This window comes from Bos grunniens, chromosome 19 (genome assembly GCF_055505025.1).
Source record: "Bos grunniens cultivar Pamir isolate PY7600 chromosome 19, Bosgru_T2T1.0, whole genome shotgun sequence".
In the NCBI taxonomy this organism is placed as follows: Eukaryota; Metazoa; Chordata; class Mammalia; order Artiodactyla; family Bovidae; genus Bos; species Bos grunniens.
This window is the reverse complement of record NC_141183.1, coordinates 57,080,746-57,152,834: the sequence shown is the minus strand read 5'-3', so window position 1 is coordinate 57,152,834 and position 72,089 is coordinate 57,080,746. Positions and strand designations below refer to the sequence as shown.

General features: G+C 39.7%; 1 protein-coding gene across 1 annotated transcript; it reads left to right on the top strand.

Annotated features, from left to right (window-relative positions):
* The first annotated feature begins 21,085 nt into the window (after window positions 1-21,085).
* On the top strand, window positions 21,086-65,833 carry LOC147352763 (phosphatidylcholine transfer protein-like). Its single transcript, XM_086355674.1, has 6 exons — window positions 21,086-21,217; window positions 57,754-57,868; window positions 61,726-61,805; window positions 63,212-63,383; window positions 64,370-64,437; window positions 65,551-65,833. The coding sequence occupies exons 1-6, from the start codon at window positions 21,086-21,088 to the stop codon at window positions 65,611-65,613; spliced, it is 630 nt and encodes a 209-aa protein (XP_086211800.1). The 3' UTR covers window positions 65,614-65,833.
* The last annotated feature ends 6,256 nt before the right edge of the window (window positions 65,834-72,089 follow it).

Genomic DNA, 72,089 nt, shown 5'->3' with positions numbered 1-72,089 from the left:
ATGAAAAGAAGAGAAGCAAAAAGCAAAGGAGAAAAGGAAAGATATAAACATCTGAATGCAGAGTTCCAAAGAATAGCAAGGAGAGATAAGAAAGCCTTCCTCAGCGATCAGTGCAAAGAAATAGACGAAAACAACAGAATGGGAAAGACTAGAGATCTTTTCAAGAAAATCAGAGATACCAACGGAACATTTCATGCAAAGATGGGCTTGATAAAGGACAGAAATGGTATGGACCTAACAGAAGCATAAAATATTAAGAAGAGGTGGCAAGAATACACAGAAGAACTGTACAAAAAAGATGTTCACGACCCAGATAATCACGATGGTGTGATCACTGACTTGGAGCCAGACATCCTGGAATGTGAAGTCAAGTGGGCCTTAGAAAGCATCACTACGAACAAAGCTAGTGGAGGTGATAGAGTTCCAGTTGAGCTATTCCAAATCCTGAAAGATGTTGCTGTGAAAGTGCTGCACTCAATATGCCAGCAAATTTGGAAAACTCAGCAGTGGCCACAGGACTGGAATAGGTCAGTTTACATTCCAATCCCAAAGAAAGGCAATGCCAAAGAATGCTCAGGCTACCACACAGTTGTACTCATCTCACATGCTTGTAAAGTAATGCTCAAAATTCTCCAAGCCAGGCTTCAGCAATACATGAACCATGAACTTCCTGATGTCCAAGCTGGTTTTAGAAAAGGCAGAGGAACCAGAGATCAAATTGCCCACATCTGCTGGATCATGGAAAAAGCAAGAGAGTTCCAGAAAAGCATCTATTTCTGCTTTATTGACTATGCCAAAGCCTTTGACTGTGTGGATCACAATAAACTGTGGGAAATTCTTCAAGAGATGGGAATACCAGACCACCTGACCTGCCTCTTGAGAAATCTGTATGCAGGTCAGGAAGCAATAGTTAGAACTGGACATGGAACAACAGACTGGTTCCAAATAGGAAAAGGAGTATGTCAAGGCTGTATATTGTCACCGTGCTTATTTAACTTCTATGCAAAGTACATCATGAGAGACACTGGACTGGAATAAACACAAGCTGGAATCAAGATTTCCAGGAGAAATCTCAATAACCTCAGATATGCAGATGACACCACCCTTATGGCAGAATGTGAAGAGGAACTAAAAAGCCTCTTGATGAAAGTGAAAGTGGAGAGTGAAAAATTTGGCTTAAAGCTCAACATTCAGAAAACGAAGATCATGGCATCCGGTCCCACCACTTCATGGGAAATAGATGGGGAAACAGTGGAAACAGTGTCAGACTTTATTTTTCTGGGCTCCAAAATCACTGCAGATGGTGACTGCAGCCATGAAATTAAAAGACACTTACTCTTTGGAAGGAAAGTTATGACCACCCTAGATAGCATATTCAAAAGCAGAGACATTACTTTGCCAACAAAGGTCCGTCTAGTCAAGGCTATGGTTTTTCTTGTGGTCATGTATGGATGTGAGAGTTGGACTGTGAAGAAGGCTAAGCACCGAAGAATTGATGCTTTTGAACTGTGGTGTTGGAGAAGATTCTTGAGAGTCCCTTGGACTGCAAGGAGATCCAACCAGTCCATTGTGAAGGAGATCAGCCCTGGGATTTCTTTGGAAGGAATGATGCTAAAGCTGAAACTCCAGTACTTTGGCCATCTCATGCGAAGAGTTGACTCATTGGAAAAGACTCTGATGCGGGGGGGGATTGAGGGCAAGAGGAGAAGGGGACGACAGAGGATGAGATGGCTGGATGGTATCACTGACTCGATGGACGTGAGTCTCGGTGAACTCCGGGAGTTGGTGTTGGACAGGGAGGCCTGGCGTGCTGTGATTCATGGGGTTGCAAAGAGTCGGACATGACTGAGTGACTCATCTGATCTGATCTGATCTGATGTGAGCTTCCTTTTGCAAAGAAATTAAAAGTATTTAGGATGATTTAAAAAATATATTTGGTGCCACACTGAGGTGTTTTCTATGAAAAAGCACATATTTAAAAAAATATTACTGGTTTTATGCTTGCCAATCTACAGAATGCTAATGTAAAAAGTTCATAATTGCTCACTTCTTAGTTTTCACTTATAATTAAGGTTTACAGAATTGAGGATTTGAATTTAAATATGAAATTAAAGTTGCTAGAAGCAATGGCGCCCCACTCCAGAACTCTTTCCTGGAAAATCCCGTGGATGGAGGAGCCTGGTGGGCTGCAGTCCATGGGGTCGTGAAGAGTCAGACATGACTGAGCGACTTCACTTTCACTTTTCACTGTCCTTCATTGGAGAAGGAAATGGCAACCCACCCATGTTCTTGCCTGGAGAATCCCAGGGACAGGGGAGCCTGGTGGGCTGCCGTCTATGGGGTCACACAGAGTCGGACACGACTGAAGTGACTTAGTAGTAGTGGTAGTAGAAGTAATAAGGGAAACATTTCAGTATATAGTAGCAAAGTAGGATGTGTGTTTTCAGTAAAAAAAAGATAGGAGTGGAACTGCATTATGTTAAAAAAAGAAAAGAAAGTAATTTTGTCTTAGAGCTGGTTGTCCTGATTGAAAAAAAAAAAAAAAAAAGACAAACTAATGTGGATACAGAAATTTATGGAAGATTAGAGAAAACAACCCTGAGAACAGAGTTTTGTGCATCGGAATGATTGACTTAGAATTAATCTGATTGAGTAAATTTTAAAAGTAAATGTGTATAAAAGCAGGATTTGTTTTTTTCTCTGCTGAGGACAGTTTTCTTAAAATACTGATCTCCTACCTTTAACCAGGAATCTGTTATAACTTCCTTATTTTGCCTTTGAAATCTTTGGTTGTCATTTTGGTCAAGTGAATAAACACTGATTCACAGTGAACTATGATCCTATTTGACCAAGTAGCTTGAAACGTTTTGATATTTTTGATGAAAAATTTCCCAGATCAAATTCTAACGTAGTTCTTTGACTTCTAGCCAAATTTTGGTTACTTCAAAGGACCATTGAAACATGCCAAAGAGAGATATAAACTAATTAGGTTTATTTGGTATGTTAAATTACATGGGAAGTATTGTCAAATAAGTAAAAAGTCTTCTTAGGTTACACTGTGTGAATAAATGTTATTAATCTAGAAATTATATGTAATTTCTAAGAATATGGTATCTTCTGGTAAAATGTTATCAGTCATAATTTAAGTCATTATCTTAAAATGTTGCATGTCACAGCTGTAACCAAATTCCTTTGTCAATTGTGTAGTGAGCAGGTCTTTAACCATGCCTTCTTAAAACTGGTAACAAAAAGGGTTATTTATATAGCACTGTGTGAAATAGTGAATATGGTTATAAATTTATGGTTTCTATCTAAAGTATTACTAACTTTCAATCTTTCTTTTCCAGATAAAAGACTTTTATCTGGAAAAGACTCTCCCCCTCAAACTAATTATGAGTTACAGCAACTTGGTGAATTATACCTTTTAGGCAGAATTGAAACATTTATCTTTTCTCTCTCAATGATCCCTCCAGAGACTGGAAACTCTTAGGTTTCCAGAAACTTTGAAAATCAAGTAAATTATGAGTTACAGCAACTTGGTGAATTATACCTTTTAAGCAGAATTGAAACGTTTATCTTTTCTCTCTCAATGATCCCTCCAGAGACTGGAAACTCTTAGGTTTCCAGAAACTTTGAAAATCAAGTAAATTAGGAAAGCAATCTCCTAACAGTTTCAGGAATCTCAAAGTATTTGGGGCCCTTGAAAAGGGATAGATTGACTCAAATCTATAGTTAACACAGGTGAAATCTGTGACTAGACTTTGGCCTGACTTTCCTGGCTTTAGGAGGCCTTTTAAAAATTCAATCTGAATTTCCATATAAAAGGTTTTAGCAAAACCTATTTCAAAGGACCTGTGTGATTACATGTGTATAAATCATCAGGCCAAGTTTATTGAAACCAGAGTTATTTTGCAAACAAATTAGTCTTGTTTTTGGTAGAAACAAGGGTAATTTTAGGGAGAAAAAGGTTATGTTTATGTGGAGAGTAAATTCAAGTTGTGTTAATAGAAGTCTTTATTTACCAAGAGTCACTTCCCAGATAGCTCTGCTGTTACATTGGTGTAACTTTTAGTTGAATTATTAAAAGGACACTCTAGTTTGTTTCTGAAGTGCCGTTCATTAGTATGTCTTTGGATGAAGAGCAGATGCCCCGTGACCCGCAACCAGGGGATTATTCATACTGGAAAAGGCGTGATTTAAAGGACTATCCCCAACCTAGATGGAAGGATTCTTATCAGGTACTCTTCACTAGCTCATGCATATTTCATCTGAAGGAAATTGATGCTTTGATTACTGCTTTCACCTAGAGAGGGACTTTACAATGTACTGGACTATACACAGGCTACTGATCTCAACATCACCTTAAAACGACGGTCGTGCAGAGGGCAAACCACCAGACAGGGTGGTAGGAAAAAGTAGACAGGTGATCTAAGTTGCCAAGCAGGCCTGCGGACTGATTACTTTGATAATTGCTCGTCCTTGCTTATGAAATGAATGCATTAGCTCCAGTATTTCTAGATTAACTTGAGTGGATTTCTCCACTCAAGGCTCTAAATGGATGACCCTTAGGAAATTATTCTAGAAGGAAGAAGCTATAGTTCTTTTGACATTGATATTACTGGATGAGATTCTCTCATTTGGCCAATCAATCACAGCTGCTCTGATCATTGTCATAAATATAAAAGATCCTCCCCCTTATGTTGGAAACAATTAAACAATAGTAAGTGTGACCAGCTTAATAGTATGAAGACATGTGACTGGGTGCTATATGAACAATGCCAAGATATCATTTCCTTCAAAGATAAGGATTGGTACTGAATATATTAAGTCAGATGAGCTGTGAATATACTGGGTGGCACCTAATGGAAGTTCTTGAGTTCTTACTTATAACCTTACAGATACTACTAACTCTATTACTTATATTCTGCTTATTTCATACTCTGATAAAATAATGATTAGATGACTTGAAGCAGTTGACGAGATGTATAGTTCTATATAAGATCAATAATAGTAATAGTGTAACTTTAGATATGGGAAGAAGCAACCAGAGGGAGTCGTAATGCACTAGTAAGACAGGTGGTCCTGAGACTTGGCAGTGGTTGATAGGGCCTAGTCCAGCAATAGCACACTGAGAGGCCTAAGAATGAAATCTTGGCCTGACCTAGGAACAAGCAATCCTAGCCCTCTGACACAAAATAATCATGAAATGCCTCCCAGGCTATGGTCCAATTTGAGACCATGAGAAGGCACTGCCAACTAAAACTTGGCACTTGCAACCTGTCACTACAAGTATGATATCAGTAACCACTGCAATTGGGGACCTTCGGTACACCCTGAAAGGAGTTCAGGGTGGAGGTCAGGAATAAGGCATACTTTTTCACTGAGAAATTCTGGCAGAACAGGCCTTCAGATATCCAGATATTTTCAGAGGAAGATTTCATCAGACCACTTTCTTTCATCTTCTCCTATCTAGACAATCACTGAAGTCTTTAACAGACACGTCTGATCCTCATGACTAATAGCAACATTTTTGTGACTGATAGGAACCTTCTGCCAACATGTGTGCTTGAGCGCATGTATCCTCTTTCACTAAAATCACATACATACTGATCTCCCCTTCCATAAGCTCATCAGAGCAGTTCCTCAGAGTGATTTGAGTAACTTTCTCCAGGGCTATAGTCCTCATTTTGCCCCAAAGAAAACTTAACTCACAGCTCTCATGCTCTGTATTTTTTTTTCAGTCAACGCCTTCAGACTAAAAATGTTAAATAAAATGTTCTCATGGCAACCCAGTCCATTACTCTTGCCTGGGAAATCCCATGGACGGAGGAGCCTGATGGGCTGCAGTCCATGGGGTTGCTAAGAGTTGGACACCACTGAGCGACTTCAGTTTCACTTTTCACTTTCATGCATTAGAGAAGCAAATGGCAACCCACTCCAGTGTTCTTGCTTGGAGAATCCCAGGGATGGGGGAGGCTCATTGGCTGCTGTCTATGGGGTCCCACAGAGTCGGACACGACTGAAGTGACTTAGCAGCAGCAGCAGCATTTTTTATAAGCAACTCTACCACCATCTTTGATATTCTACATAATTTAAGGCAGTCATTGCTCTAAGGTCTCTTGAACGTTGGGCCAAAAACAACTCCAAGGTTTTCTGCATCCCTAAGATTTTCCTTTCAATGGAGGATCATTTTGAAAAATACACATAAAGGAGTATGACAATGTAAGTTATGGTGTGTGGCATTGTGCTCTATCACTAAAAGAAAAGCAGGATTCACCATAAAGCTTTGTGTCCACTTGTCATATAAAGCTAGTTTTAGTTTAGTTTAATTAAAATAAGCATATTTTTAGATTTTTCAGCATTAAATACTTTTATTCTACCTGTGTCTGCTGAAAGTCACATAAGTTCATGTTATCTCTATCACAGAGTCTGTAGCAAGAAAGATAACAAGCTGGACTTCCCTGGTGGTCCAGGGTTTAAGAACCCGCCTGACAACACAGGGGCCATGGGTTTTATCCCCGTTCTAGGAAGATTCCCCATGCTTCTGTGCAACTGGGCATGTGCATCACGACTACTGAAGCCTGTGTGCTCTGGAGTTCACACCCTGCAACAAAACCACGTGTGCGTAGTGTCTCAGTCATGCCCGACTCACTGAGACACTTTGGACTGTAGCCCACCAGGCTCCTCTATCCATGGCATTTTACCGGCAAGAATCCTGGAGTGGGTTGCCATTTCTTCCTCCAGGGGATCTTCCAGACCCAGGGACTGAACTCGTATCTTCTGTGTCTCCTGTGTTTTGCAGATGGGTTCTTTATCCACTGAGCCATCAGGGAAACCCATAGCAAGATAAGCCACAGCAATAAGAAGTCCACATGAACTGCAATGAAGTGTAAACCCACTCACCGCAACTAGAGAAAGCCTGTGCAGCAAGGATTTCCACCATCTTTTTGGGACTTCCCAGTCTACATAATTGTGTGAGTGAAATCCCTGTGATAAAGTTGAATTTGGATGAAGATTAGTCAAAACACAGAGAGAATTTCCTTTAAAATGTGGGGAAGTAAAAGAACTAGATTCAGTGAAAGCACAGAAGTAAGTAATAATAGTGAAGGTTTACTTACCATTTTCAAAATGCCAAGCACACTCTGAACATTTCACTCATTAGAATGTTTCATCCTAACACATCTGTAAGTATAAAGACTGTAACAGAGCAGGGAACTTTATCTTGTCCCCAGCTAAATACACTCAATATATAGAACATACACAATTTTCAACCCTCTGATGAATGAATGAATGAATCGAAAGTAGAACACCACCCTAAAGCCCTAGGATCTCAATCTGACCTTATGGCAGAAAGATGGATATAAAAATTTACACTTTATCTCATGTTCCACTTATTACTTAACAAAAGAGTGAGCTCTTAGAAAAATGAACTTTTAAAATTTTTAACAAATAGATTTTTTTGTGTGTTTTATTTTTTGCTTAGTTTTATTGATTAAAAATTAAAAAATGATTCTGCATTCTTTTTGAATACCTTTGCAGGATGTATAATGACTGTCTAGAAGTTGACACATTCGAAGTTATCATTGGTGTGAATGGGGGAGGAGAGAGGCAAAACACTTCAAGAAAAGAAGAGTTTTTCATTTGCAGGCCAGGGTGCTGGAAGTTAAAAAAAATCTGATTCCCTCAGGGACAGGTATGGAGGTTGGTGGGGGTGGGGAGCAGTTATCAAACCCATTTTCTCCTACCTATTTTACTTAATTCCTCTCTAGTGGTTCATAAACTGAGAAGAAGCCAATGAAAACCAAACAGGTGAAAAATGGTATTTAGAGCTCAGTGAAGGCTACACAGCAACTTTTCTTCTACGTCAAAAGCTTAGGAGGGACTGATCTGTTTCTAAGTGGTCATGGTTTCTGCTTACCGATGAACGCGGAGTTTCATTTTCCCAGGGACAGTGAATAAACTCTTTCTTAGGAACCTAATTTCAGGCCAGTGTTGAATAATTGCTGGATTGCTAAAAGCATCCAAATAGGAGCTCCTGTTTGCTTCCAGCTACTTCAGGCTCTCATATACAGCATTTGCTTTCCATCACAAGCTAGGAAATGTGCCTGTGCAGCCAAGGTGCTGGGTCCCTGGAGAGGGTGTGCAAGGAGGCTGTTTTCTCATGTCTCATTTGGTTTATAACATGCTGGTAGGGTTGAATAATCACTAAAGCTCCATGTCTTCCCATCCAATTATATTCTACTAATTTATGAAACATCCAGCAATCTGCTGGGAGACTAGGAGGTCAACCAGATGTTTCCTGATGCAAAGTCAGAGCATTCACATCTCATGAGAGGGGAGGACTGATGGGCACACACCCCTCTGACATCACTGGGTGAGGCCTGCAGGAGATTTTCTAAGTAGAGAAGCTTGTCCAGGGAAGAGTTCAGCTGGAAGATCTGAGCTGGGATTAACTCATCCAGATAACTAGGAAGAAGGACTCAGCAATTTAAGCCTGTTTATTCTCCAGGAGCAGTTAGACCCTGCACTCCCTGAATATCCCAGGGCTGGAGGAGAACCTCCACCACAGCTCCCTGGGTACAGTCAGGATCACATTCACCATATTCCACCCCCCACCCCTCTTGTCTGAGCTGGACCTAGCGACTTGCTTGTAAAGAGCAGACCATGCCAGAATTGGTGTAAAGAAGAGCAAGAGTGATGGGATGTCACCCAGAGATTAGACTACGAAAAACCGTGATGTTCTTCTTGCTCATTTTCTCTCTCTGGAGCTTCTCGCCTCCTCTGACGAAGCAAGTCGCCATTTGTGAGCTGCTCTCTGGAGAGGCTGATGTGACAAAGAACTGAGGGTGGTCTTTTGACCGGCAGCCAGTCAGGAGCTGAGACCTTCTGCCCAATAGGCTGGGGGGAACTGAGTCCTGCCAGCAGTCTTCTGAGTGAGACTGAAGAGAATCCATCTCTGTGCTGTCTGGCTTTGCAAGGACTGCAGTCCCAGAGGACCCCTGACTGCAGCCTTGAGAGACGCTGAGCCAGACACCAGGACCAGCTCAACCACACCCAGGCTCCAGACACACTGAAACTCTTAGATAAGAAATGTTGTTTATAGTCAATAAATTCTGGCTACTCAGTGATAGGCGACTCACTTCAGTCAGGTTTCTGCTCAAGTGGCTCCCTGTTTATAGTAGTCTCTTGCCTCCTGAACCAAGGAGGCCAGCAAAATTGATCCCCCCTTATCCCCTATATCCTTGCTCATTTCATTTTTCCTTATGGAAAATTATTGCTACTTACTTTTATATTACCTATTTATTGATTAGCTGGCTTCCCTACTAGAATGAAAATCCAATGAACACCATGTCTGTCATTTTTTTGGTAAATAAGATGAATATATATTTGCCCCAATGCTGCTTAGATATATTCATCTAATGCTTATTACAGGGCTAATATATACCAGGTCCAGTGATTATAGATTCCCTGGTATCTAGGTCAGTAAATTTCTAAATAGATGTAGGTAGACTGGTAGATATCTCTATTGGCCTTAGTTTTGCTCTCAGAAATAATGAAGAACATATCAATTCTGTTCCACAAACCCAGTTCTAATTGTTCTGTTAAATCTACTTTTTTGGGTATAAGATCTGGTTATTACATTTATTTTGTATGCTGTAGACTTTTTTTGGAGTTTAAGCATGGGAATTTCACTTTAGTGTATTTTTAATTTTAATTGAAGTTTGGTTGATTTTTAATGTGTTCGTTTCAGGTGTACAAAAAAGTGAATCAGTTATACATGCACACACTATTTTAAAGATTCTTTTCCCATATAGGCCACTACAAGAGTACTGAGTAACATTCTCTGTGCTATACAGTAGGTCCTTATTAGTTATGTAATTTATGCATAGGAGTGTGTATGTGTCAGTCTCAGTCTTCTAATTTATCCCCTCCCCCCATAGATGTAGAAAATAAATTTATGTCACATTGTAGACTTTTACTGGATGTTTGATGTTTCCTCATTGGGTGTTCACATTTGCCATTGAGATTCCGTTTCAACTCTCTGCTTCCTTAGAGGAGGTGTGCGAGCTACTGCTGAGGCGCACTGTCTCCTGGCTTCCACTGGGAGGGGGCAGGCTCATGGTGCCATTAACCAGACCCCCAGGAACCATCTCCTGCATCACCAGACTGATGAACCACGCTGTGTGTCTGCCCGAAGCTCCCACAGTCACTCTTCTTATCTCAAGACAGAGTCCTTTATGGTAGCCCTGTTGTATGTGTGTGCACTGTCAATGTTAATTGACCTGGCTACTTTCCTACTCTCATAAGATACAGTGAGATAGACAGCCTCTAAACGTGGATCATCTATGTTGCTCTATTTTTACAACTGAGTTATTTCAAGAGTCCTGACCTCTAGCTTTCTTTGCAAGCTTTTATCCATTTGCTGTCTATTTCTGGACCACAAAGGATAACAATTCTTATGTTGAAATCCTTTTGTATATAGTTATGTCTGTATAAAAATATAAAATATGATTATATTTATATTTGACATACACATATGTATATGTACAAATAGTCAACTTAGGAGAAGGCAATGGCACCCCACTCCAGTACTCTTGCCTGGGAAATCCCATGGACGGAGGAGCCTGGTAGGCTGCAGTCCATGGGGTCACGAAGAGTCAGACACGACTGAGCGACTTCAATTTCACTTTCATGCACTGGAGAAGGAAATGGCAACCCACTCCAGTGTTCTTGCCCGGAGAATCCCAGAGATGGGGGAGCCTGGTGGGCTGCAATCTATGGGGTCGCACAGAGTCGGACACGACTGAAGCGACTTAGCAGCAGCAGCAGCAGCAGTCAACTTAGCTCCCATCTTGAAACTATTATCTCTACCTTGCTTTCCATCGGCCCTTCAAGTATTTGAAGATCTTTATCACATCATCCCATATTCTCACTTCCTATGTCTAAAATTATCGTTTCTCTAATGAATAATCTCCAATGATTTTCTTATATTTTGTTACCAAAACTTCCTGCTCTATTCCAGTAGATACGTTAGAGTTCATTCAATAGCGCTATGTGGCTGCCAGTGTGAGAGGAAGAGAGTATGGCGGGACTATTCTTCCTCGTACTCTATTTTTCTGTTAGCGCTAACTCTGATTTATCTTTTTAAACCATATACTTATACAACTGCTGCTGCTTCATAATAATCAACTTCATAGAGGAGTGTGCTACCCCTTGTTCATATTTTAAATATTAAACTCTGCCAAGCACACTCCTCTACTCCAGAATGAGAGACTTCACACTAGTCTCTACTGAGTTTTACCAAGTTAGTTTTAACCTCTCACACCCTTTTGAAGAACGTCAGTCTATGCAGAAAGACTCCAGTTCAGTTGCTCATTCATGTCCGACTCTTTGCGACCCCATGGACTGCAGCACGCCAGGCTTCCATGTCCATCACCAACTCCTGGAGTTTACTCAAACTCATGTCCATTGAGTCAGTGTTGCCATCCAACCATCTCATCCTCTGTCATCTCCTTCTCTTCCCACTTTCAATCTTTCCCAGCATCAGGGTCTTTTCAAATGAATCAGCTCTTCGCATCAGGTGTTTATTCCTGTCTTTACTAAACTGTCAATCCTCTGATATATTGATCCCTGGTGAACTGCTATTTCTTCAACATATATGACATTTTTTCCTCTCATTAACTTATCAGAAGGCATACTATATTAGCTTTTTTTAGATGTAAAGCCAATTTCTTACTCACTGGGATTATGTCATCCCTTTATTCAATAAAGATGCATCAAGGGTCAACTCTGTGCCAGGAGCCAAGCTAGACATTGAATACACAAAGATCAACAAGCAAACGTGATTCTTGACCTCATGAAACTTAAGCTTATTATTCACATTTTTTGAACTGTTTGTTAGACAATACTATAATTTCTAAATTTTTATATTCAGAATTTTACTTATTTTTAAAGTACCAATCTTGATAAAGCAAAAACAGTGCAATGTTAACTGTAGAATTTATGTGGTGGATAGTTGGGTTGTTCACTGTATATTTCTTTCTTGTTGTTTAGTCCCTCAGTCATGTCTGACTCTGTAACTCCTTGGACTGTAGCCTGCCAGGATCCTCTGTCCATGGGATTTCCCAGACAAGCATACTATAGTGGCCTACCATCTCCTTATCCAGAGGCTCTTCCTGATCCTGTGGGATGGACCTATGTCTCTTGCACTGGCAGAAGGATTCTTTATTGCTGAGCCACCAAGGAAGCCCTGTATTTCTTTCTACTTTTATATATATTTGAAATTTTTCATAATAAAGTTTTGGGGTAAATTTTACTTGTCTTTCACAAGCATGGAATTGTGCATATCCCTTTTTTAAACTCCTTAGATAGCTTTTCTTGCTTTTTATGAACTTCAGGATGCTACAGCCTCTGTCTCCCGGGATTCCTGGTAAAATTATTGCATAACACAAAGAACACTCAAAGTAAAGATGGACTATGACTCAAACTAAGAGCCTAGCATGAACTGACTCTGTGCCCCTTGACAAATCACTTAATGTCTCTGAGCCTCGATTTTCTGCATCCCTAAAATGGGATAATGTTAACACTCTAAGCTGTTTGAAAAATAAATAAAATTAAGTACAAAATCACTTAGCATATTTAAAATGTATCTACCACACTTCTGCTACTTTCTGAACTTATACACCAAGCACATTGCCATCATTTCCTTCTTTACAAATCTGAATTAAGCAGTTAATATCCATTCAAGCTTTCTTCTTCTTTTACCCTTTGAAAAATAAAATTCTTAGAAACTCATATCTTTAATGTGTTGTTAGATGATTTGGTTCACAAATTTGATGTCAGAAGAGGTAAATTTTTCTATCACCTTCAGTTCAGTTCAGTCGCTCCAGTCATGGCTGACTCTTTGCGACCCCATGGACTGCAGTACATCAGGTCTTCCATCACAAACTCCCAGAGTTTACTCAAACTCATGTCCATTGAATCGGTGATACCATCCAACCATCTCATCCTCTGTCAACCCCTTCTCCTGCCTTCAATCTTATACTTACCTATGGTACTTTGAACTGCTGCATTTCATTTCTTTAAGTATGTTCTATAATTTGTTTAATCACTTTTGTATTGTGGGCTTTCAGGTGATTTTCTCTGCCTTAAATATTTCTTCAATAATTCTCTTGTGTGTGAGGCAAGAGGAGAAGTGCACTCGAGACAGTGAAGGACAGGGAAGCATAGTGCAAGGTTGTTGCTGAATGAAAAGACGCGGGGATTCTTGGCCTCTGGAGTAGAAGAATTCAATCTGGGGCCAGAGACGAGGCTTGATCAGTCAGAGCTTTTGTGTAATAAAGTTTTATTAAAGTATAAAGGAGATAGAGAAAGCCTCTGACATAGGCATCAGAAGGGGGCAGAAAGAGTACCCCCTACTAGTCTTCAGCTGGATGTTATATAGTCACTAGCAGTCTGTTAATGAAAGGAATATCTTAAAACTCAGAATGGCACCAGCCCCCTCACCCATAAGATGCATTTTGGAATAATCTTGTCACCAGATGATTCATCCTGGGCCATAAAACGATTGACTTGAATTTTGTAGAAGGGCAGATTACCATACAAATAGTTTCATTTACATAGATTAGGGGAACAATATCTGAGTATAACATACTGGTTTGTCAAGTAGGTTCTGAGCCACTAGGCAGAACCGACTTGAAGACAGAGTCTGGGGTAAATACGTAGTACATTAACATAGCTTAAGACAAACATTTCCATAAGAAAAATGCATTGGTTAACTCAAGGTTTGAGAATAGTTAACTTCAGGTGAAACCAGGTGTCATTATGGCAACACAGTATTTTAAGAGAAACCTCTTTTTAATTTTGTATGGAGAAGGACAAAAATATCACTAGTTTGTTTCCTCCTGCCACTTAAGAGAGATAAAAATGTCTAACACTTGCAGCCTATTTCCTCCATTTGGAGACCCCTGGCTTTACCCTCTCAATAGCATGCTATAAATCATGGATATGACTCTTAGCAAAGAGTTGGACATGACTTAGCGATTGAATAACAATATATATGTATGTGTGTGTGAATGTGTATATATATATATATATATATATGAGCCCTTATTAAAGATTTTTATATCAATTCCTAAAAGTAGGATTTCCTCTGTCACAGATTATATGCCTTTTAAACTGTGAACAAAACTGACAAAAATACAGAGAATGTGAAAAGTTTTAATGGAAGGGCAAAAAGCATTCCCAGTTGAGGAAAGCCACATAAATAAGGGTACCAAGAAGCATAATTGGTATTCTTTTATTTCTTCCAAGAAGTCAGCATCTTGACCCTTTGTGTGAGCTCAAACGACAAATTCCAGCTCCTGCCAAGTGACCTCAAGCTGTTTGTCAGTCTCTGTTTATCTTCCTTCTGTTCTGTGATTAAGTCCCCAGAGGTTAAACTATCCTCTAGGAATCTCACCCCTAGAGCCCTGAAAACCAGTGTTTGCTGCCTTTTGGTTTTTAATCTCAATAATTCCTCACCATACACAGATTCCTCATTGTGCTATTCACACTTTCCAGATGAAACCCAAGGTGTGATTCAACTGTAGTCAAAGAAAAGGAATTCTGCACAATTTCACACACAGACATACACTAACAATCCACTTCCCATCAGCAACTGAAACTTAAAATTGAGTGATCATGACATGAGATCTTTAAAGAGCTGTCCTTTGCCTTCAGTTTTATTAAAGACACAGATGTGTAGTCACACTTAATGGTGTTTACTTGGAAGCATGTGATGTTTACCCTTGCAAATGTATTATTCATCCCTCAAGTTAGAGTGAACAAAAGGGCATTGTAACTTCATGTAGTCCGACTGCTTGATTAATTTAGGTTTGTGCTCAAATGAGAAAAATCTCTGAGTATCAGTCATCTTGGACTTCACAGATGTTGGGCTCTATTCACAAATGATTTATGTCTTTGCATAAAAGGGAGTGGGGACTTTGTATGTGATTCTCAGAGAACCATCAACTGCCTCTCCTGAGGAATTTATATAAGATCGATATTTATCAATGTGAGCCAAGAATTGTGCCATACTCCTCGAGAGCCAAATACTTCATTTTCTGTCCATCCGTCCCAGGAAGGAGCACAGCAGACTGAAATGTTGGCACGAAGGCCACTTAAAGTGGTTCTCGCTCAGTTTCTGCTGCTTTAGATACAGTGTGAGGTTTTGGCTGAAACTGCAGATTTCTGTCATGGATGCTGCTCATGACTAACACATTATATATATATATATATATATATATATACACACACACACACACACATATATATAATGTATTTGTAAAGTAAATGAGTAAAGAGAAATAAGCAAATATCTTTGTCACTCTTCACAAAGAAAAAAGAGGATAGCCTACTGAATGTATTATTTTAAGATATATTAACTGGACACCTGCCAGACATTCTTACATTGAATGAGGACACAGTTGTTACTTGGAATGATTTTCTAGCCATGTATGTAAATAATTAAAAACATAATAATGAAAAGCCCCGTATTCTATATTAAAAATTAAAAAAAAATTTCTTGGAGATTTAGAGCAAGAATCAACATTCTGTTCAGAGAAATTTCATAAAGATTTAGAATCTATAGAAGTTCAACAAGCTTGTGATGAATGAGGAAGGGAATTTTAGAAAAAGTAAGGACATAAGCAAAATAAACATAAAAGATCTTCAGATTGTAGAAATAGGATGTGTTGCTATGAACAATTAGAGGACTTGTGTCAGTAAGAACAAGTTAGTCTGAACTTTTCCATTAGAATTGGATTGTATAAGGCCTTATATACTCAACTAGTGAGCTGTCACCTTTTTTTGTAAGCAAGAGATCCTCATAGACTTCAAACATGGAAGGATAGGATCAGATTTCCTGTAGTGATGCATCTTTGGGGCAAAGGGGCAAGCACATTCTTGTGAGTAGGGTATAGATGAAGCATGAACTCTCAAGCAGGGCATGTACAAAGAGCAAGAGAACAGCCATCTTGAGTGAACTGGGCATGCACATTACCACTACATACCCTGCAGGAATTTTATAATCAATGTCCAACCTTCTTTCTTGACATCTCTGGAGTCAGCTGTGTTGAGGTGCACTGTAAGAAAACATCACAAATGCAATACAGACTCCTGCAGCTAAGACTATCAAGAATAAGCCAGGTATTCACTTATGTCAATTTTTCATGAAAGTCCAGAGGAGAACAACAACAGCATCTTGCTGTAGACTCAGCAATCAGACTCATGTCACAGTGAGGCCACCACTGTGACCTAAACTGCAAAGAGGTTTCCCTCCACTCAGACAGGGAGTGAAATGTAAGATGCTTAACAGGTACAATACAGGGGGAGACCATGAGCTTTAAGCAAATACAAGCAGTAACAGCATTCTGAGGAAACACCACCCCTGCCTCTGGTTTCTCTCTTGGCCTGCTGAACCATACTGCCATCTACCCTCAGTTCCTGCAGCCAGGGCCAGATGCTGGGACAGTCTATACTGTCTACACACCATCTGGTGGAGAAGGAAAAAGAGGAGAGGACAAATGGGATTCCACTTGTTTATCAACTCTAGTACTGTCTCTATGGAATGCTGCTTTGAGAAGGACTTCAGAATTGCATCTGGACTCATCAGGAAAGTCTCCAGTAATAAGGAAACAAACTTGTCTTTAGTGTAAGAAGGGAAAGTAGGGAAAGTGACAGAAGGCATAAGCTGAGCATTTGCTATCCTTGAGCTAGTAAGATTTTGGCAAGGCCTAGGTGAGAAATCATAAAAACTAAATAACAGCAATCTTAGTTTGTAAATGAGAGGTGAAAGGAGCATATTTAAATATTTTATATTATACATAAAATCTTTAATAGTAATTTAATGTATTTAGTATATATAATAAAAATATTTAAATATATGTATATATACTCATGAATTTAGAGAACTTCATAAATCATATGAGTTTTAAAATAAAGGATGACTGGGAAAGATTGAGGGCAGGAGGAAAAGGGGACGACAGAGGATGAGATGGTTAGATGGCATCATTGACTCAATGGACATGGGTTTGGGTGGACTCCGGGAGTTGGTGATGGACAGGGAGGCCTGGTGTGCTGCGGTTCATGGGGTTGCAAAGAGTCGGACATGACTGAGCAACTGAACTGAACTGAATAAAGTTTAAGATAGGAACCTGGGGAAAGCAATGGCCATTAATTAACACATTTTTGACTGGATATTTTTTTTTTCAGAAACGAACATCTGTGGCATTAATAAGTCTTTTGTCAATAATGTGTTAAGAAATGGTATACAATCAGTTGAGACTGATAAGGAGGTGAAATGGAAGATGATATCAGTATTGGGCAGAAGTTCTAGAAGCAAAGAGGGTATTCAGAGAGGGTTGCCATTTCCTTCTCCAGAGGATCTTCCTGACCCAGAGACCAAACTCAAGTCTCCTGTATCTCCTGCATTGCAGTCAGATTCTTTACCAGCTGAATTATCAGCAGTAAATAAAACACGAAATTCCTTGCCCTCCTGGAGTTCACATTCCAATGGATAAAGAAAACAGAAAAACATAGTCATTTGGGAAATATAATATTAAATTATTTGTAAAAGCCTGTTGCTGAGTTGGTCTCCTATATGCAGCTTAATTCCCCATCAGACTTTTAACTCTAGTACTACAAATATTTATTCTATTTTGCTGATAAATTTTAACATCGACCTCCACTGTTATCTTGGATAGAATACATTGTCTTTCAGTTCAGTTCAGTCGCTCAGTCGTGTCTGACTCTTTGACACCCCATGAATCACAGCACACCAGGCCTCCCTGTACATCACCAACTCCCGGAGTTCATTCAGACTCACGTCCATCGAGTCAGTGATACCATCCAGCCATCTCATCCTGTGTCATCCCCTTCTCCTCCTGCCCCCAATCCCTCCCAGGATCAAGGTCTTTTCCAATGAGTCAACTCTTCGCATGAGGTGGCCAAAGTATTGGAGTTTCAGCTTTAGCATCATTCCTTCCAATGAACACCCAGGACTGATCTACTTTAGGATGGACTGGTTGGATCTCCTTGCAGTCCAAAGGACTCTCAAGAGTCTTCTCCAACACCACAGTTCAAAAGCATCAATTCTTCGGCACTCAGCTTTCTTCACAGTCCAACTCTCACATACATACATGACCACAGGAAAAACCATAGCCTTGATTAGACGGACCTTAGTTGGCAAAGTAATGTCTCTGCTTTTGAATATGCTATCTAGGGTGGTCATAACTTTCCTTCCAAGGAGTAAGCGTCTTTTAATTTCATGGCTGCAGTCACCATCTGCAGTGATTTTGGAGCCCCCCAAAATAAAGTCTTACACTGTTTCCACTGTTTCCCCATCTATTTCCCATGAAGTGATGGGACCAGATGCCACGATCTTCGTTTTCTGAATGTTGAGCTTTAAGCCAACTTTTTCACTCTCCTCTTTCACTTTCATCAAGAGGCTTTCTAGTTCCTCTTCACTTTCTCCCATAAGGGTGGTGTCATCTGCATATCTGAGGTTATTGAGATTTCTCCTGGAAATCTTGATTCCAGCTTGTGCTTCTTCCAGCCCAGCATTTCTCATGATGTACTCTGCATATAAGTTAAATAAGCAGGGTGACAATATACAGCCTTGACGTACTCCTTTTCCTATTTGGAACCAGTCATTGTTCCATGTCCAGTTCTAACTGTTGCTTCCTGACCTGCATACAGGTTTCTCAAGAGGCAGATCAGGTGGTCTGGTATTCCCATCTTTTTCAGAATTTTCCACAGTTTATTGTGATCCACACAGTCAAAGGCTTTGGCATAGTCAATAAAGCAGAAGTAGATGTTTTTCTGTAACTCTCTTGCTTTTTTGATGATCCAGCGGATGCTTGCAATTTGATCTCTGGTTCCTCTGCCTTTTCTAAAACCAGCTTGAACATCTGGAAATTTATGGTTCACATACTGCTGAACATTGTCTTTACCATTAAAATAATATCTTGTGTTCAAAGTTGAATCTTCTGAGAAGTAAAAGCAAGTAGATGCATCTTTTAAAATTTTTTTCCCCCAAATAACTGAAAAATAGAGCTTGGGAAATGCTTACATTAATATGGAGATAAAATTTTCTCCATGATCATTTCTTTCCTTATTATTATATTCTCATCAGATTTTTTTATGCATGAGAAAGCAAAATTTGAAAATTAAAATATAAAATAGAATCTCATGAAAGAAATAACCCAGAACCTTGTATTTTTGCTTCAAGGCAAAAAGCTATTTCCCAGTCTCCTCTTCCTTCTATTTATGCATGTCAATGTAATATACAAATTCATTATGGTAGGAAGAATCATTTTTAGTGGGTTCTAGTCTAGGCAGTTATTGATAGTGCACCTTATGGTACTCACTGTGGACATGTTAACAGGTATTATAACTTTTTCAGTGCTACCTTAGCTCCAGCCTTGCTTTCACTTCTTCTGAGTTCCCAGCTGGTCACAGCTGCTTCTGCTGATGCTCCCCAGGTACAGACTCAGATCCCTTATCTTTTCCTGATGAAGATGAATAATGCATCATGACTCCCATTCCAGGTTGGTATTATATTACCCTTGACCCCAAATTCATGACCCTAGGTGACTGAGGGACTCCCACACTGCTTGCTGCTAATTAGTTCTGAGGTATACTAGCAAGATTGGTTACTAGGAGGACTTGTGTACATTTGTGTTGCAGTTCACTTCTTCTACATTTTTCCCATAGAAAATTTTCTAGATTGCACCCAGTCTGCAATCTAGAACTGCAGTCCGGATGCCCTTTCCTTTTCCAAACGAGATTATACCTCTAGCTTACTAGTCAAGATTCTGCTGCTGCTGCTAAGTCACTTCAGTCGTGTCCGACTCTGTGTGACCCCAGAGACGTCAGCCCACGAGGCTCCCCTGTCCCTGGGATTCTCCAGGCAAGAACACTGGAGTGGGTTGCCATTTCCTTCTCCAATGCAGGACAGTGAAAAGTGAGAGTGAATTCATTCAGTCGTGTCCGACTCTTAGGGACCCCATGGACTGCAACCCACCAGGCTCCTTCATCCATGGGATTTTCCAGGCAAGAGTACTGGAGTGGGTTGCCATTGCCTAGCTGTAGTTATCTAGTTACTACTCTGGATATTCTTGCTGTAGACAAGACCTTGGAGATTGTGTCCACCTGGCTTGTTAGATTGGTCAGTTTCCACCAGTCTAATTCTTGTTCAACTCACCAGATGCAATTCACTGGGAAAGCCATTTTGAAATTAAAGATGGAGACAGGTACAGCCCCAGCAACACTGGGCATGACCTGACTTCTAACACCTCTGGGGTTGTCTCTTGTCTCAAGTCGGTGTTCATTTCAAGCTAACAACTGCTCCATCCCCAGCTGATAATACTGTAGATATCAGTAAAAAGTGTCCAAGGTCCAAATTTCAAGTGGGGATAATCTATAATAGGAGTTGCCTCATGGTAGTGACAGATGCTTTTGGTGTCAACATTTATTAGCTGTTAAACATTCTGTAGATCACTTTGTCCCTGATAGAAATAGACAGATCTGGGTTTTATATTTATCCCAGTTTCCTGCAGAAGGTCAAGGCTTTGAAAGCAGGAGTGGCCTTCTCTGGGGCTAATTCAAGACCCATTAGTCTTCCTTTGGGAACTTCCTGGGAATCACAACTCTAGATTCTTTGGTGCACCCATAATATGGGATAGTTTTCATATAATCACCAGTCCTTTTAATGTTTCCAGTTTTTTCTTTCATTCCTGTTTTAATGGTTCCTTGGGGGAAAAAAAAAAAAAAAAACTTTGGGTGCACAAATTTGTGAGTGGGAAGAAGGAATCTGGGAGAAAAGTGAAAGTGAAATTAAGAAGCTTGTTTATAGAACCAGATGGCTCTTAACTTAGGAAAGTGGGCTACATTGCCAGCAAGTGAGTAGATAAGTTCCGTCTTCTACCCTATCTCTTCTTTGGTTCCTGCCAATCACGCTTGGCCACACTCTTGTCCTGATCCTTAACACATACTAAGGCTGTGTGTGGCCTCCCTTGCAGGCAGAAGACTTGTGGCTGGAAGAATGGCCTCTGCTAGGAGTTTTTCTGAGGAGCAATTCCAGGAGGCTTGTGCAGAACTTCAGAGTCCCTGGCTATTAGGCTGGAATTGGCAGGTGGAATCCAAGGGCCTTACCATCTACCGGAAGCTACACAGGGTAGGAGTTGGCCTGCTGCAGGCTGCCAGGGTGGCAGCACACAGGGGACACTGGGAAGCTGCAGCCTGTCTGGACCCCAGACATCTTCTGGAGCCAGGAGGGGCAAGCACTTGGGTGGTGCCTCCAGCTGACTTTGTCACTTTTGGGTTGTAGTGGGTGGAGAGGACAATTGAATTTATTCTCATATCTGAGGCCTGCCTGGCAGGGCAAGTGGTATGTAAGAGAGGTTAATGGTAGACTTAACATGTGGGTGTGCCTGATTCTCAGCCCCATGCACTTGCCTGCAAAACATATGGAACCCCTCTCTTTGGCTGATGCCCGTGGTATTTGTGTGGCATGGAGTATCTTAGGTTTGAATACAAGTAGAGAAGAGAGTGGACTTTTCAGAAAATGGGTGTGCAGGGCAATCTGCGTGAAGAAATCCAATGACTTTCTAACTAGCTTTTTGGCCTTCCACCACTCTATCCCTTCCATCCTACATAGTAGAGCTCAGTCAAGCACCTGAGAGAGAGGCTATGATCTATCGATCCCCTTCCTGTGGCACTGTTGCTTATAGAATTATTCATACTAATAGTGACTATAATAGCTAATGCTTTCTTAGGCTCCAGGCATTGTTCAAATGCTTTGCAGACATTGACTTATTCAATCCTCAAATCAATCCTAATATAAGGTACTAGGATTGTCACCTTTATAGTTATATGGAAATGAGTATGTGAAACAGTTAAATTGATTTCTCATGATTGATTTGGCTGTCTAACTCCAGACTTGTGCCATAAAAGTTCTCTTTCACTGATTCTGAAAGAGGGCAATTGCTGTCAGGTGGGCTATGCATGTGGAACTAGGTACTATATCTCCCATGACTAATCCACCTCCCTCTGCCCTCTAGTCAACACTGACCATTCCTCCCACCTCTCCCAAAAGCCTTTTTGCTCCTTTTTCTTTGTGTGTGTGTGTGTGTGTGTGTGTGTGTGTGTCTTTCATCCCCTGAACTGAGACAGAGTGGCTGGCTTTGTATTGTGTATTGTTTCCACTGTATATTGATATGTAGCAAGGCCCACCTCTCTCTTGGGGGGAGGATAGGTATTCAGAATGGTTCCTATCCCTATCAACTATAATATGTCTTATTTCTACCTGTTCTGGGCATGAGAGCAGTCATGGTACATTGTCATAAGCTACAAGTCTTTCCAGAGAACTTCCAGATGTCAGAGGCCATATGGTCCTATAGGTGTGCCCCTGAGCTTCAGCAGCTAGGTTGGAGGGCCACTCTCCCATGCCACCTTGATTTCCCTTTGTGTTAAATAGCAAGAGGCCCTGTTGTATCAGGTGCAAGCCTTTTCCTACATTAGTCCACATCCAGTATTATACGCTGCCTGACCCATTTTGCTAGAGCCTCATTTTCTTTCCAAGTTGATTTCTATCCTTTACTTTCCTTCCGGAAGAGAATTCCCTCTAATCTACAGTTAGTAAATCTTGTCTTCCAAATACCACTCCAAACCAAAAGTGAATTCAGCTTGTCCCATACTCTCTCTAGGCCTGCACTTATCTCCTCTAAAGGCCTTTGCCCTTTTCTGTCTTGTAGGTCTGTGTGGTTTCACCTACCATGCATGTTGTTAACATTATGTCATTTTTCCACAGCCATGCACTTCCCTGCTTGCAGCCATTTTACCTATGCATATAGGTATGTCTTTTGGTCTCCAGGTCCTTGATTGGAGGTCAAACAGAAGAGCCTGGCCTCTCTGGCAATCTTTACCTTGATTAACATACCAGACTATTATCTGTAAAATTCCAAATCAGGTTTTTGCAATCTTTGCCTTCTTTATAAATTCCTCAGAGTAGCATACACAGAGTAGACTTGTTTAAGGTTTACTAATATTGGGGGACAAACAGAGGGTCGCAATGATCCACCCAACTTTTTAAAAAAATTATTTTTTTTTAATTGATGGATAATTGCTTTGTGTACAAAGTAGCATACACAGAGGAGAATTGTTTAAGGTTTACTAATATTGGGGGACAAGCAGAGGGTCGCAATGATCCACCCAACTTTTTAAAAAAATATTTTTTTTATTGATAGATAATTGCTTTGCAGAATTTTGTTGTTTTCTGTCAAACCTCAACCTGAATCAGCCATAGGTATACATATATATTCACTCCCTTATGAAACTCTCTCCCATCTCCCTCACCATCCCACCCCTCTGGGTTGATATAGAGCCCCTGTTTGTTTCCTGAGCCTTATAGCAAATTCCCATTGGCTATCTACTTTGTATATGGCAATGTAAGTTTCCATGTTACTCTTTGCATACATCTTACCCTCTCCTCCCCTCTCCCCAGGTCCATACGTCTATTCTCTATGTATGTTTCTCCACTGTTGCCCTGTAAATAAATTATTGGGTACTGTTATTCTAGATTCCGTATATATGCATTAGAATATGGTATTTATCTTTCTCTTTCTGACTCACTTCACTCTGTATAAGAGGTTCTAGGCTCACCCATCTCATTAGAACTGATTCAAATGTGTTCCTTTTTATGGCTGAGTAGTATTCCATTGTGTGTATGTACCACATCTTCTTTGTCCATTCATCTGTCGATGGACATCTAGATTGCTACCATGTTCTAGCTACTGTAAATAGCACTGCAATGAACAATGGGATACATGTGTCTCTTTCAATTTTGGTTTCCTCGGGGTATATGCCTAGGAGTCAGATTGCTGGGTCATATGGTACTTTCATTCCTAGTTTCTTAAGGAATCTCCATACTGTCTGCCATAGTGGCTGTATCACTTTGCATTCCCACAGTGCAAGAGTGTTCCCTTTTCTCCACAACCTCTCCAGTATTTGTTGTTTGTACTTTTTGATGATGGCCATTCTGACTTTTCATGTGTTTGTTATCCATCTGTATGTCTTCTTTGGAGAAATGTCTGTTTAGGTCTTTTTCTCACTTTTTGATTGGGTTGTTTGTTTTTCTGGTATTCAGTTGTATGAGCTGCTTGTATATTTTGGAAATTAATCCTTTGTCAGTTGTTTCATTTGCTATTATTTACTTTCATCCTGGGGGTTGTCTTTTCACCTTGCTTATGATTTCCTTTGCTGTGCAAAAGCTTTTAAGCTTAATCAGGTTCCACTTGTTTTCTTTTGTTCTTATTTCCATTATTCTAGGAGGTGTGTCATAGAGGACCTTGCTTTGATTGAGTGTCCTGCCTATATTTTCCTCTAAGAGTTTTATAGTTTCTGGCCTTACATTTAGATCTTTAATCCATTTTGAGTTTATGTATGGTGTTAGGAAGTGCTCTAATTTCATTCTTTTACATGTAGCTGTCCAGTTTTCCCAGCACCATTTATTGAAGAGGTTATCTTTGCCCCATTGTATATTCTTGCCTCCTTTGTCAAAAATAAGGTACCCATAGGCACATGGGTTTATTTCTGGGCTTTCTATTTTGTTCCATTGGTCTATATTTCTGTTTTTGTGTCAGTACCATACTGTCTTGATGACCATAGCTTTGTAGAATAATCTGAAGTCAGGAAGGTTGATTCCTCCAGTTCCATTCTTCTTTCTCCAGACTGCCTTGGCTATTCGGGGTATTTTGTGTTTCCATATGAATTGTGAAATTTTTTGTTCTAGTTCTGTGAAAAATGCTATTGGTAATTTGATAGGGATCTTATTGAAAACACAGCAACCTAAATCCTATGGGATGCAGCAAAAGCAGTCCTAAGAAGGAAGTTTATAGCAATATAATCCTACTTCAAGAAATAAGAAAAACATCGAATAGACAACCTAAATTTACACCTAAAACAACTGGAAGAAAAACAAACAAACAAAAAAACCCAAAATAAGTAAAAGGAAAGAAATCATAAGGATCCAAGCAGAAAAAAAAAAAATGAAAAAGAAATGAGAGAAACAATAGTAAAGATTAATAAAAGTAAAAGCTGGTTCTTTGAGAAGATAAACAAAATTGACAAAACTTTAGCCAGACTCATCAAGAAAAAGAGAGACGAATCAAATCAACAAAATTAGAAATGAAAAGGAGAGATGACAAGAGACAATGCAAAAATACAAAGGATTATAAGAGACTATTATGAACAACTACATGGCAATAAAATAGATAATCTGAAAGAAATGGACAGATTCTTAGAAAAGTTCACTCTTCCAAGACTGAGCCAGGAAGAAATAGAAATTATGAACACCCCAATTACAAGCACTGAAATTGAAGTGGTGATCAAAAATCTCCCCAAAAACAAAAGCCCAGGATGGCTTCACAGGAGAATTCTATCAAACATTTAGAGAAGAGCTAGTGCCTATTCTTCTAAAACTCTTTCAAAAAATTGCGGAGGAAGGAACACTTCCAAACTCATTCTACAAGATCGCCATCACCCTGATACCAAAACCAAAGGCAACACAGAAAAAGATAACTACAGGCCAATATCACTGATGAACATAGATGCAAAAATCCTCTACAAAATTTTAGCAAACAGAATTCAGCAACACATCAAAAAGTTCATATACCATGATTAAATTTGGTTTATTCCAGCAAGGCAAAGATTCTTCAATATATGCAAATCAATGTGATACACCATATTAATAAGTTGAAAGATTAAAAACCATATGATCATCTCAATAGATGCAGAAAAAGTCTTTGACAAAATTCAGCACTCATTTATGATTAAAACTTCAAAAACTGGGCATGAAAGGAACCTACCTCAACATAGTAAAGGCCATATATGTTAAGCCTACAGCAAACATTATTCTCAATGATGAAAAACGGAAAGCATTCCCCCTAAGATCAGGAACAAGACAAGCGTGTTCACTTTTGCCACTATTATTCAGCATATTTCTGGAAGTCCTAGCTAAAACAAGCAGAGAAGAAAAAGAAATAAAAGGAATCTAGCCTGGAAAAGAAGAAATAAAGCTCTCAGTGTTTGCAGATGACATGATACTGCATGTAGAAAACCCTAAAGATAGTATCAGAAAATTGCTAGAGCTAATCAGTGAATTTAGCAAAATTTCAAGATACCAAATAAATACACAGAAATCACTTGCATTTCTATATACTAACAATGAAAAATCAGAAAGAGAAATAAAGGAATCAATTCCATTTACCATTGCAACAAAAAGAATTAAATATCTAGGAATAAGCTTACCTAAGGAGACAAAAGAAATATACACAGAAAATGATAAGACACTGATGAAATAAATCAAAGATGACATAAAAAGATGGAGAGATATTCCACGTTCCTGGGTAGGAAGAATCAATATTGTGAAAACGACTATACCACCTGACTTTTGAAAGTCTATATTAAGACGTCTACTTCAGACCATCAATAGCCATATCAATCATCTTATTTCTTAATAATCATCAAAAGATTTCCACCCTGCTGTAATGAGTCCCTTGATTTTACTGTCTCTCCCCATTTTTGTTAATGTAAGACCTATAAGAGGAAGCTGGGACAGGTAATCAAATAAGCATTGTTGGATTGCTGGAGTTTGCTGCAGTAGGTTACCCTTGTCGTCAAAGTTCTTGCCAAATGTTTGCTGAGTAAGGCGGATGTTCAGTGGATGAATGTCCTGATCATGATAAAGGCAGTTCATCACGGCTTACATACAAATCATATCAGCTGCTTCATCAGGGGTTTATTATTTGGAATTTGTAGATTGAGAAGAGTCAGAGAGTCCCCTTTCTCAGACTTTTCAGTGACCTTTATCCAGTAGAAACAAGCTGGGTATTATTCCCTAGGGAATAATCTGCCAAGAGTTTGGATCATGTATAGCTATGTACAATTGGCTAAGAAGCCACAATGAGATGTGATCATGATCTAAATGATGCTGTAAGAAAGCTACTTTTACATGGATTAAATAGACTAAAATAAGTGTAGAGGCATTTGAAAGAGTTTGCAATGTAACAAAAAATATATATATTTTAAAGTAAAACAGATTGTGGTTTTAGTAGATACAAATACTACTGAATCTTATTCTTGGACAAATTGCTACTTTGATAGACAATATTTTGATATTTTTATTTTCTCTTTCTATTGAATCAGAGAATTTTAGGCTTAGAAAATCTTAGAAACCATTCTGTCGATCACCATCACATTTTCTTTTTACTTTTCTTTTACTTTCTTTTCTTTTTTCAGCTTCCCTGTCCTCACCTTTCCTTTTTCTCCTCTCCATGTTGTAATGGCAATAATTTATCTTTACATGGTGTTTTAATATACAAAATGCTATTGCATATGTTTTCATGTATCCCTCTTAAGAATTCTAGAAGATAGACAGATATAGGCTTCTTTTCCTACTTTACAGACGGTATTAGACCCAGGGTTGTTAAGTGAGCCATATAAGACCTCATAACTAGTAACCAGATATGAACCAGTCTACTTTGGTAAACTCAGTGCCAAAATATAAAGTTTGCTTCAATTCGGAAGTATCTTCTTTTCCCCAAACGAAGCAAAACTAATGTAAAGCTGGTATATGTTATTCCGAGTGGTATTGTGGGAAGAATATGGGTTAGAGTCAGATAGTCATTTCTGCTACACCATGCTTTCATGCTCTCATTAATTTACTCAGGATGTGGTGGTGTTTTAGCTGTTAAGTTGTGTCCGACTCTTGAGACCCCATGGACTGTAGCCTTCCAGGATTCTCTGTGCATGGGATTTTCCAGGCAAGAATACTGGAGTGGGTTGCCATTTACTCAGGAGATATTCATCAAATGCTTCCTATGTAGTCTGCCCTGGCAGGCACTGCCTCAGAGCAGGAAGTCAGAGCTGCTGCTTCAATGAATGAACAATAAACCATATTTGATGATGAGAATAAACTCATAGTAATGACAGACTCAATTTCTAGATAGGTTGATAAGAAGTCTTGGGTCCCCAAGGAGGAGAGAAGGGTATGGAGCTCTCGAAGAGGAAACAGGGGTCTGGAATTCTCAAGGAGGACAAAAGGGCAAACTTTTCTTCTTCTTCTTCTTCTTCTTCTTCTTCTTCTTCTTCTTCTTCTTCTTCTTCTTCTTCTTCTTCTTCTTCTTCTTCTTCTTCTTCTGCATTCCTTAGTCTTAGTCACATAAAATATTGTTGTGATGATACACAACAAAACAACTCAGCTTAACTCTGTACTAAGGGTTATATAACAACAAAGTATCCTGTTTGAGGACAATTTCTCTTTCTTGAAAACCTTATGACTAATCCTGTTAAAATTTATATATGGGAGTGAGTCTGGTGGTTCAGTTCAGTTCAGTTCAGTCATTCAGTCGTGTCTGACTCTTTGTGACCCTATGGACTGCAGCACAACAGGCCTCCCTGTCTGTCATCAACTCCCGGAGTTTACACAAACTCATGTCCATTGAGTTGGTGATGCAATCCAACCATCTCATCCTTTGTCATCCCCTTCTCCTCCTGCCTTCAATCTTTCCCAGCATCAGGGTCTTTTCAAATGAGTCAGTTTGTCGCATCAGGTGGCCAAAGTATTGTAGTTTCAACTTCAACATCAGTTTGCTTAAGGATGGACTGGTTGGATCTCTTGCAGTCCAAGAGATTCTCAAGAGTCTTCTTCAACACCACAGTTCAAAAGTATCAGTTCTTTGGCATTCAACTCTAACATCCATACATGAATACTGGAAAAACCATAGCCTTGACTAGACGGACCTTTGTTGGCAAAGTAATGTCTCTGCTTTTCAATATGCTGTCTAGATTGGTCATAACTTTCCTTTCAAGGAGTAAGCATCTTTCAATTTGATGGCTGCAGTCACCATCTGCAATGATTTTGGAACAGAAAAAAATAAAAGACTGCAACAGTTCCACTATTTCCCCATATACATGACATGAAGTGATGGAACTGGATGCCATGATATTAGTTTTCTGAATGTTGAGTTGTTTTTTTTTTAATTTTTTTAAAATTTTATTTTATTTTATTTTTAAACTTTACATAATTGTATTAGTATAGCCGGATGTTGAGTTTTAAGCCAACTTTTTCATTCTCCTCTTTCACTTTCATCAAGAGGCTTTTTAGTTCTTCGTTTTCTGCCATAAGAGTGATGTCATCTGCATATCTGAGGTTATTGATATTTCTCCCAGCAATCTTGATACCAGCTTGTGCTTCATCCAACCCAGCGTTTCTCATGATGTACTCTGCATGAAAGTTAAATAAGCAGGGTGACAATATACAGCCTTGACATACTCCTTTTCCTATTTGGAACCAGTATGTTTTTCCATGTCCAGTTCTAATTGTTGCTTCATGACCTGCATACAGATTTCTCAAGAGGCAGGTCAGGTGGTCTGGTATTCCCATCTCTTTCAGAATTTTCCAGTTTGTTGTGATCCACATAGTCAAAGGCTTTGCCAAAGTCAATAAAGCAGAAATAGATGTTTTCCTAGAAATCTCTTGCTTTTTCAATGATCCAACAGATTTTGGCAATTTGATCTCTGGTTCCTCTGCCTTTTCTAAATCCAGCTTGAACATCTGGAAGTTCATGGTTCATGTATTGCTGAAGCCTGGCTTGGAGAATTTTGAGCATTACTTTACTAGTGTGTGAGATTTAGTGCAATTGTGCGGTAGTTTGAGCATTCTCTGGGCTTGCCTTTCTTTGGGATTGGAATGAAAACTGATTTTTTCCAGTCCTGTGGCCACTGCTGAGTTTTCCAAATTTGCTGGCATGTTGAGTGCAGCACTTTCACAGCATAATCTTTTAGGATTTGAAATAGCTCAACTGGAATTCCATCACCTCCACTAGCTTTGTTTGTAGTAATGCTTCCTAAGGCCCACTTGGTGTCACATTTCAGGATATCTGGCTCTAGGTGAGTGATCACACCATCGTGATTGTTTGGGTCATGTAAATCTTTTTTGAATAGTTCTTTTGTGTATTCTTGCCACCTCTTCTTAATATCTTCTGCTTCTGTTAGGCCCATACCATTTCTGTCTTTATTGAGACCATCTTTGCATGAAATTTTCCCTTGGTATCTCTAATTTTCTTGGAGAGATCTTTAGTCTTTTCCATTCCATTGTTTTCCTCTATGTATTTGTACTGATCACTGAGGAAGGCTTTCTTATCTCTCCTTGCTATTCTTTGGAACTCTACATTCAAATGGGTATATCTTTCCATTTCTCCTTTGCTTTTCACTTTTATTCTTTTCACAGCTCTTTGTAAGGCCTCCTCAGACAGCCATTTTGTTTTTTTGCATTTGTTTTTCTTGGGGGTGGTCTCAATCCCTATCTCCTGTACAGTGTTATGGAACTCCTTCCATAGTTCATCAGGCATTCTGTCTATCAGATCTAGTCTCTTGGATCTATTTCTCACTTCTGCTGTATAATCGTAAGGGATTTGATTTAGGTCATACCTGAATGGTCTAGTGGTTTTCCCTACTTTATTCAATTTCAGTCTGAATTTGGCAATAAGGAGTTCATGATCTGAGCCACAGTCAGCTCCTGGTCTTGTTTTTATTGACTGTATAGAGCTTCTCCATCTTTGGCTGCAAAGAATATAATTAATCTGATTTCGGTGTTGACCATCTGGTGATGTCCATGTGTAGAGTTGTCTCTTGTGTTGTTGGAAGAGGGTGTTTGCTATGACCAGTGCATTCTCTTGGCAAAACTCTATTGGCCTTTGCCATGCTTCATTCTGTACTCCAAGGCCAAATTTGCCTGTTACTCCAGGTGTTTCTTGACTTCCTACTTTTGCACTCCAGTCCCCTGTAATGAAAAGGGCATCTTTTTTGGTTATTAGTTCTAGAAACTCCTGTAGGTCTTCATGGAACCTTCAGCTTCAGCTTCTTCAGCATTACTGGTTGGGGCATAAACTTGGATTACCGTGATATTGAATGGTTTGCCTTGGAAACAAACAGAGATCATTCTGTCGTTTTTGAGATTGCATCCAAGTACTGCATTTTGGACTCTTTTCTTGACTATGATGGCCACTCCATGTCTTCTAAGGGATTCTTGCCCACAGTAGTAGATATAATGGTCATCTGAGGTACATTCACCCAATACAGTCCTTTTTAGTTCACTGATTCCTAAAATGTTAATGCTCACTCTTGCCATCTCCTGTTTGACCACTTTCAATTTGCCTTGTTTCATTGATCTAACATTCCAGGTTCCTATGTAATATTGCTCTTTATAGAATTGGACCTTGATTCCATCACCAGTCACATCCGTAATTGGGTTTTGTTTTTGCTTTGGCTCCATCCTTTCATTCTTTCTGGAGTTATTTCTCCACTGATCTCCATTAGCATATTGGGCACCTACCGAGCTGGGGAGTTCATCTTTCAGTTTCCTATCTTTTTGCCTTTTCATACTTTCATGGAGTGAATCTGCTAAGATCTTTCTATTTTTAGTTCTAATCCTATCATCTTAAAATGTAAATTGTGGGAGTGGGTCTAGAGAGATATTTGCAAACTTGAGAAATTCTTTTAATTTATTGTAATAACCAATTTAAAACGTTTATAGCTCCCTTGCTAAGACTAGTGAGGGGGCACTCTTTGCCCTCTTCTGATGTCTATGTCAGAAACTTCTTCTGTTACTTTTCACTGTAATAAATCTTCTGCCTCACAAGATTCCAGAGTGGCCAAGCCTGGTTTCTCATTCCAAAGCTAAATCTTCTTTGGAGATCACAAATCCTACATCATTCACTGTAAGCTATCAGTATATAATGAAATGGCAGTTGAAAAATGCTACAAAGAAAGAAAAGTGGGATGAAGAGATACAGAGATATTATGGTGGGGGGTGGGGGTATCCAGGAGTGATGTGATGTGCTCTAGATAAAGGGAATCTGGAAAGCTCCTTTTCCAGAGGTAACAACTGAGTGGGAATAGAAGTAAAATGAGAGATTGTGTCATGCAAATATGTGGAGGAGAAATGGACTAGAGACAGTTTCTCAAAGCTCAAGCACATTAGAATTGTCTAGGGAGATCTAAGGACATCACCAACTTTACTTAGAATCCAGATTTAATTGAGATGCAGCTGAGTTTAGGGGGGATGGTCCATTTGAAAAGCTTCCCTTTCACATAGAGGTTGATTATTCTGTCCTCCCTGCTTTTTGTACATTGAAATGCGAGTGCACCAGAATTACCCGCAGGCCCTGTTAAAATTCACAGTAGAGCTAAACTCCCAATTTTAATTCAGTAAGTATGGATAAGGAGTTCACATTTTGCTTTTTTTCTCCTCTCCTTCTCCTCCTTCATGTTTTCCATTTTGCATTCTATTTTTAGCCAGTTGTCAACTTATATTAAAAATAGAATGGAAAAACTCAGATCATCAGTTTCTCATAGAAAAATTCAGGTTTAAGCTAAAGGATGTGGGGTAAAACCACTAGGCCAGCTGGGCATAACTTAAATCAAGTCCCCTATGAATATGCAGTGGAGGTAACAAATAGATTCAAGGGATTAGAACTTATAAACTGTGTGCTTGAAGAACTATGGGCAGAAGTCCATAATATTATACAGGAGGCAATGAACAAAACCATCCCAAAGAAAAAGTAAGAAGGCAAAATGATTATCTGAGGAAGCCTTACAAATAACTAAAAAAAAAAAAAAGAAGAATAAGAATAAGAGATGTGCAAAGCAAGGGAGAAAGGGAAAGGCATATTAAACTAAACACAGAAGGTATGTTAAACTAAACACATGCCAACAGCATGGAGAGAAAAGAAGTTCTTCTTCAATGAACAGTGTATGAAACTGGAAGAAAATGGGAGAAGGGGAAAGATTAGAGATCTGTTCAGGAAAATTGGAGATATCAGGGGAATGTTTTGTCCAAAGATGGGCACGATAAAGGACAAAAACAGTAGAGACCTAGTAGATGCTGAAGAGATCAAGAAGAGATGGAAAGAATACATGGAAGAACTGTATAATAAAGATCCAGATGAAGTACATCCTAATCCTGATGACTACCAAGGTGTGGTCAGCTACCCAGAGCCAGACATTCTGGAGAGTGTAGTAAAGTGGGCCTTAGAAAGCACCTCTATTAATAAAGTTAGTGGATATGACAGAATTCTAGTAGAACTATTCAAAACCCTAAAGGATGATTCTATCAAGTTGTTGCATTCAATGTGTCAGCAAATCTGGAAGACCTAGCAGTGGCCACAGGATTAGAAAAGGTCAACCCTTATCCCAGTTCCCAAGAAGGGTAGTACTAAAGAATGCACTAACAATCAGACAATTGCTCTCATTTCCCATGCTGTGTGGATCACAACAAACTGGAAAGTTCTTAAAGAGATGGGAATGCCAGACCACCTTACTTGCCTCCTGTGAAACCTGTATGCAGGTCAAGAAGCAAAAGTTAGAACCAGACACGAAACAATGGACTGGTTCCAAATTGGGAAAGGAGAATGTCAAGGCTGTATATTGTCATCCTGTTTATTTAATTTCAATGCAAAATGTTGGGTTGTATGAAGCACAAGCTGGAATCAAGATTGCCAGAAGTATCAGTAGCCTCAGATATGCAGATGACTCCACCCTTATGGCAGAAAGTGAAGAGGAACTAAAGAGCCTCTTGATGAAGGTGAAAGAGGAGAGTGAAAAAGCTGGCTTAAAACTCAACATTCTAAAAATGAAGATCATGGTATCCAGTCCCATTACTTCATGGTAAATAGATGGGGAAGCAATGGAAACAGTGATAGATTTTATTTTCTTGGGCTCCAAAATCACTGCACATGGTGACTGCAGCCATGAAATTAAAAGACGCTTGCTCCTTGGAAAGCAAACCTAGACAGAATATTAAAAAGCAGAGACGTTACTTTGCCAACAAAGGTCCATACAGTTAAAGCTATGGTTTTTCCAGTAGTCATGTACAGATGTGAGAGTTGGACCATAAATAAGGCTGAGTGCCAAAGAATTGATGTTTTTGAACCGTGATGTTGGAGAAGACTCTTGAGAGTCCTTTGGACTGCAAGGAGATCAAACCAGTCAATTGTAAAGGAAATATGCCCTGACTATTTATTGGGAAGACTGATACTGACTCTGAAGCTCCAATACTTTGGCCACCTGATGCAAAGAGCCGACTCATTAGAAAATACCCTGATACTGGGGAAAATTGAAGGCAGGAGGAGAAGGGGAAGGCAGAGGATGAGATGATTGGTTGGCATCACCAACTCAATGGACATGAGTTTGAGTGTGCTCCAGGAGATGGTGAAGGACAGGGAAACCTGCTGTGCTATAGTTCATAGGGTCACAAATAGCTGGACATGACCGAGCAACTGAATAACAACAACTTATGCTGAAACTCCTGGTCCAGGGACCAGATTTGAGGACAACTGATGTATGAGGAGCATCTTGCATGGTGCTCAAGAGGGTTCTGAGTTTGGAGGCAGGAGTTGATAAACAGTGGGAACTGAAAGATAAGAGCTAAAGCAAAAGAGTATCTTAAGACAAAGGCAACATCCACTTTAAGACTCACTCTCTCTGATATTTAAAATAATCATCAATTAGTGCAAGAGGTTCCCCGAACAATGTTGAGAAGTTCTCCTGGCAGAATAGGACCATGCGTCACTTACAAAAGTTTTCCCAGGGATCTGCAGCCAGTTCTCCCTGGAGCTTTAGGCTGGTTCCCATGCCAGTAAAAATGGTGACATGACAGCGGATCATGTGAAATCAGCATGCAGATCATGTGCAGCATGCACATCATTGATTTAGGCCAGGGAAATGTTGGTATAAAAAGATCTGGGGAATTTCCTGGCAATCCAGGGGATAGGACTCTGTGCTTTCACTGCTGAGGTTTCAGGTTTGATCTCTGATAACAGAACTAACATCCCACAAGACCTTCAGTGCAGCAGAACACAAAGATCTGGCTGATGGTTTGACTTCTTATGTTTTTTAGATGTCTTTTACTGTGAGATGCTGGGATGGATTGGGGGCAGGAGGAGAAGGGGACGACAGAGGATGAGACGGCTGGATGGCATCACTGACTCGATGGACGTGAGTCTGAGTGAACTCCAGGAGTTGGTGATGGACAGGGAGGCCTGACGTGCTGCGATTCATGGGGTTGCAAAGAGTCAGACACGACTGAGCGACTGATCTGATCTGATCTGATCTGACTGTGAGATAAAGCTGCTTTTATCCTTTCATAGATCTTCTAATCAGTAAGTTTGATGAGTAGAAGATCACACTTTCCCAGGGACTGTTCTTTCCTATGCTGTTAACCTACTAAACTATTAGGAGCCTGGCCTCTCTGGGAAAACTCTGTGGTTTGCTAGGCTGGGCTGAGAGGAAGTTTGGCCTTTCAGAGGGAAGCAGATATTTAATTGCCATTTATCTCCATGAAAGAGAAGCTTCCACTCTCATTCTCCAGGTAGAATCATAATCTGATAGCATCATTGTCTTCACTTCTGGATAACGGGACTATTCTTCTCCCTTCTCCCACCCTTCTATGTACCGGCATGATTCATGGAACAATTTTTTTTTTTTTTTTGCATACAGTACACTATGGACCCTATTTACTCATGAGTAGGGTCACCAGGGCTTAAAACTGAAAATCATATGCAGCCTCCTCCTACTTCGTGCTACTGACTGAGGCCACCTCCCTCTGCGTGTCTCTTTCTGTCCTATTGCATCATCCCTGAGCATACAACTGGATAGACATGTCGGAGCTTCGGTTCTCTCTCAGGAGGAGGGTGTGGTACGAGGCAGTATGAAGATGCTGGTCCCAAGATGTAGCTTTGAGGGAATGAAGTGAGAGAGTTAAGAGGATTCCCCACATTTGTCTGCAGGTATAACTTTGTGCTGCCACTCTGTTCACTACATCCTTGCATGAAGATCACACCAGGTGGCTATTAATCAACCAGAACTTTTATTATCACTGGGCCTTGGGAAACCTGGACAGGTATGGTGACTTATAGGAAGGAATTGGACATTCTGGATCTTTAGACCTATATTACACCAATACCTGGGCTAATCAGGGCTGAAACCAGGGCAATATCACATAGAAAATGATTCTTGTTTGATCTTCCAACCTGCCTTTAGCATCAAAATCATCACCTGTGAGCAGAAGGAAAATTCTAGCAGGCTCGCCAGTGGGGGTACTTTGTTACTTCACAAGCTCACCACTCCCAGCACTATTTTGGCAAACTATTTTGCTCTCCATGGAAACCATGCAGACAAATATATTTTTGTAAGAAAGGGAGAATCCTGTGAATATAAAACTTTGAATTTTAGCCTTGGACTTTTAATGTGTTGTTAAGACATAAAAAGGCTAAGAAATATAATACAGCTTCCTTATCTTGGCATTTAGTGTAGGAAATACCTCTTTCCATGTCTGCCTTTGGGTTGTCTGAATATGACAAAAACTCCAGAATATTGGTTCATGATCTATCCAACCAGTCTTTCAGGTTGTATTGTACATGGTATGCCAGTATTTTGCTAAGCTCCAGTAATGCCTGATGAACAGAACAAAGTCCATGCCTTCTAGAAACTGTAAGGCTAAAACAGGCACTTTTTATGCTATGTAGATCTGAGTTCCTGACCTAAACCATTTTTTTCTCCCTGATAAACTTCTTTTAGCATTACTTTCAGAGCAGGTGATCTTCTGCTTGCTCAGTTTTTATTTGTCCAAAAGTTTTTTATTTTGTCTTCAGTTTTGAAGAACAGTTTTAGTGGATATAATACACTAGGTTGGTGGCTTATTTCTTTCAAAATGCTATATATTTCACTCCACTCTCTTTTTGTCAGGTTTCTGATGGGATGCATGCTATAATTTCCACCCGTATTCCTCAATTGATAAAGTGCTCCCCATCCTCCCTTCCATGGCTTCTTTTAAGATTTTATTTTTCTCTTTGTATATGATATATTTAAGATTTTTGGTATTTATCTTGTATAGTTTGCTGAAGATTGACAGATTGACAGATTTACTTGAAGGGCAGCCTGAACTTAAATAATAAGCTTCCATGTGATTCAAAATATAATATATTGGGGACTTATGACACAAAGATTCCTCTCCTATATGTGGAATTGCAACATGACTCTAGTAATTCAGAGCTTTCCTGGGTTGTTGCTTTAGAATGGATGGTACCAATTGTCTAAAGCCAAGACTGTCATTTTATTCCCCCTGTAAGAGCCAAATAGGAAATATTTTAGGCTTTACAGGCTAAAAGGCAAAATGATGGTTATTTTGTACAGACTTTTATAACTACTTAAAATGTAAAAGCTATTCTTAGATTGTAGACTGTTCAATAACAGCTAACATGGCAGATTCAGCAACCTCCAGTTTAAAGTGTAGTTTTAATGCCAAGTTGCTCTGTAAGTTAAGGATTTATGAACCTAAAACCCTAGCTGAGTCTATAAAGTGGAGAGAAATCCTTCTCTGCCAAATTTGTACAGGGATCCAGTAGGAAGATACATTTTGAAGCACCTAATAAATTAAATGGTGTTTGGCTGTGAGCTATAGCTAGAGTGATCTGTGTCCCAACATATCTACCATAGGCTTAACTTACCCTTTTCCTGTTGAAACATATAATAACACCCCTGTCATTCGAAAGAGTTATGGTTGAAATGAAAAATTATAAGGTACCCTGGCTGTGACTGTGTGCACTCCAACTGCTTATTGTTTATCTAATAATATGTTGGGAGAGGTCAGTGACTCTTTGAAGGCAGGATAATACACTTTGAGTTCTGTCATCACATCGCTGGCTTCAAGTCCAAGTTCTGTTGCAACTAATTTCAAGTCAGGTTCCTTAGTTGTATGACACTGGGTGAGTTTCATACTATAATTAAAAGCCTTACAGACTTATTAAGTCCTATAAATTCTTTTTCATTTAAAATGTACAATTCAGTGATTTTTAGTAAATTTATGGGGTTATGAAACATTCACCGGAGTTTAAGTTGGAACATTTGTGTAACCTCCAAAGAAATGTCTCGCTCATTTGCAGTCCCTTGCTGTTCCCTTTTCCAATTCCAGACAAACACCAAGATACTTCTTATCTCTAACTTTTCTATAAGATACTTCTTATCTTTAACTTTTCCAGGAATTTCTCAGAACTTCTTTAAACCTCTTTTTTTGTTGTCTATAAATGAGTGTCTAATGGTCTATACCTCATGTTTTTATTGTGTACATTAAGTGGGGTGACCCCTGTAAAGCACTCAGCCCAGGGCCAGGAATTCAGTAAGGATGCAGTAAACATTAGCTATCAGTGTTATTTTACCTAGTTCTCTTTAGGATGGACTGGTTGGATCTCCTTGCAGTCCAAGGGACTCTCAAGAGTCTTCTCCAACACCACAGTTCAAAAGCATCAATTCTTTGGTGCTCAGCTTTTCTTTTCTTTCTTTCTTTTTTTTTTTTTTTTTTTTTGACTGTTTAAGAAATTTAAGTTTTTTTTGTTGAATAAAAAACCTTGCTTTGTTTTGTTCAACAGTATCAGTTGAGCCTCTGATGATAGCAATCTCAAGAATTCAAGCTTAATCAGCAAGAGCATCTTTTTCATGGAAGTAAAGCTTTTGTCACTGGAATTCCGAGTGAAACTTACAGATACAGAATGCCCATTTCTCAAGACTTATTTAATAGGATAACTGTAGAAGAGCTTCAGGATTTCCTTTGATTTCCTATATTCTAAAGCAGCCAAAGCAACATAGTGTAATATTTTAAATTTCTGTTCTGATACTTCTTTTTTTAAATGTAATTTTATTTTGTAACTTTACAATATTGTATTGGTTTTGCCATATATCAAAATGAATCCACCACAGGTATACATGTGTTCCCCATCCTGAACTCTCCTCCCTCCTCCCTCCCCATACCATCCCTCTGGGTTGTCCCAGTGCACAAGACCCAAGCATCCAGTATTGTGCATCGAACCTGGACTAGCGACTCATTTCATATATGGTATTATACATGCTTCAATACCATTCTCCCAAATCATCCCACCCTCTCCCTCTCCCACAGAGTCCAAAAAATCTGTTCTATACATCAGTGTCTCTTTTGCTGTCTCATATACAGGGTTATTGTTATGATCTTTCTAAATTCCATATATATGTGTTAGTATACTGTATTGGTGTTTTTCTTTCTGGCTTACTTCACTCTGTATAATAGGCTCCAGTTTCATCCACCTCATTAGAACTGATTCAAATGTATTCTTTTTAATGGCTGAGTAATACTCCATTGTGTATATGTACCACAGCTTTCTTATCCATTCATCTGCTGATGGACATCTAGGTTGCTTCCATGTCCTGGCTATTATAAACAGTGCTGCGATGAACATTGGGGTACATGTGTCTCTTTCCCTTCTGGTTTCCTCAGTGTGTATGCCCAGCAGTGGGATTGCTGGGTCATAAGGCAGTGTTATTTCCAGTTTTTAAGGAATCTCCACACTGTTCTCCATAGTGGCTGTACTAGTTTGCATTCCCACCAACAGTGTAAGAGGGTTCCTTTTTCTCCACACCCTTTCCAGCATTTATTGCTTGTAGACTTTTGGATCACAGCCATTCTGACTGGCTTGAAATGGTACCTCATAGTGGTTTTGATTTGCATTTCTCTGATAATGAGTGATGTTGAGCATCTTTTCATGTGTTTGTTAGCCATCTGTATGTCTTCTTTAGAGAAATGTCTATTTAGTTCTTTGGCCCATTTTTTGATTGGGTCATTTATTTTTCTGGGATTGAGCTGCAGGAGTTGCTTGTACATTTTTGAGATTAGTTATTTGTCAGTTGCTTCATTTGCTATTATTTTCTCCCATTCTGAAGGCTGTCTTTTCACCTTGCTTATAGTTTCCTTTGTTGTGCAGAAGCTTTTAATTTTAATTAGGTCCCATTTGTTTATTTTTGCCTTTATTTCCAATAATCTGGGAGGTGGGTCATAGAGGATCCTGCTGTGATGTATGTCGGAGAGTGTTTTGCCTATGTTCTCCTCTAGGAGTTTTATAGTTTCTGGTCTTACATTGAGATCTTTAATCCATTTTGAGTTTATTTTTGTGTATGGTGTTAGAAAGTGTTCTAGTTTCATTCTTTTACAAGTGGTTGACCAGTTTTCCCAGCACCACTTGTTAAAGAGATTGTCTTTAATCCATTGTATATTCTTGCCTCCTTTGTCAAAGATAAGGTGTCCATATGTGCGTGGATTTATCTCTGGGCTTTCTATTTTGTTCCATTGATCTGTATTTCTGTCTTTGTGCCAGTACCATACTGTCTTGATGACTGTGGCTTTGTAGTAGAGCCTGAAGTCAGGTAGGTTGATTCCTCCAGTTCCATTCTTCTTTCTCAAGATTGCTTTGGCTAATCGAGGTTTTTTGCATTTCCATACAAATTGTGAAATTATTTGTTCTAGCTCTGTGAAGAATACTGTTGGTAGCTTGATAGGGATTGCATTGAATCTATAAATTGCTTTGGGTAGTATACTCGTTTTCACTATATTGATTCTTCCAATCCATGAACATGGTATATTTCTCCATCTATTAGTGTCCTCTTTGATTTCTTTCACTAGTGTTTTATAGTTTTCTATATATAGGTCTTTAGTTTCTTTAGGTAGATATATTCCTAAGTATTTTATTCTTTCCGTTGCAATGGTGAATGAAATTGTTTCCTTAATTTCTTTTTCAGTTTTCTCATTATTAGTGTATAGGAATGCAAGGGATTTCTGTGTGTTGATTTTATATCCTGCAACTTTACTATAATCATTGATTAGTTCTAGTAATTTTCTGGTGGAGTCTTTAGGGTTTTCTATGTAGAGGATCATGTCATCTTCAAACAGTGAGAGTTTTACTTCTTCTTTTCCAATTTGGATTCCTTTTATTTCTTTTTCTGCTCTGATTGCTGTGGCCAAAACTTCCAAAACTATGTTGAATAGTAATGGTGAAAGTGGGCACCCTTGTCTTGTTCCTGACTTTAGAGGAAATGCTTTCAATTTTTCACCATTGAGGATAATGTTTGCTGTGGGTTTGTCATATATAGCTTTTATTATGTTGAGGTATGTTCCTTCTATTCCTGCTTTCTGGAGAGTTTTTATCATAAATGGATGTTGAATTTTGTCAAAGGCTTTCTCTGCATCTATTGAGATAATCATATGGTTTTTATTTTTCAATTTGTTAATGTGATGTATAACATTGATTGATTTGTGGATATTGAAGAATCCTTGCATCCCTGGGATAAAGCCCACTTGGTCATGGTGTATGATCTTTTTAATGTGTTGTTGGATTTTGATTGCTAGAATTTTGTTAAGGATTTTTGCATCTATGTTCATCAGTGATACTGGCCTGTAGTTTTCTTTTTTTGTGGGATCTTTGTCAGGTTTTGGTATTAGGGTGATGGTGGCCTCATAGAATGAGTCTGGAAGTTTACCTTCCTCTGCAATTTTCTGGAAGAGTTTGAGCAGGATAGGTGTTAGCTCTTCTCTAAATTTTTGGTAGAATTCAGCTGTGAAGCTGTCTGGACCTGGGCATTTGTTTGCTGGAAGATTTTTGATTACAGTTTCAATTTCCATGCTTGTGATGGGTCTGTTAAGATTTTCTATTTCTTCCTGGTCCAGTTTTGGAAAGTTGTACTTTTCTAAGAATTTGTCCATTTCTTCCACGTTGTCCATTTTATTGGCATATAATTGTTGATAGTAGTCTCTTATGATCCTTTGTATTTCTGTGTTGTCTGTTGTGATCTCTCCATTTTCATTTCTAATTTATTGATTTGATTTATCTCCCTTTGTTTCTTGATGAGTCTGGCTAATGATTTGTCAATTTTATTTATCCTTTCAAATAACCAGCTTTTCGCTTTGTTGATTTTTGCAATGGTCTCTTTTGTTTCTTTTGCATTTATTTCTGCCCTAATTTTTAAGATTTCTTTCCTTTTACTAACCCTGGGGTTCTTCATTTCTTCCTTTTCTAGTTGCTTTAGGTGTAGAGTTAGGTTATTTATTTGACTTTTTTCTTGTTTCTTGAGGTATGCATGTATTGCTATGAACTTTCCACTTAGGACTGCTTTTACAGTGTCCCACAGGTTTTGGGTTGTTGTGTTTTCATTTTCATTCGTTTCAATGCAAATTTTGATTTCTTTTTTTATTTCTTCTGTGATTTGTTAGTTATTCAGCAGCGTGTTGTTCAGCCTCCATATGTTGGAATTTTTAATAGTTTTTCTTCTGTAATTGAGATCTAATCTTACTGCATTGTGGTCAGAAAAGACGCTTGGAGTGATTTCAATTTTTTTTTTTTTTTTTTTTTTTACCAACGCTAGATTTATGGCCCAGGATGTGATCTATCCTGGAGAAGGTTCTGTGTGCACTTTAGAAAAAGGTGAAATTCATTGTTTTGGAATGAAATGTTCTATAGATATCAACTAGGTCTAACTGGTCTGTTGTGTAGTTTAAAGTTTATGTTTCCTTGTTAATTTTCTGTTTAGTTGATCTATATATAGGTATGAGTGGGGTATTAAATTCTCCCACTATTATTGTGTTATTGTTAATTTCTCCTTTCATACTTGTTAGCATTTTTCTTACATATTGCGGTGCTCCCGTGTTGGGTGCATATATATTTATAATTCTTATATCTTCTTCTTGGATTGATCCTTTGATCATTATGTAGTGACCATCTTTGTCTCTTTTCACAGCCTTTGCTTTAAAGTCTATTTTATCTGATATGAATATTGCTACTCCTGCTTTCTTTTAGTCCCTATTTGCATGGAAAATCTTTTTCCAGCCCTTCACTTTCAGTCAGTATGTGTCCCCTGTTTTGAGGTGGGTCTCTTGTAAACAACATATGTAGGGGTCTTGTTTTTGTATCCATTCAGCCAGTCTTTGTCATTTGGTTGGGGCATTCAACCCATTTACGTTTTAGGTAATTGCTGATAAGTATGATCCTGTTGCCATTTACTTTATTGTTTTGGGTTTGAATTTATACACCGTTTTTGTGTTTCCTGTCTAGAGAATATCCTTTAGTATTTGTTGGAGAGCTGGTTTGGTGGTGCTGAATTCTCTCAGCTTTTGCTTGTCTGTAAAGCTTTTGATTTCTTCTTCATATTTGAATGAGATCCTTGCTGGGTACAATAATCTGGGCTGTAGGTTATTTTCTTTCATCACTTTAAGTATGTCTTGCCATTCCCTCCTGGCTTGAAGAGTTTCTATTGAAAGATCAGCTGTTATCCTTATGAGAATTCCATTGTGTGTTATTTGTTGTTTTTCCCTTACTGCTTTTAATATTTGTTCTTTGTGTTTAATCTTTGTTAATTTGATTAATATGTGTCTTGGGGTGTTTCGCCTTGGGTTTATCCTGTTTGGGACTCTCTGGGTTTCTTGGACTTGAGTGATGATTTCCTTCTCCATTTTAGGGAAGTTTTCAATGATTATCTCCTCAAGTATTTTCTCATGGTCTTTCTTTTTGTCTTCTTCTTCTGGGACTCCTATGATTCGAATGTTGTACCATTTAATATTGTCCTGGAGGTCTCTGAGATTGTCCTCATTTCTTTTAATTCGTTTTTCTTTTTTCCTCTCTGATTCATTTATTTCTACCATTCTATCTTCTAATTCACTATTCCTATCTTCTTCCTCTGTTATTCTACTATTTGTTGCCTCCAGAGTGCTTTGATCTCATTTATTGCATTATTCATTATATATTGACTCTTTTTTTATTTCTTCTAGGTCCTTGTTAAACCTTTCTTGCATCTTCTCAATCCTTGTCTCCAGGCTATTTATCTGTGATTCCATTTTAATTTCAAGATTTTGGATCAATCTCACTATCATTATTCGGAATTCTTTATCAGGTACATTCCCTATCTCTTCCTCTTTTGTTTGATTTGGTGGGCATTTATCCTGTTCCTTTACCTGCTGGATATTCCTCAGTCTCTTCATCTTGTTTATATTGCTAAGTTTGGGGTGTCCTTTCTGTATTCTGGCAGTTTGTGGAGTTCTCTTTATTGTGGCGTTTCCTCACTGTGTGTGGGTTTTTACAGGTGGCTTGTCAAGCTTTCTTGGTTAGGGAAGCTTGTGTCAGTGTTCTGGTAGGTGGAGCTGGATTTCTTCTCTCTGGAGTGCAATGAAGTGTCCAGTAATGAGTTATGAGATGTCTATGGATTTGGAGAAACTTTGGGCAGCCTGTATATTAGAGCTCAGGGCTGTGTTCCTGTGTTGCTGGAGAATTTGCTTGGTATGTCTTGCCCTGGAACTTGTTGGTCCTTGTGTGGTGCTTGGTTTCAGTGTAGGTATGGAGGAGTTGGATAAGCTCCTGTCAATTAATGTTCCCTGGAGTCAGGAGTTCCCTGGAGTCAGGGTTTGGACTTAAGCCTCCTGCTTCCAGTTATCAGTCTTATTTTTACAGTAGTCTCAAAACTTCTCCTTCTATAGAGCTTTAACTTCTCCCAACAGCTAAAACTTCTCCTTTTATCTATACCATTGATTAAACATCTAGGTTAAAGATGAAAAGTTTCTCCACCGTGAGGGTCACCCAGAGAGTTTCACAGCATTACATGGAGAAGAGAAGAGGGAGGAGGGAGTTAGAGGTGACCCGAATGAGATGAGGTGGAATCAATAGAGGAGAGAGCGGGCTAGCCAGTAATCACTTCCTTATGTGCACTCCACACCTGGACCTCTCAGAGATGTTCACGGAGTTATACAAAGAAGAGAAGAGGGAGGAAGGAGACAGAGGTGGCCCGGAGGATAAAAGGGGGGAATGAAAAGGAGAGAGACAGATCCAGCCAGTAATTAGTTCCCTAAGTGTTCTCCACTGTCTGGAACACACAGAAATTCAGAGTTGGGTAGAGTAGAGAGGGGTTAGGGAAGAGACACAGGCGACCTGGTGGAGATAAAGAAGAGTCCAAAGGGTGAGAGAGCAGTCAAGCCAGCAATCTCGCTCCCAAGTAAAACATAGGTACTGAAGACTGGGTTCTTAAAGGTATAAAATTGGTAACAAATACCTAAAAACAAAAGATAAAAATCTAGAGTAGAGTTTGGAATTTCAAAAATACTATGTTAAAGAAAAGAAGAAGAAAAATAAAGAGAAAAAACAAAAACAAAGTCACAAAAATTATAAAGAAAATATAGGTACAAAATTGATAACAAATACCAAAAAGCATAAATTAAAAATCTAGAGTAATGTTTGGAATTTCAGAAATACAATGTTAAAGAAAAGAAGAAGAGAAAGAAAGAAAAAAAAAGTCACAAAAATTATTTTAAAAATATAGGTACAAAATTGATAACAAATACCAAAAAGCATAAATTAAAAATCTAGAGTAAAGTTTGGAATTTCAGAAATACAATGTTAAAGAAAAGAAGAAGAGAAAGAAAGAGAGAAAAAAAAGTCACAAAAATTATTTTAAAAATATATGTACAAAATTGATAACAAATACCAAAAAGCTAAAATTAAAAATCTAGAGTAGAGTTTGGAATTTCTAAAATACAATGTTAAAGAAAAGAAAAAAAAAATAAAAAAAATTAAAAAAAAACAAGGTTACAAAAATTATAAAAAATATATATATGAAGTTTGCTTTAAAAAAATAGGGTATTTTTTTTTTTGCAAAGTAATAATAGGTTATAAAAGTGAAAATTATAAGAGTAATAGAGGACTTAAAATTTTAAAAAAAATTTAAAAAAAGAAAGAAAGAAAGAATGATCATAAAAATAGTTAAAATATATCTAGGACTTCCTCTGGTGTTGTTGTGGGTATTGTGGGATCCGTTCATTTTCGGCTAGTTCCTTGGTCCAGCTTATATTTCTCAAGATCTATAGGCCCCTTCCTATGTAGTCAGTACTAACGACAGGGTTTTAATCCATTGCCTGTCGCTTCCAAGGCGGTTCCCTCTGTTATAGCTTCTTCTGTTTGCTGGTCTCTTTAGTGTCTGATTTCTGCCCTGATACAAAGGGGATGGTGGTGGACACTTTTTTTTTTTTTTTTTAGGCTCACTTGTTCAGTTGCTGTCGGGAGGGAGGGACGCTGCAAACAAATAACACTGGTGCGTGCTCACAGTGCTTCAGCCACACTGGGTCTGCCCCCGCTTACGGCGCGTGTGGCCTCCCTGCCCACACTGCTCAGGCTCTAGGTTGCTCCACCAGGAACCATCCGTGGCCGGCCCTGGGCTGCCTGCACCTCCCAAGTCCAAGCCGCTCAGGTTCAGGCACTCGGGTAGTCCCCAGAGGCACAGACTCAGTTGGGCCTGCGTTTTGTGCCTTCCCAGGTCGGAGCAGCTCAGGTGATGAGGTGTTTGGCGAGTGCAGTTGCTGCGACTTATCGCCTCCCCGCAGATCGGTTTTCTGGGTGTACAACTGGCACACCTTCTCAGGCAGATGTTGACCGTCCAGAACCCCAAGAAGTCTTAGTAAGCAAAGAAGCCTGCTTATAGTTTTGTAGATAATGTCTCTCTGGGGCTGCAATTGTCCCCTTCCGGCTCTGGCTGTCTGTCACCGGAGGGGAATGGTCTGCAGCCGGCTATCTCTGTTCAGTCCTTTGTTCTGTGCGCGGGCCTTGCGGTGTCTTAGGTTAAGCCTGGCTTTTCGCGTGGTAGATATCCCACAGTCTGGTTTGCTAGCCCAAATTAGTTCGCCCAGACTGTACTCAGGGAATTCAGGCTAGATCCTTACTCTAAGCAATGCAACCAGCTCCGCGCCTCCCTGCCCAGCCCCCGCTGGCTAGTGGCGGGTGCAGACGTCTGCGCTGCTTCTCCACTGGGGGAGTTACCTTTGGGCTCATAATCTGTGGGGTTTAATTTTTTATTTATTTTTCCTCCCTGTTATGTTGCCCTCTGTGCTTCCAAGGCTCGGCACAGACTCGGCAGTGAGAGTGTTTCCTGGTGTTTGGAAACTTCTCTCTTTTTAAGACTTCCTTCCCGGGACGGAGCTCTGTCCCTCCCTCTTTTGTCTCTTTTTTTGTCTTTTATATTTTTTCCTACCTCCTTTCAAAGACAATGGGTTGCTTTTCTGGGTGCCTGACGTCCTCTGCTGGCATTCAGAAGTTGTTTTGTGGAATTTACTAGGTGTTTAAATGCTTTTTGATGAATTTGTGCGGGAGAAAGTGGTCTCCCCGTCCTATTCCTCTGCCATCTTCCCCTAGAGTTCTCAGCTTTTCTTATAGTCCAACTCTCACATCCATACATGACCACTGGAAAAACCATAGCCTTGACTAGATGGACCTTTGTTGACAGAGTAATGTCTCTGCTTTTCAATATGCTGTCTAGGCTGGTCATAACCTTCCTTCCAAAGAGTAAGCATATTTTAATTTCATGGCTGCAATCACTATCTGCAGTGATTTTGGAGCCCAGAAAAATAAAGTCTGATACTGTTTTCACTGTTTTCCCATCTATTTCCCATGAAGTGATGGGCCGGATGCCATGATCTTAGTTTTCTGAATGTTGAGCTTTAAGTCAACTTTTTCACTCTCCTCTTTCACCTTCATCAAGAGGCTCTTTAGTTCTTCACTTTCTGCCATAAGGGTGGTGTCATCTGCATATCTGAGGTTATTGATATTTCTCCCGGCAATCTTGATTCCACCTTGTGCTTCTTCCAGCCCAGCGTTTCTCATGATGTACTCTGCATATAAGTTAAATAAGCAGGAGGACAATATACAGCTTTGATGTACTCCTTTTCCTATTTGGAACCAGTCTGTTGTTCCATGTCCAGTTCTAATTGTTGCTTCCTGACCTGCATGCAGGTTTCTCAAGAGGAAGGTCAGGTGGTCTGGTATTTTCATCTCTTTCAGAATTTTCCACACTTTATTGTGATCCACACAGTCAAAGGATTTGGCATAGTCAATAAAGCAGAAATAGATGTGTTTGTTTGTTTGTTTGTTTTTCCCTGGAACTCTCTTGCTTTTTTGATGATCCATCGGATGTTGACAATTTGACCTCTGGTTCCTCTGCCTTTTCTAAAACCAGCCTGAACATTTGGAAGTTCATGGTACATGTATTGCTGAAGCCTGGCTTGGAGAATTTTAAGCATTACTTTACTAGCCTGTGAGCTAAGTGCAATTGTGCAGTACTTTGAGCATTCTTTGGCACTGCCTTTCTTTGGGATTGGAATGAAAACTGACCTTTTCCAGTCCTGTGTAGGAGACCAGAAAATTTATTAACTATGCATATGACCATAGGGTTTCTCTCTGCAAGAAAGATAGTGTGTGCTCTAACAAATATTTTATTTCTTCTACTAATTGTATTATACACTTTATAGTCACTGATTCTCTACCATTGAAAAATTCTCTAGATATACTAAGTGTAGCAAATGAAATATCCTATAAATGGAGTATAGAAAACCATGCAATGTGTTTTACTTTAAATTAAGAAAAAATGAGCCATTCTTAGAACTGGTTTTCTGGAGGAGCTTTAGGAAAACCAAGAACATCTTGAATAAACTTGTTTGAAGTCGTTGAAGTGTTAATATGGTTGACAAGTATAGCAACAAGCTTGAAAGAGTTTATATAATTTGCAAGAGACTTACACATCAATACTAAAAACATTGCCCAAATAAACTGATTTATTCTCTTTTCTTTTGTACAAATAATGGTACCCAATCTTGATGAGATGCTCCTTTGATACCAGTGATTGTATAGAGAAAACAACTATCTGAAAAATTTATGAAATGTATAGACACTTCAAATATTAATGTCCTTTACTCTAAAATTTATCTCTAATAAAACTTACTGCTTTCAAAATGAAAAAATTATAATCATGGACCAGGCTTATATGGAGTATTTATTTCACAATATTCACATTTGTAAAATTGTTTGGAAACAGAAATAGCTCATGAAAATAAATTAGGAATGATCTTTCCATAGCTTTAAAATTATATTCTTTAAAATAAGAACAGTCAGTCAGTTCAGTCACTCAGTCACGTCTGACTCTTTGTGACCCCATGGATAGCAGCATGCCAGGCCTCTCTGTCCATCACCAATTTCTAGAGCTTGCTCAAATTCTTGTCCATTGAGTCGTTGATACCATCCAACCATCTCCTCCTATGTTGTCCCCTTCTCCTCCCACCTTCAATCTTTCCCAGCATCAAGGTCTATTCTAATCAGTCAGTTCTTCATATCAGGTGGCCAAGGTATTTGAGTTTCAGTTTTAGCATCAGTCCCTCCAATGAATATTCAGGGCTGATTTCCTTTAGGATTAACTGGTTGGATCTCGTTGCAGTCCAAGGGACTCTCAAGAGTCTTCTCCAACATTAGAGTTCAAAAGCATCAATTTTTTGGCTCTCAGCCTTCTCTATAGTCCAGTTCTCACACCTGTACATGACTACTGGAAAAACCATAGCTTTGTCTATATGAATCTTTGTCAGCAAAGTAATGTCTCTGCCTTTTAATATGCTGTCCAGGTTGGTCACAGCTTTTCTTCAATGGAACAAGCATCTTTTAATTTCATGGCTGCAGTGATTTTGGAGGCTAAGGAAATGAAGTCTGTCGCTGTTTCCATTGTTTCCCCATCTATTTGCCATGAAGTGATGGGACCAGATGCCATGATATTTGTTGATGACTGAGTGACTTTCACTTTCAAAATAAGAACACCACCCATTTATACCATGTTACTTTCATTTTGTAACATATGTTACAAAGAATTATTTATTTACTTAAAAGAAATATGTATCATTCCAAAAAAGCAGAATAGACATTCTTTTCAAGCGCACAGGCAACATTCTCTACAACTGACCACATACTAGAGCACAAAATAACCCTCAACAAATTTAAGAGTTATAGAAATCATTTCAAGCATCTTTTCTGACCACAATGGCATGAAACTAGAAATCAATCCCAGAAAAACAAAAAAAAGGAAGAAACAATTACATAGAGACTAAATAGAATGCTACTAAAAAGTGTTTAAATGATAAAATCAAAGAAGAAAATAAAAAATACTTCAAGAAAAATGACAGTGAAAACAGAACTATACAAACACTATGGAATGTGGCAAAAATAGTTCTCAGAGAAAAGTTTATGTTGATACAGGTCTTCTTTAAGAAATAAGAAATCTCAAGTGAATAATCAAACTCACCACCTAAAATAATTAGAAAAAGAAGAACAAACAAAACTTCAAGGAAGCTTAAGGAAGGAGTTAATAAAGTTCAGATAGGAAATCAATAGAGATAAAAATAATGGAAATGGAAAAATCAATAAAACCAAGACCAGGTTCTTTGAAAGGGTAAACAAATTTGATAAACCTCTGGCTGGGCTCACCAAGAAGAAAAGAGAGAAGACCAAATAAAATAAAAAGTGAAAGAGGAAAAACAACTGATATTGGAAAAAAAAAAATATATATATATATATAAGACTATGCACAATTATATGCCAACAAATTTGACAAACTAGAAGAAATGAAAAACTTTTTAGAATCATAAAGCTCACCAAAACTGAATCAAGTAGAAATAGGTTGCTTGAACAGACCAGTCACTAGAAATGAAATAGAATCTTTAATTAAAAAAAAAAAAATCTGTACGAATAAAAGTGCAGGACCAGATGGCTTCACAGGCAAATTCTACCAAACACACAAAGAAGAATTTAGACTGATCATTCTATTGCTCATCCTAAAGTTCGAAGAGAAAGGAACATACCCAAAGACATTCTATGGGGCCACCATCACCCTGCTACTAAAATAAGACAAAGGCACTACCAAAAAAGAAAATTACAGACCAATATCTTTTGATGAATATACATGCAATAATGTTCAATAAAATATTTGTAGACTGAATTGAACAACACATAAAAAAATCATGAACCACAACCAAGTGGGATTTATCCTAGGGCCACATGGCTGGCACAGCATATACAAATAAATCTGTGATACACCACACCAACAAAAGAAAAGACAAAGCCACATAATAATTTTAATGGATGCAAAACAAGTATTTGATAAGATTTCGCACCAATTCATGATAAAACCCTTATGAAAGTGAATATAGAGGGAACGTGTCTCAATATAATAAAAGCTATTTATGACAAACCCACAGCCAACATAAAAATCAATGGTGAAAAGTTGAAAGCCTTCCCAATAAAGCAGGGAACAAAACAAGGATGCCTACTCTCACCACTTCTCTTCAACATAGTATTGAAGACATGTGTCTTAGCCATAGCAATCAGACAAGAAAAATGAATAAAATATATTCAGAATGGTAGGGTAAAATTGTCATTATATGCATGTGACAAAATACTCCATTTACAAAACACTAAAGGCTTCACACCAAAATATTAGAACGTACAAATGAATTCAGCAAAGTAGCAGGATACAAGATTAACATAAAGAAACCAGTTGCATTTCTTTATGCTAACAGTCATATACCAGAAAGGGGATGTAAAAAAAAAAAAAAAGCTCTTAATAATGAACCAGAAAAGTAGAATACCTAGGAATAAACATGACCAAGGAGTTGAAAGACTTGCATGCTGATAAATATAAAACATTAATAAAGGAAATTAAATAAGATTCAAAAAATAAAAATAAAAAGACATCCTATGCTCTTGGATTGGAAGAATTTTGTTAAAATGGCCATACTACCCAAAACTATATACAGATTCAATGAAATGCCTATCAACATATTCATGATGGTTTTCCCAGAATTATAACAAATAATCCTAAAATTCATATGGAAACATAAAAGACAACAAACTGCCAAAACAATCCTGAGGACAAAGAACAAAGTGGGAGGCATAACTTTCAGTCAATATTACATAGCTACAGTAAATAAATCAGCATGGTACTGGCACAGAGACAGACATTCAGGTCAATGGAACAGAATAGACAGCTCAGCAGTAAACCCACATACCTATGGACAATTAATCTTTGATAAAGGAAACAAGAATAATATACAATGGGAAAAATGCAGTCTTTTTAGCAAGCAGTGTTAGGAATGTTGGACAGCCACATGTAAATCAATGAAGTTAGAGCATATCCTCACTCTGTACACAAAAGTAAACTCAAAATACCTTAAAAATAAGACAAGACACCATAAAATTCCTAGAAAAAGCAAAACATTCTCTGATTTAAATCATACAATGTTTTCTTAGTTCAGCTTTCCAAGGCGATGGAAATAGAAGCAAAAATAAACAAATGGAACTTAGTGAAACTTACAGGATTTTTCACAACAAAGGAAACCATAAACAAAACAGAAAGGCAAACTATGGACTTGAAGAAAATATTTGCAAATGATGCCACTGACATGGCTTAATTTCCGAAAGATACAAACATGCCCTATAATTTAATAACAAAAACCAAACAACCCAACCAAAAAATGAACAGAAGACCTAAATAAACATTTCTCCAAAGAAGATATATACAGATGGCCAATAGGAACATGAAAAGATGCTCATCATCACTAATTATTAGAGAAATGAAAATCCAAACAACACTGGTACAACCTCACAGTCGTAATGGACATCATTAAAAATCTACAAATAATAAATCCTAGAGAGAGTGTGGAGAAGAAGGAACCTCTTAACAGGGTTGGTGACAATGTAATCTGATGCAGTCATGGAAAAAATTAGGGAGGTTGTCAAAAAACTAAAAATAGATTTGCCACATGATCTAGCAATCCCACTCCTGGGCATATAATCAGAAAAATTATAATTCAAAAAGATAAATGCACCTACATGTTCATAGCAGCACTATTTACAATAGTCAAGACATGGAAACAACCTAAATGTCCACTGACAGATGAATGGATAAAGAATATGTGGTATCTATATATATACATATATATGTAAAATCATCACTGGGCCATTATAAAGAATGAAATAATGCCATTTGCGGCAACATGAATGGACCTAGAGATGATCATACTAAGTGAAGTTCAGGTCAGAAAGAGAAAGACAAATACCATATGCTATCACTTATATATGGAATCTAAAGTATGACACAAATGAGCATGTTTATGAAGCGAAAACAGACTAACAGATATAGAGAACAGACTTGTGGTTGCCTGGGGGAGATGGAGCGGGGGTGTGAAAGATTGGGAGTTTGGGGCTGGCAGATGCAAACTTTTACATATAAGATGGGTAAACAACAAATCCTACTGTATAGCTCAGGAACTACATTGAATATCCTGTGATAAATTAAAACATAATGGAAAAGACTATGGAAGAGAAGGTATGTATATCTATAACCGAATCACTTTACTAAACAGCAGAATTTAATACAACATTGTAAATCAACTATACTTCAATAAAAAATTGTAAAAAGAGAAGCAATATATCATATATTGCAATTAGGTATTTGTGGATTTTAGTATTACATGCCATTTAAATTTTCTTCACATTTTATAATTTTTCTTAGTGAATATGAATTATTTTTATAGTTATAAAAATTCACTTTGTTGTTTCAAAGACAAAATGAAGTTGCAAATATGTTTGCTGAGGTCCTCTTTCAAAGGAAATGATTCTTTGATGCAAGAATTTGGATGGGGCTGCTAAACACCGGGAAAGAACATTTTATTGATGGACAAGGAAAAATGTCATCCCACAATTTGTCCTCTGGTGTTCTGGCATTTCTCAGTCCTGCCATGAAGACAGTGTTTAAAGAAAGTTATCATGATAGTTCATTCTTGGGTATTCACATAAATCACACTGTTTTATTTTTCTCTTCCTTGAGGGCTTTCTTTTTTCTTTTCTGTAATATTACAGGACTGAAGTCACTAACGGCTCAAATGATCAATACATGCAGGAAGGCTGGGAACTAGTTCCAGGAAGCAGTTTGTCTTAATTTATCCAGATAACCAAAGCTAATTCATGTAAGTTGGGGAGATCATAATCTCTATACATAGCTATCCAGGGATTCCATGGTGGCTCAGAGGATAAAGCATCTGCCTGCAATGCAGGAGACCCAGGTTCGATCCCTGGGTTGGGAAGATCCCAGGGAGAAGGAAATGGCAACCCACTCCAGTATTCTTGCCTGGAGAATCCCATGGACAGAGGAGCCTGGCGGACTACAGTCCACAGGATCGCAAAGAGTCGGACACGACTGAGTGACTTCGCATTCTTTTCTTATTGAACAGAAACTAATTCTTTGTCTTCCCAAGCTAACTAAAACGTGTGTGGGTGTAGATGTGTGCTGGGTATAAAGCCTCATCCTCTGTGAAGTTGATGGGAGGAGACAGGAGGAGGAGGGCTTTTCTCTTGAATCCCTCCCTCTTGTGGGGCATCCCACAGCACAGCACGCATGGAGGTCAGACCCACCAGTCTCTCATTTGCTGATTGGAAACTCTTGGTATAATGCCACATGCTCTCAGAGCTGAAACATTCTTATGAATTCAGTTTCAAATTTACTTTCCATTTTCTGCCAGGTACTTTCACAGACATCTGAGATTCCTAAACTGAGAATTATTGTTAGGCCACCTAAGTCAGGAGACCCTTGAAACCTCAGGATCTCTAGAAAGATCTTCACGTTTACACCTTGACTTCACATAAGTTCTTGGAACAGTGTTTAAGGATGTAGGTTCATTCATCTGGGGTTAGTCATTAGGACTGCGTTAGCACCTGGAAGTAGAGGTACATTTATTTTATTTTTTATTTATTTTATTTTATTTTCTTGTGGTATAAACTTTTTTAATTTTTATTTTATTTTTAAACTTTACAATATTAATTGGTTCTGCCATATATCGAAATGAATCCGCCACAGGCATACACGTGTTCCCCAATCTGAACTCTCCTCCCTCCTCCCTCCCCATACCATCCCTCTGGGTCGTCCCAGTGCACCAGCCCCAAGCATCCAGCATCGCGCATAGAACCTGGACTGGCGACTCGTTTCATATATGGTATTATACATATTTCAATGCCATTCTCCCAAATCATCCCACCCTCTCCCTCTCCCACAGAGTCCAAAAGACTGTTCTATACATCAGTGTCTCTTTTGCTGTCTCGTATACAGGGTTATTGTTACCATCTTTCTAAATTCCATATATATGCGTTAGTATACTGTATTGGTGTTTTTCTTTCTGGCTTACTTCACTCTGTATAATAGGCTCCAGTTTCATCCACCTCATTAGAACTGATTCAAATGTATTCTTTTTAATGGCTGAGTAATACTCCATTGTGTATATGTACCACAGCTTTCTTATCCATTCATCTGCTAATGGACATCTAGGTTGCTTCCGTGTCCTAGCTATTATAAACAGTGCTGCGATGAACATTGGGGTACACGTGTCTCTTTCCCTTCTGGTTTCCTCAGTGTGTATGCCCAGCAGTGGGATTGCTGGATCATAAGGCAGTTCTATTTCCAGTTTTTAAGGAATCTCCACACTGTTCTCCATAGTGGCTGTACTAGTTTGCATTCCCACCAACAGTGCAAGAGGGTTCCCTTTTCTCCACACCCTCTCCAGCATTTATTATTTGTAGACTTTTGGATCTCAGCCATTCTGACTGGTGTGAAATGGTACCTCATAGTGGTTTTGATTTGCATTTCTCTGATAATGAGTGATGTTGAGCATCTTTTCATGTGTTTGTTAGCCATCTGTATGTCTTCTTGGAGAAATGTCTATTTAGTTCTTTGGCCCATTTTTTGATTGGGTCATTTATTTTTCTGGGATTGAGCTGTAGGAGTTGCTTGTATATTTTTGAGATTAGTTGTTTGTCAGTTGCTTCATTTGCTATTATTTTCTCCCATTCTGAAGGCTGTCTTTTCACCTTACTTATAGTTTCCTTTGTTGTGCAGAAGCTTTTAATTTTAATTAGGTCCCATTTGTTTATGTTTGCTTTTATTTCCAATATTCTGGGAGGTGGGTCATAGAGGATCCAGCTGTGATGTATGTCGGAGAGTGTTTTGCCTATGTTCTCCTCTAGGAGTTTTATAGTTTCTGGTCTTACGTTGAGATCTTTAATCCATTTTGAGTTTATTTTTGTGTATGGTGTTAGAAAGTGTTCTAGTTTCATTCTTTTACAAGTGGTTGACCAGTTTTCCCAGCACCACTTGTTAAACAATATTGTATTGGTTTTGCCATATATCAACATGAATCTGCCACAATTTAAAAGGTTCATTTTTGTTTCTTTTGTTTGTTTGTTTCTGTACTGGAATTAAGTCATTAGTTTAATCTTAACAAAGAACCCTTTGCCAAGAGGGTCAGGAATTGTACAATAAACCTTTTGGCAGGGGTGTCAGGAATTAGTTGCCATTGTACAGAGAGTGAAGTGTATCCCCTCCAGCCTACATCCTCACAGAATATGGCTTGAAAACAAGGAAAATCTCTTGTACTTAGAAATGATATTTTTTCTGAATAAAAAGGACTATGGTTTGAAGCTAGTGTTTCTTCCACCATTTCATTTTGTTGTTTTTTTTTTATCTTTTTAAAAATTTTTAATTGGAGGATAATTGCTTTACAATGTTGTGTTGGTTTCTGCAATACAATACAACAGCATGAATCAACCATAAGCATACATATACCCCCTCCTTCTTGTACGTCTCCTCCATTCCTCCCCCACTTCACCCCACCCCTCTAGGTTGTCACAGAGCACTAGGCTGAGCTCCGTGTGTTATACAACAGTTTCCACTACCTTTCTATTTCACATATGTTAATGTATGTGTTTCAATGCTACTCTCTCAATTTGTGCCACCCTCTCCTTCTTCTGTTGTATCCACAAATCTGTTCTCTACATGTATCCCTTTTTCATTCTTTTATATGCAAGTTTTTCTATAGGAAAAAAAAAAAGCAGTTGCTGAAAAATTCCATCTTGGAATTAGTAAAACAATAATGTTTTGGGTTTCATTATGGCCCATGGTTATCTAAAATAGTCTGAACTCTGCCTATGTGACATTTCCACATGAGTGTTTAACAAGCACTTCAAACTCAACATGCTCAAAATAGAACTCCTGGTCAGCCCACAGGTCACCTCCTCTGCAAGCTTTCTCTCTCTCAGAAAATGGATCTCCCATCTACCTGGTTGTTTAAGCAAATGTTAGAAGATTTGTTCTAGCTATCTCTGTCTCTACAGCCAACCTTTCATCAATTTCTGTTGATATTACTTCCAAAATGTTACCCTAAATTACTGACTTCTCCCCATCACTATTGTTACCACTCTGGCCAGTCGTCAGCCTCTCTTCTCTGGATCATTGTACTGGTCTTCTAACTCATCTCCTTACTCATTTATGCTCTGTTTTCTACCAAGAAGCAAGAACTATTAAAAAATAATTTCCCTATTTTAAGTTATTGACTGGCTTTCCATAGCTACTAGAATAAAATCTTTTTGCCCACTGCCTTGGTGCACAAAGCCCTCTGGACCCAGCCCCCACTACTTCTCTGACAGCAGCTCCTATCGCTTTCCCCCATCACAGTTCTCTGGTCTCCCTGACTTTCTGTTCTTTGAGTAAGACAATCAATCCATCAACCTGTGACCTTCTCCCTACCAGGAATGGGCTTTTCTCATCTTCCCATGGCCAGCTCCTTCTAATACTCAGAAGAAACTCTTCTGATAAATCCCTCATAGAGACATTCCCTGAACACCTGGTGATACGCACACCACCAGCCCCCCAAAACTAGACACCATTTATCACATCACCTCCTTTTATCCTACTTAAATGACCTGGGTAGCTGTCACCAGCCCCTGTGGCAAAGAACAAATAGAACTATGAGAGCAAGATCAGCAAGATCTTCACCTGTTCTTTCACCATTGCGTTTCCAAGACCGCAGAGGAGATGCCCGGTAGTGAGATGGCACAAGCAACTATTTTTCATATGCTGTGTAATAGCACCTTGGGAATCAATAGGCTGTTTCTATCTGTTCTCATTTTACAGCCAACTGGACTTTATGAGTATAAGCTCATTGGTACCCTGAGAGCCCCACCAGATATACTTGCAGATATCTGTATGGATTTGGGCTGTATAAGACGGCGGGTCCCACAAGTGACGGGTGAGTGACATGTATTCCTTAAAAAAAATCAGTTAGGAGGTAGAATCTATTGCTATTTTCTCTAACCAGCAGAAATCAATAGGTTTACTTTCTATTATACTATGTTTCATTTTAAATTTTGGCTTAAATATCTGAGGTGCTGTGCTGAAATATGCCTTCAATATTTCTAGGACTTCCTTTTTATACTTTAATAGATTCACTCTCCTGTTTGCTCCTGTTTGAACTTACTACAAGTTTGTTGTCATCACACACACACACACACACACACACACACACACATATACACCTGGAAGAGCATGGAAAACTTCTTGGAGGAAGTGGTGTCTGAGCTTTGTTTGACAAATTGAACCAAAGTTTTAAGAATATATATACATGGTGAGGTGAAAAGTGAAGGGTGAGTGGGTTAAGGACATTTGGCCCAGGGAACAGTATGAGTAAAATGAGGAGGGCATGAAACAACATGAATTTTTTTTTTTTTTAATCTGTGAGCAGTTAGGTGCTTTTGGATTGTTGGGGTAGCAGAATCTGGAATTAGCCTGGGAGGAGAGTCCAGGGACCCAAGGGCCTAGGCTGGTCACCTGGCTACACTTCTTAGATTTTTCCCAGAAATGATGGAGAATTATGAGTGGCATTAGATAGGGGATCTTTCTGGCACTTAGAGTGGGGAGTGATCTCTGCTGTCCCAGGCACAATGGACCAGATACAGCTAGCCCAGGGGCCAGAAACCCTGACAGGCACTTGCTGTGGTTAGGAATCTTGGTTGCAAGGAAGAAAAGCTAACAAATTGCAGTGTAATGAAAGGAAAAAATGTTTATTGGTTCATGACATTGAAAATCCATAGTTGTCTGGCTTCCAGGATAGCTGCACATAATAGTTCATTTCTCCAGCTGGACTCTGCCTTCTTCTCTATTGACCACATTCTCAGGCAGATTCTGTGTCATGCAGAGAGGCCACCAGAAGAGGCAGGCTTCAGTTCAGTTGCTCAGTCATGTCTGACTCTTTGCGACCCCATGAATTGCAGCATGCCAGGCCTCCCTGTCCATCACCAACTCCCAGAGTTCACTCAGACTCATGTCCATTGAGTCAGTGATGCCATCCAGCCATCTCATCCTCTGTCATCCCCTTCTCCTCCTGTCCCCAGTCCCTCTCAGCATCAGCGTCTTTTCCAATGAGTCAACTCTTCACATGAGGTGGCCAAAGTACTGCAGTTTCAGCTTTAGCATCATTCCTTCCAAAGAAATCCCAGGGCTGATCTCCTTCAGAATGGACTGGTTACATTCTAACCAAGTACACAACCCCAGAGGAACAGGAACTTTTCTACTGATGGCATCCAGAGTCTCAGGATTGGCTTTTATCACCTCAGCCTGGATAATATATTATTTCCTTTGGCATGTTTGTCATGGTTTAGGGCCACATTCTGTTTTCAAATACCCTTACTTTATGGGATATGGTGGTGCCGTATATTCGAGGGAGAAGCCAGATGTTCTCTGGCCATCTCCCTGCCAGTTGTGATTCAGTCATGTGCTGTAGCCATTTACAAAGCCTCTGATGTGTGGTACTTGCTATCAACAGTCCACACTATGGAGTATGGTCCAGAAGCTGCAGTAGTTTGACTTTTCTGGAATCATCCTGAGGTTCTGAACCTAACTCTGGTCCTCCCAGATCTTCTGTAAGCTACCTGAGAACCTTTACAAAGCGACTTTTGAGCCTAAACTTGGGAGAGTGGAAAGCCAGGATTCTGTCCACATATGCCTTCCCTGAACTAATCACTGTGACCATGTTCTGCTCATTTTCCCAGCCCTGAAATTAACACTGATTCAGTCTGGGGATACCAGACTACCTGACCTGCCTCTTGAGAAATCTGTATACAAGTCAGGAAGCAACAGTTAGAACTGGACATGGAACAACAGACTGGTTCCAAATAGGAAAAGGAGTATGTCAAGGCTGTATATTGTTATCCTGCTTATTTAACTTATATGCAGAGTGCATCATGAGTAATGCTGGGCTGGATGAAGCACAAGCTGGAATCAAGATTGCCAGGAGAAATATCAATAATCTCAGATATGCAGATGACAACACCCTTATGGCAGAAAGTGAAGAACTAAAGACCCTCTTGATGAAAGTGAAAGAGGAGAATGAAAAACTTGGCTTAAAGCTCAACATTCAGAAAACAAAGATCATGGCATCTGGTCCCATCACTTCATGGGAAATAGATGGGGAAACAGTGAAAACAGTGTCAGACTTTATTTTGGGGGGCTCCAAAATCACTGCAGATGGTGATTGCAGCCATGAAATTAAAGACACTGGCTCCTTTAAAGGAAAGTTATGACCAATCTAGACATTATATTAAAAAGCAGAGACATCATGTTGCCAACAAAAGTCTGCATAGTCAAAAGCTATGATTTTTCCAGTGGTCATGTACGGATGTGAGAGTTGGACTATAAAGAAAGCTGAGCGCCAAAGAATTGATGCTTTTGAACTGTGGTGTTGGAGAAGACTCTTGAGAGTCCCTTGGACTGCAAGGAGATCCAACCAGTCTATCTTAAAGGAGATCAGTCCTGGGTGTTCCTTGGAAGGACTGATGCTGAAGCTGAAACTCAAATACTTTGGCCACCTGATGCAAAGAGCTGACTCATTTGAAAAGATCCTGATGCTGGGAAAGATTGAAGGTGGGAGGAGAAGGGGATGACAGAGGATGAGATGATTGGATGGCATCACCAACTCAATGGACATGAGTTTGAGTAAATCCCGGGAGTTGATGATGGACAGGGAGGCCTGGCGTGCTGCAGTCCATAGGATCTCAGAGTCAGACACGACTGAGTGACTGAACTGAACTGAACAGTCCTGCTTAAACCACATAGTGGGAGAAGGAGGTAAACGGTGATGCCCTGAAGGAGAATGAGATTCTGGTGCAAGAAGAGGAAAATCATAGCAGAGCAGGCAAAAGCAGCAGATGTCTACTTATTCCCTTCCTTTCAAGGTCATCTTCAACCTCTTGTAGTAATGGACTGATAAATTCTTTACTCCATGGTCTGCTTCTAATAGGTTTTCTTTCTTTCAAAAGATGAATTAAATAACACATTTCTGTGCTGTCAGCACCTTCTTTAGGGATTCTCTTGGTTCCTTCAGAAGCTTAGGCTTGGCTCCTCTTCTAAATGGTTAGTTAGAAGCTTTGCACACAGCTTGAGGGCAGAGGCTGAGCACTTCATAGCATTGCTTTGCTCTCTCTCTCCAAGAGCCAATGCTATTTGCACACAGTAGCATGGTGGGTATTAAGGAGATTTGATCCCTGTAACTATAATGTAAAGCAACACGGGAGAGAGGCAAGCATCTTACAGTTAACATAGTTAAGCCACTTTCTAGCTTTTTCAGAAGGACACTAACCTCTCTTGAAACTTCATTTCTAAGCTGGATTGCTCAGTTCCAGGACACCTGTAATATGTCACAAAATTTAAGATGAGGAGAAAGGTCACAACAGAAAATTATTGGCACTGTAGTGTCATCTGATGATTACCAAGATTTTAGAACTTGAAAATTTATTTTTGGATGCCTAATTTTGTTTCACTGCATTCTGTCTTAGAATGTTGTTTGTGGTATACAATGAACAAGTTTTGTTGGGTTCTTTTATTTTTACTGTGTTTTTATATCTACCAGACACTGTCCCTGGACAACAAGATTTCAGTGGTTCTAAATACCTGACTTTCTCTAAAATTCAATGCCTCGTGAGTTAGTGGTTTATCACCCTACAAGGTTGTCATATCAAAGCTTCTTGTTAATTGAAGCCAAAGGGACTTCCAGATGCAATCACGTCTTTTGTGTTTATTTTTTTTGTTTGTTTGTTTTGCTTTGTCTAATAGAAGCCTATGAAACAGAATGCAATGGAGAAACAGTGACCTACATGAAAATGGAGTTCCCTTTTTTATTCTCCAGCAGAGATGTATCCTTTTTGAATGCATACTATTATTCAGCTTTCTAAGTGTCTTTGCTCTTCATGGCCATGACTCAATGGCGGTATATCCAGAAGGTGTGAACAACATTGTCTTTGACTCTTGCATAAGCATCTGCTAAAGCTATTGCTTCTTGTGTAGCTTTCAGAGATCTCAGTGTGATTTCTGGGTCTGATGACATGGAGCATCTATAATTGTGGGAAGGCAGCTCATACTTTTCCGAGATTTTTCCTAGAAAATCCTTGTACCACAGATTTGGGGGCGTGAAAACAACTTTTCCTTCAGAGTATTCAATACACTCCCTCAGTCTGTAGAGGAGGAAGCTGGGCCCCAGAGAGTTAAGGTGACCGAGGCGCACAGTCAGGCAGTGAGCAGCCAACTGGGGGATGGAACTCGAGCACCACGTTTCCAGCTCTCTCCACCGCCCCTCCTCCCCCAGCATTGGCTCTGGACCCTGTGTGTGTGTGTTTCCTGTTCAGTTTCTTAAATTGGATGTAATAGTGCCTTAGACATGGTGGCTGGTCTGTGAATCTTTATTGAGATGAAATGATTATATTACTCTTGGTGAACCAGAACCAGTGAGGACATTTGCCTACTACTATTTGGATATCCACATATCTTCCTGTGATTACCAGGTGTAAGTAACCTTGCCTGACCATCCTCTGTGCCCAGAGGTCAATGATGAGGCTTAAGGGGAGGACAGAGAGCAATGACCCCATTGTTTCCTACGTGAGATTCTGCTCCAGTCTTTCTCCAATGCCCCCACCAAGCCTGTCTACAGGCAGTGTTCCTCTCTTTTCTTGCACAGTGAAGCTGAATCTCAGAAGAATTAAGTTACCCAGGATCACAACTGATAAATGATCAATCCTCTGAGATATCATTGCTTTATTGGAGAAAGGAGGAGTGGGTTCCCCTCATAATTAGAGCAGCAAGGAATCATTACAGGTAGGTAATGCATGCTCTTGAGCTTCCCGGGTGGCTCAGTGGTGAAGAATCTGCCTGCCAGTACAAGATATGCAGGAGAGCTATGGGTTTGAGCCCTGGGTCAGGAAGATTCCCTGGAGCAGGACATGGCACCCCACTCCAGTATTCTTGCCTGGGAAATCCTATGGACAGAAGAACCTGTCAGGCTACAGTCCATGGGGTCACAAAGAGTCAGACACCACTGGGAACTGAGTACGTACACCATGCCTGCTATGCAAAGAGAACACCACGTGGGAGGTGACAGGGCTCTGCAGGGAAGTTAGGCAGACCAAGCAGGCAGTGAACTGGCAGATTAAGGGAGCAAACACCAAGTGGAGGCAACAAAACAATTGCCTTTTGCTTCTGACTTGTGGGCTTTCCTTTCATCCATCTGAGAGGTTTGACTCTGGCCTTGCCTTGACTGGCAGTGTAGTGCGTCTATGTGAAGCAGCGGCGAGAACTGGACTTCAGAGGGCAGAAGATTCAGGTGGTCCTGGCCAAGGGCACCTCGCTGCCACAGTTTCCAAAGAGGTCAGGCTTCGTCCGAGTGAGCCAGTGCCAGGTGAAGCTAGCCGTGGAGAGCGCTGGCAGTAACCAGAGCAAAGGTAAAATGAAGGCAGCTGTTGGTGTGCTGGTGTGCCCTGTGAAGGCTGCGTTGATGTGAGGCTCAGAAAATGCAGGATGCATTTCCCCTGAGGTCAGAGATCTGGGCATGGCTTCAAAGGAAACAGAGGAGACTCAATTCACCCCTGAAGTTTGGCTACAATGCAAGGTGGATGTTTAAATCTGATCAATCTATTTTTTACTTACTCTTGCATTGTCCAAACGAAATCAGAACATCGAAGTGAACCAAAAGGTTTAGGAATTCACTTCAGGCTGCTCTTGTTCTGCACATTCTGGCTGGAGGTGAGCAGGAAGGCTAGTGGGACCATCTCCGAGGAGGTACCTCTCACTCAGCAAAAGCTAAGCGACTCAGGACCCGTCTGCCTTGAGGTCCATACTCAGGAAAGAATCTGGGAGGGGTTTATGTGGCCACCTGCTGGACTGGAATGGGTGTGGCCTGGAGACTGCAGGGAAATCTGAACATTGTTCTGGTGTGTGTTAGATCTGCCGCCTTGGATGCATCACCCCACTCTTCTAAGTCTCAGTTTTATCACTTATAAACTGGAGTTTAATTTTATCAACTTTTATAATTCAGATAATTGAGAGAAATAACCAAGTGAGATATATATTCAAATATCTAGCACTTATGCTATGCTATGCAATGCTATGTTAAGTCACTTCAGTCATGTCCAACTCAATGGACTGTAGCTCCCCAGGCTCCTCTGTCCATGGGAATTCTCCAGGCAAGAATACTGGAGTGGATTGCCATGCCCTCCCCATCTAGCACTTGCCATGGGTTTAAGAAATAGCAGCAGAATGTGCCTTGACTGTTTGCCAAAGTGTGTATATAAGTGTCCCGTAAAGGAGATGGGAGAGTCCACTTGAATTGTGTGTTACCTCCCTCCTTAATTTTTGGCCTGAATGTAAACCTGGATGTTTGCTGCTGTGTTTTTCCTCCTTTTGAGTTGTCCTTTCTTTCCCTCTCTAGTATTTATTTATTGCTTCATAAACCCTGGTGGCCGGATTCCATCCTGGCTCATCAACAAGGTTGCCAAGGTGAGACCCCCAGAGGCAGGGGGGAAGCGTGCTTGACAAATGTTGACTTACCCTGTGGGGCTGTTAGACTGAAGAGATGTGCAATTTCAGGCCTCATGATGCTCTTTTACGAAGCAGCATGGTTGACTGACTCTGATTAGGACTGGGGTTGCCAACACCCAAGACTGAGGTAGGGGAAAAGACCAAAATCTTCACCCAGAATATCAGCTCCCCACTACTTTCCCACCAAGATCCCGCCAGCATCACTATCTGGAACATTTGGACAATAACCTGGTCCTTGTAGGAACAAGGGTGCCTGTGGACCCTGTATCTGCTTATGGAGGAGTTAGGCCAACATGGCTTGGGAGACAATGAGATATGCTCAAGCCTGGGGAAGCCTCCAGTTTCATTTTTGTGTTTTCTTTCTATAAGGAAAAGGGACTTCAGTGGTATGCAGATCACTCCTGGAGACCATTCAGTCTGCTTTGTGAGGTCCTACTTACGGGCTGGTGGGCTCACCAATTCACAGGGAGAGTAAGAAAGTACACAAACTTGAGTAAAACACATCATACTTTGAATTCTGGTCCCTACTTCCGACTGTGTAATCTAAGGAAGCTATCAGTTTCTCCCCTCCAAAAAAAAAAAAAACACGGGGATGGATATTTCCACAATGTAGAGAAGGAGTAACCAAAACAACATTTGGGGAAAGTCTGGGCAATGTTCAACACTAAATAAGGGATGACATATCCTGCCTCTTGCTCCCAATTCTTACCAATTTCTAATTTTGTAAAGCAAGTCCTTTCTTTCATCTTTTTGGAAGAATCACACAGCCCAGCCCCGTCCCATCTCCTGAGTTTTCTTTTTCTTTTCAAAAATAGTGTCTTAGAATTGTCTTAGCTTTCTACTAGCAAAAGCTAAAATATGCAAGGTCTGAAAACTGTGGCCCCTACCTTACCTGTGCCCTGAGTCTTACCTTTTTCATCATCAGTGCCAACATTCTGTTGAAATCTTATCAGGAGCCCTATTGTCATATTTATTATTCCCCAAGGCATCTTCCTTCACCTTTGCCACATCCTGAGAATCAAGAGTAGTTGCTGTGAGGACAGAGTAATGACAATCTCCTTTTCTTTGCAGAATGCAATTCCTGGCTTCCTGGCTGACCTGGAGGATGCCTGCCTGAGGTACCAGAGAACCTAAGAGAGATTTGGGAGTTTTTTATTCATGAATGATGTCCCTGGAAGTGCCCCAACTACTGCTGCCCAGCATGTCTGTCATTTTTCCATCTCAGAAGCCTGCACACACTCCAGCACCTTGTGCCCAAGGGTGCCAGCCTGATGCCTGGCTTCCTTTCCCATTCTCCCCACTCTGGGACACACTGCCTTGTTTCACTGTAGAATGTGGGTCAGATTCGGAAAACCCTTGATTGTTTACTTTTTTAAAAGGGAATCCTCATGAGGGAATCCAGTCATTCCATTGTTGCATTCTAGGGGGATGGTTGGTGGAGTGGTAACACTGCCTAAGAGTGACTGACCCGAGCAAGTTGTTTCCTTCCTACGTGTGAGCTTTTGCAACACAAGAGCAGAGTTGACTTGCAGTACAGAAAGAATGGAAGACTCATGTCCATTTCCCTTTTGCTTTGCTGACTTGATTTGCCTGATTTGAAATGATAATCTAAGCCTCTCCCCATTTCTATTTGTACAGGATCATGAGCAGTTTCAATTTCAAATCATTTTGAAAAATGTTGCAGACTTGACTACATGTCTAGTGTGGTGACAGTTATTTCAGTACTGGTGTCTAGGTTTTTCTCTGCCACTGGAGAAGGCTGTCTGTACCTTAATTGCTCTGAATTTCTGGACACTGAGGCATCAAGACTGCTCTGGCAGTTAACAGAAACCAACCTGTTTTACACATAGCATTGAATAAATTGTCTTTTATGCAAGAAATGGATTTCTCTTCTAGAATGTTTGGAGATGGCGGAGGGATAATTGTTGTTGTTGTTCAGTTGGCTCAGTCATATTTGACTCTTTGCAACCCCATGGACTGCAGCATGCCAGGCTTCCTGTCTTACACATCTCCCAGAGTTTGCGAAAGCTCATGTTCATTGAGTCAATGATGCCATCCAACCGTCTCATCCTCCATGTCCCTGTCCTCCTCCTGCCCTCAATCTTTCCCAGCATCAGGGTCTTTTCCAATGAGTTGGCTCTTTGCATCAGGTGACCAAAGTACTGGAGTTTCAGCTTCAGCATCAGTCCTTCCTATGAGTATTCAGGATTGATTTCCTTTAGGATTGACTGGTTTGATATCCTTGCAGTCCAAGGGACTCTCAAGAGTCTTCTAAAACACCACAGTTCAAAATCATCAATTCTGTGGTGCTCAGTCTTCTTTATGGTCCAACTCTCATATCTGTGCATGACTACTGGATAGAAAACATAGCTTTGACTAGACAGACCTTTGTCGGAAAAATAACGTCTCTGCTTTTTAATGTACTGTCTGGGTATCTCACTGGGTTGACAGGGGCCTGCTGCAGGTTCAGGGGCACTGGCAGCAGCAGTCCTGGGAGGCATGGCAAGCATGCTGGCATAAGTCCTTAGGAGGAGGCTGCCATTACCCCTATCATAGAGCCTATCAGTTCAGTTCAGTTCAGTTCAGTTGCTCAGTCGTGTCCGACTTTTTGCGACCCCATGAACCGCAGCACGCCAGGCCTCCCTGTCCATCACCAACTCCCGGAGTTCACTCAGGCTCATGTCCATCGAGTCAGTGATGCCATCCAGCCATCTCATCCTCTGTCGTCCCCTTCTCCTCCTGCCCCCAATCCCACCCAGCATCAGAGTCTTTTCCAATGAGTCAACTCTTCGCATGAGGTGGCCAAAGTACTGGAGTTTCAGCTTTAGCATCATTCCTTCCAAAGAAATCCCAGGGCTGATCTCCTTCAGAATGGGCTGGTTGGATCTCCTTGCAGTCCAAGGGACAACTCTAGGACTGGGCTGCCTCAGGCCAGACTACAGGGAGGGAGCACAGCCCCACCTACCAGCAGAAAATTGGATTAAAGATTTACTGAGCATGGCCCTGCACACCAGAACAAGTCTCAGTTTTCCCCACAGCGGGTCCCTCCCATCAGGAAGCTTGCACAAGCCTCTTATCCTCATCTATCAGAGGGCATACAGAATGAAAACCACAATCACAGAAAACTAACCAAAATGATCATATGGATCACAGTCTTATGTAACTCAGTGAAACTGAACCATGCCATGCAGGGCCACCCGAGAAGGACAGGTCATGGTGGAGAGTTCTGACAATACATGGTCCGCTGGAGAAAGAAATGGCAAACCACTTCAGCATTCTTGCCTTGGAAAGGGATAATAGTTTCCTTGTTATTGAATTAGTATTCTGGTTGACTCCAATTTTCTCTCAGGAATTCTACCTAAGTTATCCACTTCTCTCACCCATTTTCTACTTTTCTCTTGACATTTCGAAGGAAAGATATTCTGTGTACAAAGGGACAGTCTTAAAATCTTGGGTAACATTTTAATTACTGTGTGTGATGGCACTAAACCTTGATTAATGGGCATAAAACTTCAGCAATTAATTCCCAGAAGCAGCAAAATTATTAATGGGATACCTCAGATTTTGTCTTTTCTCTTTAGAAGGCGTAGTGCATTGAATACCAAATAGTGACTTACACTTGTCCTTCAGTCTCCTTCCTGCTTTGTTCCTTTTGTGTGAATGCATCTGTTAAGTCTCTTCGGTTTGCAAGTCACATCCTATCTAACTCACATACTTGAATATACAAGATATTTTAGACTCACTTACATGTAAGATCAAATATAGAGTGGTCTCAGGTAGGGGTTTATGGGTGCTCACGCTGGCATTTGGAATCAACTCTGTTCTTTAAGCTTTCTTTAACGTTAGGCTGTTTTTGCTGGCAGGATCACTTCTGTTAGCAAAGGGTAGGTCTGCATCTTCCCAGGTTCATGCCAAGTCAATAAAAGACAGTGTTTCTTTCCGGTAGATCCAGAACCCTCCTCTGCTTCCCTCTAAAACATACGGCAATCCCTGCTGCAGTCACTGTGGTCACGTGGATAGAACTGTGCAAATCAACAATTACTTCATAAATGTGTCATGAAAATATCACTATCAGGAAGGTGGCTGGAATTTAATTTTAGTAAAGTAAATGTGAATGTCTCATGTAATTGAGGTCAAGTTACCAGTCATTTGTCATTGAAAGACAAGTACTAAAATTATAGCCTTTGAGTAGAGAGTTGACATGAAATGCTGTCAGGCAAACTGTATATTTAAACAGTATTTGATGATCTGCTAAAAACACTGAATTACTAAGAATCCTAACATTCTAGGTAGGAGATTTTTTAAAAGTCACTAAGCTTGCTCTGATTAGTAGAATTAAGGCCCTCTTGGCATTCAAGATTTCGGAATCAGGAAAGACAGTCCTACACAGCATTGAAACTTGAGGTTACATGGGAAACTGAGAACCCCTGAGCAAACAGTAAACTTCTTGTTGTTCAGTCATTAACACATGTTTAACTCTTTTGACCCCATGGACTGCAGCATACCAAGCTCCCCTGTGCTTCACTATCTCTTGGAGTTTGCCCAAACTCATATCCATTCAGTTAGTGACACTATCCAAATACAACATCCTCTGTTGCCTGCTTCTCCTGCTCTCAATCGTTCCCAGCATCAGCGTCTTTTTCAATGAGTCAGCTCTTTGCATGAGGTGGCCAAAGTATTGGAGCTTCAGCATCAGTCCTTCAAAGAATACTCAGTGTTGATTTCCTTTAGGATTGATTGGTTTCATCTCATTGCAGTCCAAGGGACTCAAGAGTCTTCTCTAGCACCACAATCTGAAAACATCAATTCTTCAGTGCTCAGCCTTCTTTATGGTCCAACTCTCACATCTGTATATTACTACCAGAGAAGCCATAACTTTGACTATATGGATTTTTGCCGCAAATAATGTCTCTGCTTTTTAATACTTTGTCTAGGTTTGTCCCAGCTTTCCTTCCAAGGAGCAAGCATCTTTTAATTTCATGTCTGCAGTCACCATCCACAGTGATTTTGGAGCCCAAGAAGATAAAATCTGTCACTGTTTCCATTTTCCCCCCTTCTATTTGCCATGAGGTGATGGGACTGGATGGTATGATCTTTGCTTTTTGAATCTTGAATGTTAAGCCAATTTTTTCACTCTCTGCTTTCACCTTCATCCAGAGGTTCCTTATTTCTTCTTCACCTTCTTCCATTAAAGTAGTAGCATCTGCATATCTGAGGTTGTTATTTCTCCTGGCAATCTTGATTCCATCTTGTGCTTCAACCAGCCTAGCATTTCACATGATGTACTCTGCATAGAAATTAAATAAGCGGGGTGACAATATACAGCCTTGACATACTCCTTTCCCAATTTTGAACCAGTCCATCTGTTCCATGTCTAGTTTTAGCTGTTGCTTTTTTACCTGCATATAAGTTTCTCAATAGGCAGGTAAGGTGCCTATTCTGGTATTCCCATATCTTTCAGAATTTTCCACAGTTTGTTGTGATCCACACAGTCGAAGGCTATAGTATATGAAGCATATGTTTTGTTTTGTTTGTTTTTTCTTTCTGGAATTCCCTTGTTTTCTCTATATTCCAATGAATATATCCAGCTTCTATATCTGGATGTTCTTGGTTCGTGTACACTGAAGCCTAGCTTAAAGGATTTTGAGCATTATCTTGCTAGCATGTGAAATGAGTGTAATTGTGCTGTAGTTTAAACATTCTTTGGCATTGCCCTTCTTTGGGATTGAAATGAAAACTGACCTTTTCCCATCCTGTGGCCACTGCTGAGTTTTGCAAATTTTTTGCCATTCGGAGCAGCATTTTAACAGCATCATCATTTAGGATTTGAACTAACTCAGCTGGAATTCCATCACCTCCACTAGCTTTGTTTGTAGCAATCCTTTCTAAGGCCTACTTGACTTCTCGCTCCAGGATGTCTGGCACTAGGTGAGTAACCATACCATCATGGGGGTCTGGGTTGTTAAGACCTTCTTTGTATAGTTCTTCTGTGTATTCTTGCCACCTCTTCTTAATCTCTTCTGCTTCTATTAGGTCCTTACTGATACCTTTCACCCTGTAGAACTCATCTTCCATTGTCATATCTTTTTGCTTTTTCATGCCATTCATAGGGTTCTTTGGTCAAAAATACTGAAGTGATTTGCCCTTCCTCCCTCCAATGGACCACATTTTGTTAGAACTCTCCACTATGTCAGAACTCTCCACCTGTCTTGGGTGGCTCTGAATGGCATGGTATGGCATAACTCAGAGCTTCATTGAGTTGTGCAAGTCCCTTATGCAAGACAAGGCTTTGATCCATGACGGGGCATATAACAAATGTCAGGGGCCTAAAAAACAGAACTGGTGTTTTGGAGGTTGACCTGTATTCCTCAGGGTCTGCCTCTCCTCAGGGGCTCAAAGTATCCTTCAGAGCTCCTTTCTATTGCTGGGATAGATGCTGCCCATTCTAATTGATTTTTGCTCAGATAAACTCTTAAAAATCTTAATATTCTTCAGTTTATCTTTTAACAGCTCTGGTGTCAGAAGAATGAACTGAGCCAAAAGGACCTCAGCAGCACAAACAGGGATACTTGGATGTCTGCTGAGGTTTTCAGCTCACTGCTCTCCCACTGCTTCTGGAAGTTGTGAGCAAGTCCTTCTCAAATTCTAGCTCTGCAGTTTTACATGAGCGTTCATACTTTATTTTAGCCTTTGTTTCTCTGGACTGGGGCCCAAAGTTGTCCAGAAAGAGACTAAATCTGACTTAGAAGTTGGTCTGGGTCTCGAATTGGACTTGGTCCAGCTTAGAAACTGGACTCAGTCCAGAGTCAGACGGGGCCTTATTCAAGTTGGACTGAGTCCAGTGTGAGGCCTCAGGAGAATAAACTTTTGTTTTAAGGCTGGACAAATAAGCTACCCTTACCAAAAATAATCTTGATCTTGGTGGCCACAGGGGAGAAATTTTACCCCAGATTTTCTCATCATTTATGATGTTATCTAGAACATAAGTGATCTCATGATAAAGGGTAGAGGAAAAATGATTTTTCCTTCTCTAAAAATTTTCGGTGATCAGGATGGGACCCACTGGGACATCCTTCTTACTCCAGAGCCTGCAGATAGCAAAGGTAAGGGTTCCTACCAAAGTCAGCTCTCTCATCTCTATCTCCACCTGTGGTGCTTATTTAACAGAGCAAGGTTAAATTGCACTTTCTCCCTTCCTTTCCAAATTTAGATTGACAGGGACAAAACATTTAAATGTATCAGATCTTTGAACTGTGACTCTCAAACTTGCTATTGAGTCCACATTCATTGTAGATCCCTTCTACCCCAAAGACACTCATTTCCTTCTTGTTTGTCTAACTTTTGTCATGAGAACTTGGCTTAGCAAAAGCCAGGTTGGGATCCCCAAAATGTTTGACTTGGAAGAATGTGGGTTGCACTCCATGTGCAGCTATGGTTTTATCCCTGTTGCCAGCTCTCAGCCTTTTCTTCATTTTGCTTACCCTTGGGACTTGCTCTAGATCTTGGGAGGATAATGTATTTTGCACTCTCTTTGGGGACTTCCCTTGTTCCCATGGGATTGTTCAATACTACCAGAAATATGTACTGTTTGTCCAGCTCAAACTTGACAA

Bases quoted from the DNA above. Each gene is read 5' to 3' on its own strand.
- LOC147352763 (XM_086355674.1), top strand. From the start codon at position 21,086: ATGGCCTCTGCTAGGAGTTTTTCTGAGGAGCAATTCCAGGAGGCTTGT. The intron at 21,218-57,753 runs GTAGGAGTTGGC...CTCATTTTACAG, and splicing joins TCTACCGGAAGCTACACAGG to CCAACTGGACTTTATGAGTA. The intron at 64,438-65,550 runs GTGAGACCCCCA...TTTTCTTTGCAG, and splicing joins TCATCAACAAGGTTGCCAAG to AATGCAATTCCTGGCTTCCT.